Genomic DNA, 60,948 nt, shown 5'->3' with positions numbered 1-60,948 from the left:
ATCTTGTGTCGTAAGAGTTGCGGAATATTACGCTACTTCAGCCGTGGATCTCTCCACACAAGCAATACCTCGGTTGCGCTGAAACGCGGTCCAAGCGCATTCGTTCTTTCAGAATTATGCAGCTGGGACGACTGAAACCTTCGACAGGGCTAACATTGCAGCCCTTGGTGAGAGACTAGGAAAACGCTCCTAAGTAAAATTTTCTGTTAGGTGCCTTTCGCTTTGCGGCAATGGAAAAAAAGAAGTTTCGCGGAATGTACATGTTCACTTACTGGAGTTAAATTTTAGGCAAGTATAATGGAACTTATTTATTACATAATGAGCGTGTCGCAATGTGTAGTGCTGAGCAGCCCTAACCAAGCGTGAGCTCTTGTCTCAAGGGAAGCCGGCCGCAATGCCAAAGCATGGGCCTTCCTCATTTAATGACCCGAGTGGCAAAAGCGACGTTCGGGCAATCTTCATTCCACATGGAGAAAGAGAATACAGTGACATTTACCAAAACTCTGTATTACACTACAATTTCATTATTATACAATGGCAGTGTCAAGGAACCAACAGCATCTGTACAGGCGTGACATATCTACGGATGTCACCGATTGTGATTTTTGTTGCATGTGCAAAACACTTGGCCTCTCTAGGAACTGATATGACTGGGTGCAGCTTTCAGGTCAACATTTCAGGCATAGGGATGAGTGGATATCAAGAAAAGGAGCGAAGAGAACATCTTTATCTAACTATTGAAGCAAGTATTCCAATTCATGTAATAACTCTTACAGACAGGCTCTACAGGTCTCTTAAAATAGTTCTTTTCCGTGGGTCCCTACACAAAGAAATTCGACGACATTGTCCCGGAAAATCAGAGGGGACAAACTATTCACAGCACTCCGCCCATCGTGGCATCCCCTTGCTGGACTCCGCCTCCGACGTCGCACCTTCAGTCCCGCACATGGCGTTACCAGTAGGTGGTCGGGAAATGGGGGCCGACACTGTGTCGACGGAAGTCATAGACGTTGGCTCCTTACTGGAATTAGTGGGCTCTTCGTGAAGGTCAGCTATACCAACGTCGTTACCGCTTGCACAGTACGTAGCGGTTGCTGTCACCTCGAAGGAATCTTCTTTGTTGAGCGTGAGTAGTCAGCGCTGGGCCTCGTCACTAACTTGGCGGGAACTGCGGAAGTGGCAGGAAACGCACTAAGAATGCCTCTGCTGTTTTGAGACGCTACAGAACACTGTCGCACAGGTACAAGTGGCGTATGTAACGCTGACAACTAATCTTTTGAAACGGAATCACTTTTGACTCACCTATCTTGTAGCCGGTGGTGTACGACATGTTTGATTAAGATTTCCAATAATACTCCCTTATGTCCCACCGAAATAAAATTGGAAGTGCAGCTTAAACCACACAGTACATCTGCATTTCAATTGACAAGGATGATGCAAGCACCGCAGTAGTTGTCGACATAGGCTTTATTTTGGGGGGGGGGGGGGAGATATGTCTGCCACGATTTTTTGGCAGGCACACCCATTCGTTCGGTGGTAACATACTGTCTAATACTGACCATCACTGAAACAAATTCGGCAAAACAAAATGAGAATGAAAAACCGGGTGGCTTGGAGTAGACTCACAAATTATAGCACACAGGTACCGGAACTGTCAAGAAGTAAAACAGCTGGCATCAAACTATCCCCAAGAAGAATAGCTCGTAACAAAAACTCATGGGCACTCTAAGCGAACCGAGGTGAAATTTTAGAAGTATGGAGGCCTTGACGCTCCTTCAGCATATTTGATTGGTACCGCCAGCGACATATTCGGCCAGAAGCAGCCACTGGTACTAGGGATCTCAATGATAGGCGAATTTTGATTTGAGCTAATTACCCTGCACATTGCAGAAACAGACAACGTTTTGTTGAGGTGTTCAACTTCTGGAATTTCTGCGAAACTCAATGCGCAGAAGCACTCCCTCATGAGCAAAAAAGATCAACATGCTACCATGGTGCTACACTAGGAGTCGAATTACGATTACTGTGTTGACTGAAGGCTGCCCTGTAAAGAACACATTAAAGATCTACATCAGGTTGCGTTTGGAAAGCTTTCTTATTAGTAAGGAAAGCGCTTTAACATGTAGGACGTCTTAAGTGGGATTCAAGATGGTGCTATAATTTATTTATTTTCGGTGAAGCATCCGCAGAATACTAGTACATGTGCTAAATACAGCCAGCGAGCGTGTATGAACATGTGCACGAATTGATGTATTTGAGCACAAGAAGTACAATGCACTTTTACACATTATCTTTTAGACATAATGTTGACTAAGGGTTTGTAGGCTTTATTTGCATCTTACGCATACGCCCTGAGTTGATATAAGGATCTTTAATGTTGCGCTATTACTTTTTTGATCTTCAAGAACAATCCTTTACATTGCTTCGTTTTTCAACAGGCGATTGCTGTAGTGAGTCATTTAGCGTTGCAGTAGCACACATTTGAAATGTCAGCTCCATGGAAAGTTGCAAACAACACCTAAATATTACAGCAACGATCTGTTGTTTGTTGCAGGTAATTAATTTATGTGGCTGGCTGCTGTACTGCTATACCTATGCTATATTTTATGATCTTCTAATGGAAAGGCAATGCTCACGTGCTGGTGTAACTATGCTAATTTTCAAGTTCTGACTGAAAGAGGCATGTGCCACAGTACCACAGATATGTTTATAATACGTACGTATGTACTTCTTAGGTCATACGCGAAAATCTTTCGATGTCGCGGCATACAAATGTACTTATAACGCATCTATGAACAAGGGAACAAGTCAGTGCCAGGAAGAAAACGCGTTACTATCCTAAAATGGTGAATGCAGCCAGCTGCGTAGATACCGAAAGGCAATATTCAGCACACCAGCTGGTTTGCGTGCATTGTTATGGCAGTGTAATACGTTTCAAGGGTGTGAAGTGTTGGCTGCGAAGAGGATAAAAACAGCTCGCACATTCTCGTTGCAAATTCAAAAATTGCCTAGCGTTATCCACGAGACTTTCGATATGAAGCAAGATCGGCCCAACCATTATTTTTGCAGAGCAGTATTAGCAGCCTCTTGCATAGTTTCGGTCGTTATTGGTAAGTATGTTATTGGTATGTTTTATTAACTTCTAAATCTATGAGCGAATATTTCTTTTTTTGTTTGCTTGAGTAGACTGGTATCCATACAAATATATATTGCGTGTTTCCACAATGAGATTTCATGGTCACCTTCACGACGATTAAACATAACGAAAAGTAATTGCGCGAGAGAAAAGCATTTGCTTCGCTTCGGAAAACTCTGTTGACGCTATTAGCTACACATAATCCGTGATGTAAATGTGCTAAAATTATCTTCTTCTGCAAGCCATTTTTTCGGCATTAAAAAATCCTGACTCGGAGATTACCACAGTCATTAAACATAAAAGTGAACAAATATTGTATTCCACCTGTGCAGACATATAGGGTAGAAACTTGAAGGTTAATAAAGAAGCTCGAGTATAAGCTACTGACCGGCGCAAAAAACGACAGAACGGAAAATGGTAGGCGTACCTATAGAAGACAAGAGAGTGGTCTGGATCAGTGAGCTAACGGGTATAGCCGATATTCTAGTTGACATTAAGAGAAAAAATTGAGGAGGACAGGCTACGTAATGCGTAGGGCTGATCGTCCGTAGAGCATTATATAATGGGTGCCAAGGTAACAGTAGCACAGTCGACGACGAAAGAAAGTTAGGTATACTGAAGAAATGAGGATATTTGCAGGTGCAAGTTGTAATCACCAAGTGGAAGACAGTGGTACTCAGCAAAATTTATTGCAGGGCAAGTTAGTTCATGCTTAACAACTGAATACTGGTATGCGCACTTCGAAAACGGGACAAAAGGACACAGAAGCACTGGGCAAGCGCTTGTCCTGTGCTTCTGTCTTTCCTTTGTCCAGCCTTCGACCTCTGCGCTTACCATTATTCAGTTGTGAAACAAGGGTACTTGGAGATCGCTAGGAGAGGCCTTCTTTCTGCAGTAGACTTAGACATAGCCTGTTAATAAGGATGACCATGATTGTGGGTCTGCCAGCTAAAAACCTGTTTCTATTTGAGTTGTGTGAATATTATCTTTCTAATATACGTCGAATAGTAATGATGAGTATTGAATATCGTATCGCATGTAGAACATTCAAACGCCGACGCATATGTTCGCAGCTGGAATATTTAGCTCGCTATAAATAGGTACCACGCTTGTGCGCACTAGCCAAGATAACACAGCTAATTATAAATAATAATCAAGGACTCTCATAAGCTGAAGATCACTAAAGGTCAGCATAAACAGGTTCTCAAAATATTTAGAGCTTGGATATGGTGTAACGAGCTTGGTGTAACGTGCCACTGGGAGACGACGCTTACAGCAGCATAGTCATTGCAGGAAAGAACCAAGGTTTATTGAGAGCGTGGCTTATAAAGATATGAATGCAGCGCGCTGTACGCACTGCGCATCACCGATGCGCATCCGTGCTGAATATAATCAATACATGTGTCCGATACAGCCTCCTTCGGGTAACAAAAAAAAGAGACTTAGATACATATACACATTTGCCAAACTTATGAGACTTGCTGAAAATGTTCATCATAATGAAGCTTCTGGGGAGGCCGGACGACACGAGTCGACCTTCTAGTAGTATGCCTCGGTTGGATGCCAGGCGAAGGATCGCCATCACTTGCTGGTAGCATTGATCCTACGGCTGTTTCTAGAGATGACGCCTCAGAGGCTTGCGCTGTTGGTTCAGCTGGTGCTGCAGGCGCCGACGCACGGGAGATTTCACTTGGTAGATTCTCCTCGCAGTCGTCATCACTTTCTCCGCTATACTGTTCACCCGTCTAAGTAGCTGTCGGCGGTTGCGCCGCAGAACACGTTGATCTTGCGTTCGTACTAAATAGGAACGTGGAGCAGTTTCACCAACGGCCTTCGCTTTTGGGGACCACACAGTCGCATCCTGAAGCCTCACCTTCGTGCCTCTGCGCAGTATTAGCAAAGGCTTCCCGGCCTTGGCTTGGTGGTGCTTCCTCACAGGGGTCCGGGACACGAAGGTTAGAACGAAGACGCCTTCTTTGCAGAAGCTCACCCGGAGGATGCCCATCTTCCAGCGGTGTTGAGCGATAGGCTTGTAAACCCAGCCAGGAGTCCTCCCTCGCCTCTCGAGTCTTTTTCAAGATGCGCTTTAGGATTTGCACACCTTTCTCAGCCGAGCCGTTCGACTGCGGGTAACGGAGGCTGGAGGTTACATGTTTGAAGTCGTATGTTTTGGGAAATCTGGCAAATTCGTGGATTGAAAACTGGGGTCCGTTATCCATGCAAACTTTTACAGGTACGCCGTACCTGGCGAACATGGCGCTAAGGTCTGCGATCGTAGTTGCTGCAGTTGTGTCGTCAAGTTCCTCAACCTCAGGGAAATTTGAAAAGGCGTCGTAAGCAACCACGTACGAATTTCCAACATAAAAGACATCTACGCCGACCCTATACCAAGCACATTTTGGAACTGGCCGCAATAGAAGTGGTTCATGCGGTTGCCTGTACGCTTACTTTCGGCAGGTTGCGCAGCTTTTTACTAGCGCAGTGATTTCGCCGTTCAGACCAGGCCAAAATGCAAGAGTTCGGACCCTCCCTTTGCACTTTCGCTACCCGAGGTGGCGAGCATATATCCTTTTCAGGATGCTTTGTCGCATAGTCTTCGGTATTACATCTTTCGTGCCCTTCAGCACTATTTCATTAACGACTGACAGTTCTTTCGCAAATGGCTTGAGTTCCCCGTTCACCGGCTGCCCGCTTGTTAAGCTCTTCCTGACGGCCTGTAGGTATACGTCACGAGACGCTACTTGCTGCAGTAACCGCTGCGTTTCGGAAGTGACCATGTAGCCCAAGGACTGCACCGCATGGATCTCCACGTCGTCTGTGGTACCATAAGTAGTGCCAACTTGATCTTTGCCCTGGTCAGCTGTTGAGCGTGACAGCATTTCAGCAAGTACCAGCGGCTTTCCGGGAATTTACGGCAAGACACAGTTGTAATTTATTAGCCGCAAAAAGAATCTTTGCACTCGCGGTGGCATGACGGCGATTTTTATTTGCGCGATCGCTATAAGCAGATTGTGGTCTGTTTGCATAAGCCCTTTTCTTCCGTACACAAACTCGTGAAACCTTTCACAGCCAAAACAAATTCCGAGTGCCTACTTTTCAATTTGTGCATCGCTTTGCTCGGTTCAGGTTAATACACGAGATGCATATGCTACAGGTCACCATTCCCTAGTGTAGCCTTGCAATCATGCTGCACCGACACCTTCCTTTGATGCGTCGCACGTTATTTTAGTTTCTCGTTGCGGATCAAAGATTGCAAGCAGGGGGGCGGTAGTCAAAACATGCGTTAAGATTTGCGACTCTTGCGCGTGGTTTGCTGTGCATTGGAACTCTGCGCGGGACTTGATAAGCTCTCGTAAAAGCGTCGTTCGCTCGGACAACCGTGGCGCGAATTTGCTGAAATAGTTAGGCACTCCCAGCATCCGCTGCATGTCAATCTTGGACCTTGGTGTCGGCATTTTCGCCAGGCTTTTGATAAGCCTTGGGTCAGGCGATATGCCCTTTGGGCTTAAGACGTCACCAAGTAATTTGACTCGTTTCACACCGAACTTGCATTTCTGCGTGTTGAAAGTCAATCCTGCTTTGTCGGCAGCTTTAAGCACTTCCGTCAACCATTCATCGGGTTCTTTCTTACTGGAACCCCAAACTAACATGTCGTCAATGCGTACTAGCACATCAGGTAGGTCCTAGAATACTTGACTCATGGTTTGTAAAAAATACCTCCGATGCGAATGAAATGCCGAAGGGCAGACGCAGAAAACGGTATCTCCCAAACGGTGAAGAGAAAGTACCCATCTTAGATGTGCGCTCGTCAAACGGTATCTGATGATAGCCGGAGTTCGCGTCAAGACAGGTGAAGTACGCGGCATTGGTTAAACGGGCTTGCAAATCCTCGCGCCTAGGAAGCGGAAAATGCTGCCGCTTTATGTACTTGTTAACAGCTCAAGGTCCATGCACACCCGTAGCTTGCCATCTTTCTTATTTGCCAGAACTAAAGGACTGGCCCAGTCGGTGGGCTCGTTCACTTTAGCAATTATGCCAGCACGTACCATTCTTGGAAGAGCCTTCTTTAGATGCTCTTCCAGTGCCGAAGGAACTCGTCGTGCTGGTTGCACGACTGGCACCGCTTCGGGTTGCAGGACCATGCTGTATGCCTGCTGCAAACAACCTAGGCCCACGAAGACATGCCTCAAGTTCTTGAGAAGTCCCTCGTTTGAAATCTTGTCTACGGCACCTACTTTACGCTGGACCAACCCCAAAGCTTTACTAGCTTCTAGCCCAAGTAGGGACTGACGGCCATTCTTTACAACAAAAAATGTGATCGTAGCAGAAGTATTACGAAGCCTTGCTTCCTGCGTAGACGTTCCATAGCACGCTATGGTACAACCGTTACACACCCTCAGCACCGAATTCGTTGGCTTCAACTCTTCAGCTCCCCGAAGTTGGCGGTAAATTGACATGGGAAACAGGCTTGCCTGCGACCCCGTGCCCACTTTAAAGCTTATCTCGCGATTGCCAACTTGGGCTTTCACCGTCCAATCCCTCTCGCGACTACATGTCATGATCTCGAGAATGTCGAAGTCCTCGTCTTGCTCTTTTTTTTAACTTCACTGACTACTGCTGACGCGCAACTACTTGCAAAGTGGTTCAGCTTGTGGCACAAACGACACCTCTTTCCAAACGCTGGGCATTGCTTCGGTTCATGCCAGCGGTTGCACTTACGACAGCTAAATTGTTCTTTTCCTTGCTTCCGCTCTCTTGAGGGTGACGCCGTGCGCCTCGATACGGCATCGGCTCTGTCTTCCCCGCTACGCCATACTTCGATTCGCTGTGCTGCCGTCTCCGCTGCTTTACACATTTCCTCTGCTTTTTGCAAAGTCAGTTGGCTGTCACGAAGCATTTTCTCCCGTAGTCTAAGATCGTCCGTGCCAAATACGATCTGGACCTTTATCATGGATTCTTGCAAAACGCCAAAATTACACTGCGCTGCTTGCTTTTTCGGGTAACGGACAAATTCTTCAAATGGTTCTCTCTCCGCTTGCTTTCTTGAGCGGAATACATATTTCTCGTGCACTTCATTGCTCACTTCGGCGCAATAGCCATCAAACTTTCTTACCACTGTACTGTAGTCGGTCTTGTCTTCATCCAGCGCGAACTGGAAGTTGTTGAAGACGTCCAGTGCGTCGTCACCCGCCATGCTCAGCAGGAGGGCTGCCTTCGATGCTTCCATTTTCGGCTGGTCCTTTACCGCCGTTGCCTGCAGAAATAACTCAAATTTCTGCTTAAAACGCTTCCAGTTTTCCGTGACGTTACCCGTCAGCCGCAATGGATGTGGTGCCTTCAGCAGGTCCATAACGCGTTCTTCGCGGGTACGATTCCCCTCAGGCGTCGACAGGCAGCGGAGCAACTTCTGACACCTTGTAACGTGCCGCTGGGAGACGACGCTTACAGCAGCATAGTCAGTGCAGGAAAGAACCAAGCTTTATTGAAATCGTGGCTTATAGAGACATGAATGCAGCTCGCTGTACACACTGCGCATCACCGATGCGCATCCGCGCTGATATAATCAGTACACGAGTCCGATACAGTGAGCAGGCATCCTTAGCTCAAATACATGGGCATATAATTTTTGTGCATCACATGTCCCCAATTGTTTGCTGCCGGGAAACCTTTTCAATAAAACGGAAAAGCCACACAGTAAGGCTACGTACTACATAATTCGTGCTTAAGAAAGATGAGAAGTTCGTGCAAAGGAAAAAGAGAAGCTGTTTAAAGATCCGTGTGCCTAAGACGCATCTAAAAAGCCAGCTGCAAACAGAGCCTCACTGTCTGTAGTGTAAAAACAAAACTGGCATGACTAGTCTGCATGAAACACAAAATTACAGATTACGAGTAAAAATATAAGTCGACATGTATGCTGCAGGCGCAAAAGGGAAGACAAAGCTTACATTACATGGTTTATTCCGGTATTTATTCTAAAGCTTTTGTAGTAGTTTCAGGCTTCATAACTTCACCCGTTACTGCACCTTGTTGCATTTAAGCAACGTTCCGATGAACAGCGTTAAAAACAGAAGCAAAGTTCGTTTGGAGCTGCCTGTACACATTGTTGCATTTCCGCAACAACAGGTAAGTTTTGCTAATGGTAAATGTTTTTCTGCATAAGACAAAGCGCAAAAAAAATTCTTGCGCAAAGCTCAACATCCTCCTGACTCTGTAGATTCAAAAAACTTTGTTTTCTCGGAATAGTTTGTTCCTGGCGACGAAACATTGCTATGTTGCGCAAATGCAACAACGTGTGCATGGTTTACTTTCCTCGGAAAAGTGAAATGGATCCCACACATTTATGGCCGAGCAGTGCCTCCTGACAGTGAAGGCAGCGATCCTTCCAGGAGTGACGCTAACGAAGAGTGTAAGTCCGTCTCGATTCAATATTTTCGCAAGATGTTTTCCGGTCGAATTTCCTTTCTTTTTTTCAAAAGGAGGCGGTGCATCCCCACGCCGCCGTGTTCCGTCGTCAAGGGCCAAACCTTAGATCTGTGCTTCTATGTTCTAAATTTTGACAATAACCCGAATACACTGCATTGTTTCCTGGTAACACGGGGATCTGCATGACATACTTAAAGAAGTGTGGGAACCACCTGTGCTGCACAAACAAAAACAATTGCTTCTTTTTGTTCCACACTAAAACATAGGTGCAGCAATGATCGTCATGTGCGAATAAACATCTGAGTATGAATCGCGCAAAGCCCTACCTTTCATTTTCAACTTCTTCTTTGTTTGCACGTTGTTGCAAATATGCAACATACCATTTTTCTGCAAATTCAAACCACAGAAATTTGCTAAAGCTAGTTTCCAAGGGAGTGGAGCTACTTTTATGCTTACCTACAACTCCATGAATAATATATTGAGGAAACAAAAATTGTGCAGTAAAGGGTTAAGACACTTTGTTTAGCAAACCTTGAAGGGTCACCTGATTTTAATAGTGTGTTGCGAAATATCTTTCTCGGACATTCAAAAATAGTTAACTTTCTAATATGAATATTTAGTTTATAGCGAAAATCGTTAAATTTTTATACCAATAGATATACTGTAATATTTATTTGTACTTTAAGCTTTGAACATTCGCCAATACCTAACTTGTATTGTAAGATGTAGTTGTGGCAATCCAAATAATTAATGAGCAGTAGTAATAACTTCAAATATTTTTGGTCTTTTTGCGTTTTTTAAAACTTATGTGATGCGTGTCTATGGTTGTTTTCATGGAACTCCAGAACGTCAACTGAAAGGCTATTAGAGTTCTTGTGACTGAAATGTTAACTTATGGTCAAGGCTTACTGATTTATTATTGAGAGCGAAAGCAACATACATTGTTTTTTTTAAATTCAAGCTTAGTTGGTGACCAGACAGTCACTACGAAAGTTCATTTACTAGTTCTTTACAACAGGAGTCATAGAACAGATGCGGTCAGAGGAGATCGAAACACTGTATCTTCTGCCTCTAACACAATATCGAGAACTTCCGGAGTCGCAACACTGACATTCATGTAAAGTACGAAAAAAAAATGTAGATTCTCAGATCCACCCTGATGCACAAGGTATTTATTGCAAGGAAAGCTGAATTTATAGTAACTGACTTCTACTAAGTAATCTCTATTTAATAAAACACTACTAAATATGTTAACTGCAGTGCCTCTGATTTCCTACAACTATAGCTTAAAAAGAAGCATGTCCTGTGCAACTGAAGTGAAGGGACATGGAAACTTGTAGTATCTAAATTACACTGTGTACATTGTTGTATATTCACAATAGCAATATGACGAATCTTAACTAACGCAGATTATGTGGATATTCATTCCACTTTGGAAGCCATACTTATTAGACAGTTCTCGTATAGCGTACGCTATACAATCGCGTACGCTAAAAAATTGCGGGTCGTCACTGCGCATGCGCTGAACGGCAAACGAAACCGCGGGTATAGCCGGCATACGCAAGGCAAACGAGTTAGCGTTAACGTTTTTGCGTGGTTTGTGGAGTGTGCATGAAACATGGCGGCGGTCCCGGCTGCCCGCTTCGAATTGAATTTGGTGGTGCTTTTGTAAAAAGCACTTCGCTTGTAGCAAATGATTGTGTAAACGGCTTTCGCTTAGTCTCAGGCCGCTTCGACGACAGTGTATTATGGATAACCTCGTGGTGTTTTCGAGATAGCTTCTCGTTTCCAACGAGTCGAACGAGTTATGAGCGTTATGAGGGCGGTGGGTTGCGCCACCAAGCTCTTGCTATTATACTGCCGAATGTCCTACATATGTTAAACCATAAAAAAGAAAAAGAAACGCTATGAATTACCACGCCCAAATTTTCTGATCCCCTATTTCAAGCTGTGCTTTAGTACGTCTCCGTATTTTGTCATTTTGCTACTTTCATTCCACAAGTCCTCCAATCGCCTCTAAAATGGATGGATGGATGTTATGAGCGTGCCCTTTGGAATGCGGCGGACGGTTGCGCCACCAAGCTCTTGCTATTATACTGCCTAATCTCCTACCTAGGTTAAACAATAAAAACAGAAAAAAAGCACTATGAACTACAGCACCCAAATTTTCTGGTCGCCTAGTGCGAACTGTGATTTTGTACGTCTCCGCTTTTTGTCGTTTCCCTAGTTTTCTTCCACCAATCCTCTAATCGCCTCTTAATAATACCTATTGCGGACATGTTTGCTTTACGACTGCCCGCGCTGAACCCAAGGGTTTCAAGCAGGCCAGTGATGCCTAAATCTACTGCTGGGTAGACGTCTTCACATTCTAATAAAACATGCTCCGTCGTTTCCCTAGCTTTACCGCAGCAAGCACATGCTTCTTCTTCCTTCTTATACCTCGCTCTATAAGTGAGTGTTCTAAGGCATCCCGATGTCACTTCTAAATGTAATGAGCTTCCCTTTTAGTTATCATAAATGGTTTCTTTCCTGATTTTGTTTTTTTCCTCTTAAGTAGTTACTCATGGCAGGTTTCTTTTCCACTGCCGCCACCCATGACATTATTTCAGCCTTTCTGACTTTAAGCTTGACGTTCTTTGTTGCTGTGTTGCCCACCCTACAGGCCGCATGCTTGCTGGTAAGTTTCCTAGTTCTTTTCCTCCACTGCGAATGAATGTTTTTTTCTGTACAGATATCTCAACACTCTCCCAGCCCATTTACTTTCTTCCATATTCCTCAGCCGTTCTCCATACTCAATTTTACTGCGAGCTTCCCTTACTTCAAAACTAGTCCTGCCCACATCACCCTGCACAGCTTCATTTCCAGCCTTCTCGTGAGCGCCCAGTGCGAGGCGACCCACTGATCTTTTGTTCCCGTCGAGTACTGATTGTACCCCTGATTTAAAGCAAACAACCGCATTTCCAAAAGTAAGTCTTGGAACCATTACACCTTTCTAAAACGTTCGAGATGTCGGCGCCACTTATCGCTACAATCGGGAAGTAGCCGCAACGACGGCACATGGCCTTTGAGATCCGAAGGTATCGCCAGCCGACTAAAACTGTAAAAACGTGCGCTGCTTAGCGTACGCTATGCTATATCGTATAGGGTACGCTAGAAGTTGCGCACGCTAAACTAAAACTGTCTATTGTTGGGCAGGAGGTTATATTTCTGAAGGTTCTTGAATGTACTGAAACTGAAACCTTCTTCAAGAACTTCCGTGAGAAAAGAAGACAGAGTTTGCAGCGCTAAGCAGACTTGGACGAAGTGAGACACAAACGAACCCACGAAATTTTATAAATGAAACCTATCTGAAATATAATCTCAGTAGAGATAAGCAGGGCTGATAGGAGCTAACACTGCTCATAGGTCGTCATTCTTTAACGTATTAGAAGTCTCTGATACATACAACATGGAGATCCTAGCCACCTTTGTTGTGTTTAAATAAACGTGCACAAACATAAAAGAATGAAATTTGTGATATCAGAAATCATAAACGAACACAAATTAGTCACAAACCAGTAAATCAAAAAGAAGATAGTAAATATGCTTTGCTACACATTCTCCGAAAATATGAAATAAGTATACGTTCTTCTAGTAAATTCCGCATGGATGTGACCCGGAGCATTTTAGCTGCGTTTCACGAAGCTGAAAAAAACTTTAAGCCGCTGCCCGGGCAGAACTGTAAACAGATCTCAAGAAAAAAGGGGGCACTATGTCCAATGTTCTGGCGAACTAACATGATTGTGCACCAATTCCTGCCTTTCTAAAAATTTGTTATCCAGTGCTCGAAGGCGTTACACGTATCTGGGCTTCCAAAGAAATCTCGATATAGGGCAACGCTTTATACTATGTGATTTAGTAACAGGCCACTGAAATTCTTATTATAACAGCTCGAAAGAAATAACTTTCATGGCAACTGGATTGTGATTCTGCATGATTGCTGAAGTGTGTTGCCATGTTTTTAATTCTATAAACTTTCTCCTCATGAATCTGGCGTGCTGTGGGTATTAGACCTACATAAACGCAATCGTGCACAGGATCTAGAGGCTCACGGCCATTTATGAAGTTTTGTTCACGTGCCGAGAACACGAAGTGCCTTTGGGGCACAACGCTCAATCTTGCAGCTCTACTCATTTTGTGAATTTCTTAGACTTTGTCAGTGAACTGCTGTTTCCTCCTTAACTGCGATGGAGATGGAGTCTCACGCGCGTCCGCCGGACTCGGCAGTGCCCGCGGTGGCTGCCTTCAGGAAACGCAACGGCACCGAAAGCGACACTGACAGCTACGACACCATGCACTGCTGTGTCAGCAGTGAAGATTCTTGTGACGAAACCTTCGATCTGGTGCGGAATCGTAAAACAAAGTGAAGGTTTCTCAGCGCATCATTGAATTTGAGTGAGTCCATCGTGAGATCTTCGCGGAATACTGAGGTGCTCACCATCCTGTTCGCGCCAGTTCTCGCCACTGACAACCTCAGACGCCTCAACAGTCAAGCCGTGTCGTCACATCTAGAGGCGCTGGTTCCGAATGTAATCAAAGATATCAGAATAAAGACCCGTAAGAACATGCTAGCGATTGACGTAGAACACGTGGCTGCATTGGATTCTTTGCGCAAAGTAACGGAACTTGACGGCATGAAAGTCCGCCCTCGTATTCCGCTGGGCGAACAAGTCAGTATTGGCGTAATTTACAATGTTGACGAGACCATTGTCTACTCCTATCTGTCGATCCTAATTAAGCGAGCTGCAGAAAACACCGTCATCACAAACGCGTGTCGTCTCGGCACGTCACGGCGTGTTAAGACCATATTTAAGGGCGAATCTCTCCCACTGCACGTAAAAGTGGGCCCCTTCCGACACGTAGTTGGCCCCTTTATACCAAAACCACTGCAGTGCCGGAAGTGCATGAAACTTCGCCTTGTGAGTAATAATAGTAGCAATAATACTACCGTCTGTTCTCGCTGCACTGGGCCTCACATCACTAATACGTGCGAGGCCAGTGTGCTGAAGTGCACAAACTACAGGGGCCCTCACGATGCCTCCACGAAAGAATATCCTTTGATTCGAAAGGAAATGACAATATTAATGAGGATGGTTAGAGACCACTCGCCTCATGGAGAAGCAGCAACATGCATTAGGCGACGACGATAACGTCGCTGACGTCGATCAAGAGCCTCCAAAGCCTCAGCGCAACGCACCCACGTCTATTATCATCCATCTTCTGCCCAGGCCAAATGCAGTCAGCTGAAAGGACAAAGGTGCATCGAACAGAGCGGATGCGGACACTTGGCCTGCATTCCCGAGGCTGCATGCCCCTACTGAGTGAAATCAGACTTCTACAGCAAGGGACACTTCGTCTGTTACTGATAAATTGACGGACCAAGATCAACAAATTGTTGTCGTGATCAGCTCTCTGGTGAGTGCTATTCGTTTTCTTCTGGACAAGCTACAGACAACAACAGCTCGAAGTGCGTTGCAAGTGCTGGATGCCATCAATCCGGTTCCAGCGAGCGGACCGAGATTCCGGAAGAACAGAAGTCTAGTGCGTGAGAACTTCTACAGCAGGGCCATGGCTAATCGACAACAGCGATTGTTCCGGAATGATGTCAGAAGTGCCTTCATATTCTAAGGGAATGCTAGAGGCCTGAGGTCACGTATTTTGGATTTTCGACACTTCGTCTTTGAAAGCCACTTTCTTACATTGGTCATCTGCGAACCGAACTTATCAGCCTCCATAAGACAATCAGGATAGGAACCTCTTGTTTCAAACACATGTGTCCGTAGTAGTAAGGTTCTGGTTTGCATTCTCAAGGCCCTTACGTATTTTTCCCAGCCCGTAGCACCACACGACGGTAACAAATACGTCTGTGTTACTGTGAAACATAAGAGGCTGTATTTTACTCTTATTGGCGTCTACCTTTCCCTAACAATTCAGTTTGATAGCAAAAGACTGGAAGTTATTATGGCTGCTACTCCCAGTCCTTGAATAGTAACACGGGACTTCAACGCTCATCGCCATATATGGAGAAGCTCCAGGATTAATTTGAGGGGCAGGTCAATAATATCCTTTGCATCAGGCCACAAGCTGTGTCTTCTAAATGACGGAAGCCCGCCATTTCTGCGAGGAACCACGTACAGCAGCTGCCTTGATTTGACTGAGGTCTCACGTTGCCTGACTTAGAGCGTGAAGTGGTTCACTGACATTAAAACCCATGGGAGTGACCATATTCCGACCTATGTGAGAATCGATGGGCTAGACGCCGCATTACCAGTTCTATCTCGCAAAATCAACTGGTCAGTCTTTCAAGATCATGTAGAAGACACATGCAAGAACAATATCGCACGCAGATTAAAAGACATAATTGCAGACGCAATGCAAGATTCTACACGCTGCTTCACACATTTATCAAAGTATACAGAGAATGACATTGAATTGGAAATGCTACGTCCACTACGTCGCCGAGCTGCAAAGAGGTACAGGCGCACGAAGTCAATTCTTGTCCTCAAAGAAGCTCGGCGCGTGCGAAAGAAGATAAAACGCCGAATGAATAAGCTAGCGGATCAAAGATGGAAATGCATTTGCGAGGGACTGGACCCCCGGAAGCCATTTTCCCGTGTGTGGCGTAGCCTACGGAGTCTTCGCTCAAGTCTCCAGCAACGACGCCCTTTTAATGCCCTTGCTCTCTACCAAAACCGCCGAGAGATAGACGTTGCAGAGGAGTTTTGTGTGAAAGTCGCCGGCGGCACAGTTTTAGTCCCTGACATGGCTACAAGATACAAGTATGGACGCTCCATTCTCTAGGGAAGAGCTAGAAGCTGCTCGAGCTCTGTAGGTGTTCGTCTTCACCAGGGCCCAATGGCATAACATATACTGTTTTGCGCCACGTAGGTCCAAAGCACGAAGAAAACTTCTCAGCATTTCTAATAGTTCATGGCAAGGTAGTGTCGTCCCACAGGAATGGAAACGCAGCCGCCTGATACCGCTTCTAAAAGCAGGAAAGTCGCCGCTCTAACTGGCATAGTATCGGCCTATAGCTCTGGCCAGCTTCGTCAGGAAGCTCATGGAACGTATGATCCTCATGCGTATCGAATGGTACTTTGGACACCACAAAATTTATCCTGACTCTATGGTGGGATTTCGACGAGGTCTTGCATCGATTGACAGTGTCACGGATCTATTATACGTAGAACAGCAAAAATCTCGGAAGCAATTATAAGTAGCACTCTTCCTTGACGTGAATGGCGCTTACGACAACGTTTCCCATCAAACCATTCTAGACGCACTTATGACAATTGAACTTGGAGGGCGAGTATATCGATGCATCAGAAGCTACTTGACACAAAGGTCCTTGTTCGTACGTACGGAAGATGGTCCGACTACCGACCGCTACACATGCCGAGGTGTTCCCCAAGGCGGTGTTCTAAGCCCTGTTCTTTTCAACCGCGCGCTTCTTGGGCTGGCCGGATCCCTACCGGAAACAGTGAGTGTCTCATTCTACGCCGACTACAACTGCATCTCGTGATCAGCGGTCACTCGCCTGCAGGTTCGCGCAAGGCTACAGAAATCAGCAACACAGGATCTGACTCATCATCATCATAATAATCATCATCATCATTATCAGCCTAGTTACGCCCACTGCAGGGCAAAGGCCTCTCCCACACTCCTCCAACTACCCCGGTCATGTACTAATTGTGGCCATGTTGTCCCTGCAAACGTCTTCATGTCATCCGCCGACCTAACTTTCTGCCACCCCCTAGTACGCTTCCCTTCCCTTGGAGTCCAGTCCGTAACCCTTAATGACCATCGCTTATCTTCCGTCCTCATTACATGTCCGGCCCATGCCCATTTCTTTTTCTTGATTACAACTAAGATGTCATTTACCCGCGTTTGTTCCCTCACCCAATCTGCTCTTTTCTTTTTCCTTAACGTTACATCTATCATTCTTCTTTCCATAGCTCGTCGCGTCGTCTTCAATTTCAGCAGAACCCTTTTCGTAAGCCTCCAGTTTCTGCCCCATACGTGAGTACTGGTAACACACAGCTATTATACACTTTCCTCTTCAGGGATAATGGCAACCTGCTGTTCATGATTTGAGAATGCCTGCCAAACGCACCCCAGCCCATTCTTATTCTTCTGGTTATTTCAGTCTCATGATCCGGATCCGTGGTCACTACCTGCCCTAAGTTCATGTATTCCCTTACGACTTCCAGTGCCTCGCTACCTATCGTCAACTGCTGTTTTCTTCCGAAACTATTAAACATTACTTTAGTTTTCTGTAGATTAATTTTCAGATCCACCCTTCTGCTTTGCCTCTCCAGGTCAGTGAGCATGCATTGCAATTGGTCTCCTTAGTTACTAAGCAAGGCAATATCGTCAGCGAAACGCAAGTTGCTCAGGTATTCTTCATCAACTTTTATCCCCAATTCTTCCCAATCCAGGTCTCTGAATACCTCCTGTAAACATGCTGTGAATAGCATTGGAGAGATCGTAGTTCCCTGTCTGACGCCTTTCTTTATTGGGATTTTGTTGCTTTCTTTGTGGATGACTACGGTGGCTGTGGAACCGCTATATATATCTTCCAGTATCCTTACATATGGCTCATCTACACCCTGATTCCGTAGTGCCTTCATGACTGCTGAGGTTTCGAATGAATCAAATGCTTTTTCGTAATCAATGAAGGCTATATATAAGGGTTGGTTATATTCCGCACATTTCTCTATCACCTGACTGACAGTGTGAATATGGTCTATTGTTGAGTAGCCTTTACGGAATCCTGCCTGGCCCTTTGGTTGACAGAAGTCTATGGTATTCCTGATTCTATTTGCGATTACCTTAGTGAATACTTTGTAGGCAACGGACAGTAAGCTGATCGGTCTATAATTTTTCGTCTTTCGCGTCCCCTTTCTTATGGATTAGGATTATGTTAGCGTTCTTCCAAGATTCCGGTACGGTCGAAGTCATAAGGCATTGCTTATACAGGGTGGCCAGTTTTTCTAGAACACTCTGCCCACCATCCTTGGACAAATCTGCTGTTACCTGATCCTCCCCAGCTGCCTTCCCCCTTTGCATAGCTACTAAGGCTTTGTTTACTTCTTCCAGCGTTACTTGTGGGATTTCAAGTTCCTGTAGACTATTCTCTCTCACCTGATCGTCGTGGGTGTTACTGGTACTGTATAAATCTCTATAAAACTCTACCGCCACTTGAACTCTCTCATCCATATTAGTAACGATATTGCTGGCATTGTCTCTTAACGCACACATCTGATTTTTGCCTATTCCTAGTTTCCTCTTCACTGCTTTTAGGCTTCCTCCGTTCCTGAGAGCCTGTTGAATTCTATCCATATTATAGTTCCTTATGTCCGCTGTATTACGCTTGTTGATTAACTTAGAAAGTTCTGCCAGTTCTATTCTAGCTGTAGGGTTAGAGGCTTTCATACATTGGCGTTTCTTGATCAGATCTTTCGTCTCCTGCGATAGCTTACTGGTTTCCTGTTTAACGACGTTACCACCGACTTCTATTGCGCACTCCTTAATTATGCCCATAAGATTGTCGTTCATTGCTTCAACACTATGGTCCTCTTCCTGGGTTAAAGCCGGACACCTGTTCTGTAGCTTGATCCGGAATTCATCTAGTTTCCCTCTTACCGCTAACTCATTGATTGGCTTCTTATGTACCAGCTTCTTCCGTTCCCTCCTCAAGTCAAGGCTAATTCGAGTTCTTACCATCCTATGGTCACTGCAGCGCACCTTGCCGAGCACGTCTACATCTTGTATGATGCCAGGGTTCGCGCAGAGTATGAAGTTCAGAGTATCAAGTATGTATTTCATTTCTAGTCTCACCATTCTGGCTCCTCCACGTCCACTTTCGACTAACCCGCTAGCGAAAAAAGGTATTCATTATCCGCATATTAGTCTGTTCTGCAAGCTCTACTAATAACTCTCCTCTGCTATTCCTAGAGCCTATGCCATATTCCCCCACTGACTTGTCTCCAGCCTGCTTCTCGCCTACCCTGGCATTGAAGTCGCCCACCAGTATAGTGTATTTTGTTTTGACTTTACCCATCGCCGATTCCATGTCTTCATAAAAGCTTTCGACTTCCTGGTCGTCATTACTGGATGTAGGGGCGTAGACTTGTACTACCTTCAATTTGTACCTCTTATTAAGTTTCACAACAAGACCTGCCACCCTCTCGTTAATGCTATAGAATTCCTGTATGTTACCAGCTATTTCCTTATTAATCAGGAATCCGACTCCTAGTTCTCGTCTCTCCGCTAAGCCCCGGTAGCACAGTACGTGCCCGCTTTTTAGCACTGTATATGCTTCTTTTGTCCTCCTAACCTCACTAAGCCCTGTTATACCCCTTTTACTACTCTCTAATTTCTCCAATAACACTTCCCGACTCGCCTCACTAGATAACGTTCTAACGTTAAACATTGGCAGATTCAGATTCCAATGGCGGCCTGTCCGGAGCCAGGTATTCTTAGCACCCTCTGCTGCGTCACAGATTTGATCGCCGCCGTGGTCAGTTGATTCGCGGCTGCTGGAGACTGAGGGCCGGGGTTTGATTGTTGTATTCATATAAGAGGTTGTGGCCAAGTACTGCTCCAGGGTGGCCAATCCTGCTCTGGTGAGAGAGTGCTTTACCGGTTCTGGTCACCGGGATCAGGCCGCACTCCAGGCCTGTTTGTGCAATTTGAGTATATCATCTGACTATATTCACACAAAAGGCCTTACCATCTCAACGGAAAAATGTGCGTTAGTCGTTTTTACGCGAAAAGCGATGACTCGTTAGCCAGTATGCATCAATGGCCCGTCTATCTCCTAAAACAGAAATCATCGGTTTTGGGGCGTCATTGTTTACCGGGGCTTCTGTTGGAGCCCTCAGGTTGCCTACTTGAAGATGAAGCTCACATCTATTGTTCACGTCTTCAAGTTCATCGCCGGAAAAACATGGGGATCGTCAGTGGGCTGCATGCTAGTTATATCGAGCACTTTTTATCTGATTCCTACGATATAGCTCTCGCGTACTTGCTAAAACATAAAAGTGAAATGTTCGAGAACTTCAGGGCGTGCAAGCACAGGTACTACGTGTTTGCCTAGGCCTTCTGCGGAGCACCACAACAGCAGGAAATATTATAAAAGCTTAAGACGATCCGATCACGACTTACATTAGCACCGACACGCTTAGGGCACATGTTCGTCATGTTTCACGGGTGCAGTCAAGCTCTCTTTCCTGCCGTCGCAAACATTGACCACAGGCGTCCTTATCCAACGTGCCTTCTTACCATCGGGCTTCACCCCCTCAGCGCGTTCAGCCTCAGCTTTGTTGTGTTTACAACAACCTCAAATGCGTCTTTCAGTTTCAGGGATAAGAAAGACGACCGACCTGCCTGCCCTGGCCTTGAAGCAAGTAGATCTGCATTGTTTGCGCACTTTCGACTTTCACTGAGTCCACATATACATGGATGGCTCTTCCTCTCAGACCAGCTCCACCGGCGCAGTGGTCATACCATCACGATCAATAAGCACGGATGCGCCTAAAGGCCCTCACGCGGCTTTTTCTGGCAGCCACCGCCAGAATTTATTCCGTGACCTCGTGTTTAGCAGTTCGATACCATAACCACTAAGCCACCACGGCATCTCCGACATTCGTGTGCCGTCGTCACGAAGACATAGTCGTGATACATTATACATGCATTCGTAGTCGCATCGCGTCTTTGATGCAACCTTGGTTGTTCGAATGTCGTCATTCACGCTTTGCAATCTGACTCTCGTCATTCTGTCGTCGTCAAGCCTTCAACTCCGACCTAGTGGTCCTAGTTGTGTAGTAACTTGTGCTACTATAGTAGGATACAACTTTAAAAAACAGCAGTTGGCAACCAAGGCACACAGGCCACGTGGGGTTATTACTCCGCCAGCCAATCACGGAAGCAAACAAAGTCGTCGTCGTGCGACCATTTGAAAATGTCGTCGTACTTGATAACCCCGGAGCCTCTGCTGTTCTTCAAGAGTCTTTTCATTGGCAGAAGCGACGAGGTGTGAAACATACATGGACAAAGTATGGAATCTGAGTATTTCACTCTTCAAAAGTCCGCGTTACAATTAATTTCACTACTGGCCCAATTTTACTCATGAAACTACACTATCAATTGAACTCAAACTTCACAGTAAGTAGTTGCAGCGAAGCGAGCGTTTTATTTCACTTCAATAAAGAACCAGGCTTTCACCTTTCCACTATAATAGATGAATGAAAACGTACAAAATGAAATTACTCGCTTATAATTTCATTTTTGTGGTTAACGCCTTATTTAGGTAACAGGGCAAGCTTGAAGTAGGAACTATTTGCAACCTCGCGGAGGAACAGTGGCTGGCGTTTACGAGGGCGTTGGTGGGGCTTCACCGCAGGCTTGAGTTGGATCCGACTATAGGTATGTTTTCACGCTCTTGATGCTGTCGTAGTTGTTGGATTGCCGTCATTCTAGCTTTGTCTTCCGATTTTTGTCATGAGGTCTTCATCATGCCATTGTCGTCCCACCGTCGCTGTCAGCCGTCGCCATGATGCTGTAGCTTTATCATTCTTATTACTTCAGTTACGTGATCCCATTGTCGTGATAGCGTTGTCGCCTACCGCTTTCGTCATATAGTAGACGTCATTATTCATCATTGTTTTGTAATCACACCGCCGTCATTCTACCGTGATGATCCGCCCTTGTTAGCCGTCATCGCCAGAATCTAGCGATCACACCTTCAATGCCAGACCGTCGTTGTATCGCGGTTAAAATCGGGCAATCATCGCTACTCTAGTGTCGTTATCCGATTCCCGTCATGCCATTGTCGTAACGTCAACGTCGTCACACAGTAATTGTTGTGCCATTTCCATCATACACTCGTCGTCTTCCCAATGTCCTCATGTCGTTGTCATGCTATCAACATCAATGCATCATGGTCATACCGTCATTGTCATCAACGTCATCGCATTCGTTGTGTACCATCGTCGAGATGCCGTGGCGGTGATTCCATGGTCATCATTTTAACTTGGACATCCGACTTTCTTCTGCTATCGTTGTCATACCGTTGTCGCCAAGCCATCATCGTCATGCCATCGTCGTCATATCACTGTCGTTGATCCATCGACGTCATTTCTTGTTCATCACTCTATCGGAATCATGCCGTCATAACTGATGCGTTATTATGCCACAATTGTCAAGCGATGGTCGTCATTGCGTTGTCGTCACAAAGACGCTATCATGCATCTGTAATGATACAAACGGCATCATGAGGCTTTGGTTGTGCAGTCGTCGTCATATTCGCTCCTTCATCGAGTTGGCTTCATACAGTTGTCGTCACCCCATTGTCGCCATATATAGATGACAACGACTATAGTCGTCGTCAGCTTATTGTCTTCATGATGTCGACGTCACGTCGTCGTCATTATAGCATCATCATAATCTAGGAATCGACCTGTCATTGTCATCATGCCGTATTTTTATACTCCTTTGTGTTGAACCGATATGCTCTCTTCCTCATTCCCTCGTCACTGCGTCGACGTCATTGAGTCGTAAATATGCCTTCATGCTCATGGGCGATGAACACAGCCAACCAGCGAAAGTCCCAGAATTACCACTACACGTCTTAAATTAACGCGACTTCAGGAATATGGTGTGTCGCTGGATTGCTCCACTGCTATACTCATTACCGCTTACAATCATCGCGAGATGACTTCTGCGGCAATTTTTATTTGCAATACATCTATATACATATATATATATATATATATATATATATATATATATATATATATATATATATATATATATATATATATATATATATATATATATATATATATATATATATATATATATATATATATATATATATATATATATATATGTAACCAAGGGGCCGATTTTTATTACTCATACCATAAGAAGCCAACAAAATGCGAAGGTTGTGGGATCGCTCCCACCTCCGGCAAGTTGTTTTTTCATCCACTTTCGTTTCCATTAATTAATCGGTTCGTAATTCGATTTATTAAGCACAAGTTATTTCCCCTATGGTGTCCTTGGTGTCAGTGTTTGTAGGCTTCTTATGTTATGACTGTATATATACTTAAAAACTTGAATGAGCTTTACGTTGTTACTAGTAATTTCTAGTGAACAACGATTTTCATTCGTCGACGAAAAAGTTCTTCGTCCTGGAAGTATTATTCAAGAAACGGCGAAATTTTTTATCAGAGTCAAGCAGCGTTTCTTGTCATTCTAAAATAAGGAAAAAAACAGGAGGGGAACAAGATATTTAATAAATGAAGTGAGAAGACACGAGCGATAAGAGTTTCTTTTGTCCTTGCTTTCGTGTTGGACCAATGAGGGGATCCACAAATCTGCGAGAAACAGGGCGTATAGAAATTTCGTGACCCTTTCTTGGTGGCGCGAGTAAGCTGCAATATTATAGCACAGCTAGAGATGCATCGATATGCAGTGCTCTTTGGAGGTGCGAGGTTGAGAACGGGTGCAAACAAAACTTTACTATACCGACATTCGTGCATCGATTACCTATTTTCGGTGATCCCATTATTGCGATAACAATTATATGCGCAGTACTGAAGGCATTTAGTAGTGGGCATAGTGCTGGTGAAACAGAATAAGACGACGAGTATTGCTTGCTTCTCCGTTTCCCTATAGCACCCGCCTGTTTCAGCCTACCCTTACAACCTAGTACTAGTGCTGCTAGGCGAACACCCCGTTGTATTTTGTGGTGAACACACCAGGCGCATATCTGCCGTCCGAATCACGGTCCCCATAAGGTTCCGTATTAATTCCAAGGACTATAGAATCGTCGACGCGCGTCGTGTGCGATCTATCTATCTATCTATCTGTCTATCTATCTATCTATCTATCTATCTATCTATCTATCTATCTATCCTTTTGCGCCAATCCTAGGGGCAAAGTCACTTTCCAGCTTGGGCTACTAGGTAAGTGCTTGTGATACCGTCATGGTCTTTAGATTATGTTAATTTCATCTTCGTCACCTTACTCGCGTCATGCCGGCGTTGTCACGCGTTTTACGCCGTTCAAATCACCCCTCCTACCTGATAGCTTGCGGAGCTAAAGGTGCGCATTCTCGGTATACCATTGTGGTCATTACGCTGTCGCTAGTCCAGCTTTGTCGTTTGGATCTCGTGACGCCATCATTGTTATAAGTCATCACGTAATTATTTCTGACGTCATAGTCATGATACCATCGTCGTCATTTTATCGTTGTGCTTCCTGCTTCGTCACCAGATTGTCGTCACGCCGTGGTGATCACACTATTGACGCCTTAGATTGGCCGTCATAAAGTCCTCGTCCTGTTCTCGTAGCCACCTTATTGCTCTCATGCCGTTGTTATGCATATTCATCATTGCTCACTCAACCAGTCGTCGTAATACATTAGTTATACGTCGGTCTAATGTCATCATGGTCATTCTCTTTTCGTCGCTTGAACTTCGCAGTCTGGCTTTCGCGATGCCGTCGGCGTTAACCAGACGTTGTCACAAGGCGGTCGTTATACCATTGTCGTCATACCGTCTTCGGCCTTCCATCAACGACACATCTTAGCTATTCTATCGCAATCAAGCTGGTCTTCGATGGTAATTATGCTTCAACAACAACAATTATGGGGTTTTACGTGCCAAAACCACTTTCTGATTATGAGGCACGCCGTAGTGGAGGACTCCGGAAATTTCGAGCAGCTGGGGTTCTTTAACGTGCACCTAAATCTAAGTACACGGGTGTTTTCGTATTTCGCCCCCATCGAAATGCGGCCGCCGTGGCCGGGATTCGATCCCGCGACCTCGTGCTCAGCAGCCCAACACCATAGCCACTGAGCAACCACGGCGGGTGTAATTATGCTTCAGTTGTAAGGCTGTACGCATCATTGCGTTGTGATCAGACAGTCGTGATAATGTCTTCGTGGTCATATGGTCATCGTCATGGTGTCGTGGGCGTTCCATCGCTGCCATTCCAGCTTCGTCATCCTGTTTTGATCAGCTATGGTCATCACGCCATGCAGTATTCACGTTGCAGTCGTCGTCACGTCTTCGTGGTCAAAGACTCGTCGTCAGCCCGTTGTCATAATGCCGCCCTATCATACCACCGTCTTGATTTCACAATCGTCATCTCATTATCTTCATGCCGTCATCGGCATACCGCCTTCGTAATTCTATGGATGTTATTGCCTCTTTGTCATTTCATCGTTGCAACTGTGTCATGTTAATAAGGACACCCACATGCCATCTCGTTCATTTAAGACGTTAGTTGTGTAACTGGCGTCATGGTGTCGTCGCACTCATTCCATTGTTGTCATCTTAACTTCGTCTTCGGACCCTCGTCATGTCTTTGTCGGCGTGCCATCGTCGACAGACAGTCCTCTACCACAAATGGTCATCATGCCTTTCGCGTGACTCCCTCGTCCTTATAACAGCATGAATATTTCGGAATACTCATGTCAATGTCTACATGCCGTCGGTGTCCACTAGCCTTGAATTTTATACCGAAACTCATGGCGACAACGACGGCAGAAATGCGCCTATAGTACCCATGTAATTGCTATCCTATTGATAGCGGATAAGCAACCGAAACACCTGATATGTAGACAAGAATTCGATGACCGACGGCTGTGCTCGCAGCTATTATTGTACTTTCAACGTTACTTTCTTGTATGGGCACAAGCTCCATATATAGTGAGATTCGTGACTGAAAGTTTGGGCGCAGTATGATTCTTCGCCGTGGCTACAATGTGGCATTTGTTGGCGGAGCTTCTTCGTTCACGCTCCAGACGCGCGCACCTAGCCCTATGCCTAACCAAAGTCCACGTCGCCCACAAAATCCACGTCGGCCTCATCAATGAAATTAAGCTCATGAAACTAAGATTGCCCACGAAGCACGAACTCCCACGTGGCAACCGCCCAAGAAGCCATCTTTTTTCCATGAATCACGTCTTACTGTCCCAGACAGCAAGATTGAGAAATATGACATGGTTGCCGATTAACACTTTACGTAGATGTCCATCTCCTGCAGCTGCAGCCGCCCGCATGCCTGCCTGTCGACCTATGCGGCTACGCAAGGATGACGGACTATTCGCGTGCCTCCTGCAACCATTCGCTGTGTTATCGCCGTGGAGAAATGAGCCGCGTCTAACGCAAATTCCCGTGGCGCGTAGTAAAACTACGAGGCTTTACTGTACACACGCCGTGACTACACCAACGCGAACGACCAAGTAACAGCGGCGAATACCTGGCGTGAACGCAGTGGAGAAATCGGCGACTTTCGATTCACCGTCACAAGGCCACGAGCCCTCCCCGCCGCGTCGACCGTATACTGGCCCAGCGCGTGGCTGGTGCGTTAGCCCTTACCTGAAAACCAAAGTAGCGCTCGATCGATTTGCGGTTCGTTGCTATTCGTCAAAATGCTGAAAGTCCCCTCCCGCTGACGGAGACAGTGAAGGAATAATCTCGATGACGTAGCAGTGACACAGTTTCGAAGAAAAGAAATGTACCGGCGATTACGATACTCCCTACTGCGAAATTTGATCGCAGCTCTATGCTTGTTTTCACTTCTCGAGTTATTGGCTGGCTCGGAAAATCTGTCTCGTCCTGCAAGTTGCAAATAAAGCGAGTCGCGGCGTCATTGCCCCGTTGAGGTGGAGATCGCGAGGGCCACTGGGTGGGTGACGCGTGGGCGGGATTCAAAGCAGCCGCCGCTGACAGACCTCCCAAAGGCTGCGCGCTACTCTAGTGCCATCTCATAGCCATCATCACCACACTACGCTTTTTTTCTCACGCTTTCCTGATATCCTCCTCCGCTTTCCGCCTCGTGGTTCCGCTGCATCCTATCCGCTTCCCCGCCGCTGAGCGCCGCGTTTGCTTTCATCGTTCGCTGTGCTTGTTCGCTCGGTTACGCCACCGCCGACGCTCGCAGCAGGAACAGGTGCCTAGGAGCTGCGCTCTAAAAAAAAACACGAAATAAAGAAAGCCCAACGTCATGACTTAGCAAGAGCATGAATACTCGACGCAGCTATGATCTGAAGCCACGAGCCAACTGTAATGCAAGAGCAAGATCCACAGACCCCGGCGTGCTTCTCTACGGTGAAACGCTCATGGCCCTAGTAAACACAGAAGTGGACTACTTTGTCTTTAATGAATTCCTCACCACCTAGTTGAAGAAAGTTAAGACTGCATGGGACGGCCCTCAGATTTCCACAACTGGAGATCCACCCTTCACCCCGACCGGTTATTGCACCCTTCACTATAACGCTTAATACGTTGCGGGAGACGCGGTGTATATAAGGCATAACATGAGTTCTTGGTGCTAAAATCTAACATGCATGTTTCTGTTTTTACCTTTCTTTCATTTCACATCAAACGTACCTGCAATACTTCACCCTAAGTCAACGTGATTTATTCTGTCATTTTGTGATGGACAGCTTTGTTCATCAGTGTACTGACGAGGGCGTTAGGACAGCTCGCGAACATGTCGTTTTGATTCCACGTTATACTAGCTTTGAAACATCGCTTCTAAAATAGCATGCGCAATAAAGACGTACACCTCCACTGCGCAACCGGCAGCATCAATTGCTTTTGTGTCTTGTCATGCTGATGCACGACCTTCTAATAATAGCGGTCTGGCACTTGTGGATCATGATGACTCTCATTTGGACTATACGAAACTGCCTTCATTGTAAGATGGTGATCTTGAATTTTTCGAAACATGTAAAAGCAATCGTGTGCTTCAACTTCACCGTTTTCACTTGTTCCACTTATTATTTTCGGCACTACAGCATGGCCGCTTTGAAGTACGCGCCGCTGAGCACGGTGTCATAAACCTCAAAACCCGTCAAATGGCCTTGTGCTTTCCTGCACAAGCTACTTTATCGAGTTCGTAAGGGACGCGCTGCATTTTTATAACCTTGCAATACATTTCATGTTGAAGTTTAGTCATCAAATAAAAAGTAAAACGTAAATAATACCCTAGATTTGATATTTTCTAATGCTGCTTGTTATAATGTGCCCCTTTAGGCAGTACTGGAAGCTACGAGAGGAAAGATGTAAACTTTTCTCTAATAAATGTTTTTCAAAGTAGTGGCTGTATGGCCAATTCGGAGCCTCATAATTCTTGCATGCATGTAATGATGACACTGATTTCAATTACGTTAGGCAGAAGCTTAAGCTTGATAAGTGATTGATAGGTTCATGTCGAGCGCTGTAAAGTACAAAAGAATACAAATCAGGGGTACCCCAGATTAGAGAAACATAATAAAACTTGGAATATAAAAAAAATGTTATCAGGAATGCCTGTGAAGCAGTGTAAATAACCATTTGCCAGCGCTGTAGGTGTGTTGTATATTCTTGTAGGTTGTAAAGCAGCTTAGAATAGTTTTCCTACAGTTGTTTTAATGCTTTCTGCGCGCATCTGTTATGGCACTGTCCCATCGCCATTAAAAGTGCACGGTAAACTTACATGATTCGTTGGAGTAATCCTTTCTTCAACTAAATTCTTTGCAGCGCGGAAACCTTCAGTGTGTGACCAAAAAGGTTATGGGTGCGTGTATCACACAAACTGCCCGAAGACGCTTTACCTACCCTATCCTGGTTGCTCTGGTTTTAAATCCTGCTGCAAAATAGGTAAGAACCGTGAATACTGCTCTATTTACTAGAATTACCACTAGATGCTGAATTACGTCTGGTTGGCTCTATCCGGTATATGTTAACACGCCTTATTTATTATTTATTTGTAAAAATCAAATTTGTAGTAAATATTGCAAACTCAACAATAATGACACGTCTGCTTCTTTATCTTTATCGGTAGACCGCCTTTAACCAGCAAACAAATGTTAAATGTCATCGCTCTGCGAAGGAAGCGCCTGCATGTATCGGAAGTTTCTCGATGTGTTATCGATGGTTCTATTCGCTGTCTGTTGTCACGGCACCTTGTGTGATGTAATTTTATGCGCGACGCCACTTCAGTAGTACTTTCTGGAAGACAGATGGGCACCAGCGATTACTCTTGAACCTTCGATGACTAATGTATAAAAGACGGCGCGCTTCACCCGCAGTATCAGATTTCGGTGATCGCCGACTGTGTTCGCCACTATCGTTGTGCTTTTAGTGCAGCCACTTTTCGTGGTCACAAAAGCTGCGCCTACATCTTAGCTAGGGATTCTTTTAGGGAGGGATTCTGTGTGGACCGGGGCTGTCATTTGGAAATATTCACTATTGATTTCAAGGAAAACGAGGTCAGCGCTAAGACATAATTGTATAAGGCTATTATATATTTTGCAATATACATGTAATAACATAAGTGTGAGTTCTGCTAAATGTGTTATCACTGGTGTGGTAATATTGGGGGGTGTCAGAATCCCCTTACCGTTTCCCTGGTTATGGCCTTGAATTGGGTATGTGGGCTGTTAGGAATGTTAGACCGCATTTACCAGACTCTGCTAAATTTTGCACGGCACTTAAGAATGCTTGAGATCAATGGTACATTTTGTATAAAATTCTATGTGTACACAACGAGTGCACAAAAATTTAAGGGCGCTATGAAAGGAAGCAAGCATTCATGCAACGATCGAGGGACTGGAGAATTATCGGTGTTCAACATTGAAATATAGGAAAGACATTATGGATTGCAGAGCGAACTACTGTAAGCGATGATACGCGTAAATAAGCTTGATTAAAAACTACGGAATGAGTGAATAGTGCTATTGCTAAAACATATCACAGGTGATCTAATAGAACGTCATTATGTTACTAAACAAAGATAAACAAACCTGACGGTGCCGGAAGGTACGTGTGTTCAAGAGATAAAAGATTGTGAAAGCTGCCACCACGCAGCTCCTTCTGAAAACAGACGACCGGGTCAATTGGGGAGCTTAGCTTATAGGTTCAATTACATAAGCTAATATTCAATATCTGTTGTAACCTTACAAGATAAAAATAAAAACTGAAAAACTCAAGGATAGAGTACTGCTACAGACACGACGTTCGTTCTTCTCCCTTATTTTTTCGGCTGGATGTTATTCATTTTTCTCACCCGCCCCCAACATTTCACTTTCCCTTCTTCGCAGGGCAAAACAGGTACTGATTCAGTCTTCCCTGTACTTTAATTTTTTTTTGTTAAACAATCCTGGCGTTTCCATAAAATCAGTTACGATCGAAGCACTTTCAACACAACTTCTGCAGGCTTGGGTGACGCCTGTCACCGGCAAAATGATGCCGAGAGTGAGTGGGGCTATACTAATCCAGGTGCAATCAAATTAAGAAGGCCCACAAAACCCTCTCCACCATATCAGGAATTGGGCTCCATGGTGCAGTATTCGGTCACCCCATCCCAATTGGCTTACTCAATTAACCAATGGCCCTCATTCCCCATCAGCTGCGGAACACCTGACCAAGGCGGCGGTCAGACCTATAACGCAGCAGAGGGTGCTAAGAATGCCGCCAATAGAAATTGACCCTTGCAACAGTTGACACCCGAACCCTATCGAGTTAAGCTAGCTTAGCAGGACAATTAAGAATTATCAGACATTGTTTGGGATCTCATCGGCCTCAGCGAGATTAGAAGGACTGGTGAGGCTTATGTATTGCTGAATAACGGACATGTCCTCTGCTATAGCGGTTTCCTAGATAGGAAGTAATACGTGGTGGGACACTTAATCCATAAAGACAAAGCGCACAACATTGACGCATTCTACAGCAATAATAAGAGGTAGCTAGTCATAATCAAGCTTAATCAGAGGTATACAATAAAGGTAGTAAAAGGATACGCTCCAACATCCAGTCACGTTGATGGGGAAGTAGATCCGTTTTATGAAGATGTTAAATTAGCGATGAGAAAAGTGCAAACTCAGTATACTTTAGAATTCGGCGACTTCTCTGCAAAAGGTGGGAAAAAGCAAGCTGGTGAACAAGCAATTGGCAACTACGGCGCCGATTGTAGGAACGCTAGAGGAGAGATGCTGGTTGAATTTGCAAAAAAGTATAAGGTTCAAATAATGAACACCTTTTTTAGGAAGCGTAACAACAAAAAGTGGACCTGCGAAAGCCCTAATGGCGAAACAAGAAATGAAATTGACTACATACTTTCTGCTGATCCCAGCATAGGGCTGGATGTAGAAGTGATAGGTAGGGTAAAGGTGTAGCAATAAGAGGTTAGTGAGGGCTACAATTCACCTTAATTTGAAGAGGCAAAGAGCAAAATTGGTCAGTAGGAAACAGGTCAGCCTAGAGGCAGTAAGGGTAAAAGCATACAAGCTCAGGCTGGTACTTGCAAACAAATATACAGCCTCGGAACCGAGAGATGCTGATGACATAGAGCTAATGGATGAAACTCTAACTAGGTTGGCTACAGAGGCAGCAATAGAAGTTGGAGGCATGGCACCGAGGCAACCAGTAGACAAGCTCTCCCAAGTAACAAACGAACTCAAGATATAGGATAGAATTCGGGGAACTCTCAAAACTGACCAACAAGGCGAATAAAACGGATATTCGAAACTATAACTTGAGAAAGACTGAAGAAGCCGTAAAAAATTGGCGCAGCCTGAAATCGGCGGGACAGAAACCTGGCATAGGCCAAACCAAGATGCATGCACTGAACTACAAGCAGGGTAATATCATCAGCAATCTTGAAGATATAGTAAAAGAAGGGAAAGAATTCTATACTGACTTGTACAGCACCCAGAGGAGTCAGGATACCTCCATTAGAAAGAGCAATGAACAGGATACAAAAACTCCTCCTATATGTAGCAATGAGGTCAGAAGGGCCTTGCAAGACATGAAACGAGGAAGAGCGGCAGAAGAAGATGGAATAACAGTTGATTTAATCAAAGATGGAGGAGACATAATCCTTGGCAAACTGGCGGCTCTTTATATGAAGTGTCTATCGACTGCAAGGGTCCAAGAAAATTTGAAAAATGCGAACATTATACTAATCCAAAAAAGGGAGACGTTAAAGAATAGAACAATTGCATGCCCATTTGCTTACTGCCAGTGTTATATAAAATATTTACCAAAATAATCTCCAGTAGAATAAGGGCAACACTGGAGTTTAGTCAACCAAGGGAACAAGCGGGCTTCAGGAAGGGATACTCTACAGTGGATCACATCCATGTCATTAATCATGTTATCGGGAAATCCGCAGAGTACAATAAGCATCTCTATATGGCTTTCATAAATTACGAAAAGGCATTAGATTCAGTAGACATACCAACAGGCATAGGGATATTAGGTAATCAAGGAGTACAGAACCCTTATGTATATACCTTGCAAAATATGTACAGAGGTTCTACAGCTAACTTAATTCTACACAAGAAAAGCAAGAAGATACCTATAATGAAATGGGTCAGACAGGCAGACGCAATCTCTCCAAGGCTATTCAGCGCGTGCTTAGAAGAAGTATTCAAGCTATTAAACTGGGTGGGGGGAGGCTTAGGAGTAAAGATCGATGGCGAATAACTCAGCAACCTTCGGTTTTCCTATGACATTGTTCTATTCAGGAACAATGCAGACGAGTTACAACAAATGATTGACGACCTTAACAGAGATAGTGTAAGAGTGGGGTTGGAGAATATTATGCAGAAGACAAAGATAATGATGAATAACCGGGCAAGGAAGCAACGGTTCATGATCGCAAGTCACCCCGTAGAGTTGGCGAAGGAGTGCATTTACCTAGGCCAACTAATCACAGGGAGCTCTGACCATGAGAAGGAAATTCACAGAAGAATAAAAATGGGTTGGATCGCACACGGCAGACATTGTCAGCTCCTGACTGGAAGCTTACGATTATCATCGAAAAGGAAGGCGTGCAATCAGTGCATTTTACCACCGCTTACATATGGGGCAGAGACTTGGAGACTGACAAACAAGTTTGAGAACAGGTTAAGGACTGCGCAAAGAGTGACGGAACGAATATTGCTAGTCATATCGTTAAGAGACAGAACGAAAACGGTTTGGATCAGAGAGCAAATGGGTATCGACGATATTCTAATTGACATCAAGAGGAAGAAATGGAGCTGGGCAGGTCATGTGATGCACCGGTTAGATAACCGCTGGACCATTAGGTTTACAGAATGGGTACCAGGAGAAGGAAAACGCAATCGAGGACGACAGAAGACTAGGTGGAGCGATGAAATTAAGAAATTCGTGGACCCTAGTTGGAATCGGTTGGTGCAGGACAGGGGTAATTGGAGATCGAAGGGAAAGCCCTTTGTCCAGCAGTGGACATAGAATACGCCGATGATAATGATGATGATGGTGATGATAAACATTTTTTTCTTGCGAGGAATTCAAACGTGGGCTTTTTGTTTAATGCACGTACACTTTCCCGGAGGTACCGCACAGTCTTCAATATTCTTACCTCAAAGGCAATCTTCACTACACAAGACGCGTCATAAAATTTGCTCTATAATCGGAGATTCCTTTTGCGACTAAAACAAGGCCCGTGACTTGAATATCTGGGGTGCCAGTTCGATTAACTTAGTCGAAGCTTTTTTGTTTCATTCACCCATGGTAGACACCCATTTTGTTTTCCTTTGTTATACTTTCGTGCCGTAGTGGCTTTGGCGTTGCCCTGGTAAGCCCTAAGGAGCGGAACCAAATGCCGGCTACAGTGGTCGCATTAGGATGGGGGGGGGGGACGCAAAAACGCCCGCGTACCGTGCATTCGGTGCAGGGTAAGGAATCCCAGGTGGTCGAAACCATTGTGGAGTTCCCCACTGCAGCGGGCCTCGTAATCATATACTGGATTTGTCACGTAGAACCCCAGAATTTAGCTTTAATTTGTGTACATTTCTGTGACCTTAAGGTTCCGTAATAAACCTAACTATATAGGTCAGACTGAAGAACCGGGTTTTCTCCTGTGGTGCCATAGTGCGGAACACAGCCGAAACAATTAGAATAGTGCCGTTCGGGGTGCTTAAGGGCGGCCTTCAAGGACACTTCCAGCCACCTCGTAAATTCTGGCACATTTTGAGCTACTGCCTGAAGTAAGTCACACTCGGCTAAGCCAATTGTCACGGAATGGATCAATGGATAGAACTTGATTATTAGGCCATGATCTCGCGGCTTTCTCGCCAGTTTTGCGCTTTCAAGTACTGAACCACCGACGCGCACAACAGTCTTTGTGTTCCTGAGCACATATATTTACAGTAGGAAGGTTACATCAATCGCAGACTCTCTTTCCCTGCACGAGAAACAGCCATTATAGCATATTCAACTATAGCTGGAAGGAAAGCCTGCGTCCTTGGACTTTTTCCAGCTTTTGTTAATTTCACGAAAATCAGTGCTCTCTACTTCGTAGCGCGCACTGGAGTACGAATCTGTAAATATGGCGCGCGTTGGCTGCCTAAATCTTACTTCGTTTTTTGGGGGGAGAATGACATGAACAAATGCACTGACTTTGTTTATTCTGAATTCCGAGCCTCGTAATCCTTTTAGCAAGCTTTTAGCATGCACGCCACATTTTTTTACGTCTCCCAGACTTTGAATGAAGGCTGCAAAATATACGAACCACGGGGCAGATGTGGCCCGCGAGCAGTTCTTTAGCGGGACGTGGCAAACTTCAGACATGTATGCTACGATGGTGCTGCAATCAGAGCATAGCCATATGACGATAAAAACGATATTCTTGGCGTCAAACACGATCCGCGTTATCAATCGCTGGTGGCGTTAGGCGTAATGAAATAAATCGGGTGTTGAAGCGTATATACACATTGTAAAGATATATAAGAAAAGCGAACTACCATGAAAAAATTCGCCACGTTACCAACGCCATGACAGCTAAATATTGCACCGTCCATATGTCAATCAAATATATCTGCTCTCCTATAACGTTTATACTGAATATTCTCGCAAGGTAGCAACTGTGAGCCTGCGCTTTCGTTTAGTGTGTCCACCCTAATTCCCAACCTCGATTAATTCCCGCGCATCTGAAGCAATGTGCAAACCACAACAAGGATTTCTACAAGGGCATTATATATACTATGCTGGTCTTCATTATGACAGCTTGTGAAAGATGACCATGTATTGGAGTTGAATTTATTGATGCCAACGCGTAAAATTGCCCATTGAGCGAAAAACCCGGCGGCGTCTGTAGCAGCAGCAATACAGCACATATAGATTCCCGTTAGCTGCGCGCGACGTAACAAGCGCGACGGAGTTCCAATTGGCCCCTACGCCGCGGCACAAGCGCGCCTCGACGCAGCAGAGCGGGCGAGAGGGGAACCTGCTGCTTCAGTAGCGCGCCGGGTGTTGCGTGAGAGGAGATGGCATCGCCACGACCCGCGGCCCGATGGGCATCGCCGCATCCGCAGCGTGCGGGTAGGCCCCCCAGGCTGCTGCTGCTGCTGCTCGCTGGATCGAGCAGGACGTACCGCTATGGTAAGCGCAAAACTCGAAGGACCGCTGAGCGGCGTTCAGTTGGACATTCGCAAATCATAAGAAGCGCTTACGCGTCCTCGTTTTTTTTTACAGCCTGTTAGTCCAGCTCCATTCCAACCTCTTAAGAATCTAAAATGGGAATGAACTACATTTTGATAATTTCAAGTATTCCGAATTTTAGATTCACGGGTAATAATTTCTGCCTGTGAAAAGTGCTTAATGAAACGTGGATCTATTTTAGCGGAGTGAGGTGGCGTTACCTATTATTGCAAGATAAGGCACAGAGGGACTACCAGTCTCGCGGCCCATTTTTGGTGACGCCAGTAAACTGCGACTATATAGTTCTGGTATAGCTGCAGCGAGATTCAGTGCTCTTTGGAACTACAAGGAGGTCAGTGAAAGCAGCAGCTGCTTTACTTTCAATGGAATGCCGACAAACAAATATTAATATCGATCGAAAATGTACATTTTCTGAAACTGGCATCTGTCGTCGGAAGCACCATTTACTGACTCTTAAATATTACTTTGAGCATGAGGTGACACTATAAGGTCTGCTGACTACAGCACATAATCAGACTAGACTTCGTTTTCGCAAAGCTAAGGTGCCAAATATTTCAGTAAGACAGGTCGCGCGTATGTCCCTGAGGGATCTGTTTTGGCCACCGCTGGTTTTTAGACATGCATCCCTTGATATAGTACGTAGCTTAAAAAATTATAGGTTTCCTCAAGATTTGGTAAAGGTTCCCTGAAAATTTATAAAGCGAGCATCGCTGTCATTGGCTTCAGAACTGATTCCGCCGCATCGTTTAACTATGTTGTTAGCGCTCAAGTGAACAGGTCTTTTTGTACAGTCCTAGTCGCATATCATTGGCGCTAATATTAGCACCCACTCGACTGAAACACTCTTTGAGCAGAGCAGTGAAAGAGCAATAATGCTAACATTTAATTAATTTTCTTAGTGTCTCAAGTTCGTTAACCGACGGGTAATAGACTATGGCATTCACGGTTGCAAGGAAACTAGGGCATTTTGAGTCATTGGCTGCACAAAGATCATTGGGCTGCACTTGATGTTCCGCCCCATTTATTATCTCATGCAATAATTATGCACCATTTTGTAAGACAACAATATATGTGCCAGTTGTGACTTTGACAATGGCCTATATTGATGACTCTGAACAGGCCCTTTGGACACAAATGTACGTACTTATATTTTCGTATTCTATACTTCATATCCTCAGGACCATCCTTAATGTCCCTGCTTTGCTTCTCTTTCTCTCCTTCCTGAGGAGAGTAACAGTTTAGATGATATTGCTTCCGCCCAATCTCTCTGCGGTTCTTCAATGAATTCTCCTCTCTCTACATATATGCAGTACGTCGATCACAATGAGGCAATTAATGAGAATATTGTTGTTTGGCTACTTCAGCTCTTTCGACCCTATCTATCTATCTATCTATCTATCTATCTATCTATCTATCTATCTATCTATCTATCTATCTATCTATCTATCTATCTATCTATCTATCTATCCATCTATCCATCTATCTATCTATCTATCTATCTATCTATCTATCTATCTATCTATCTATCTAACCTCTTACGCCAATTCAATGTCCCATGTTATCTACCAGCTTGAACCGTAGGTAATGTACTCCGGATCGTGGTGCCGCGATGGTTGTTCCCTTGTAGGCATTCGAAATTCGTGATATTTTACTCACGTCAAGCCGTCGTCGTCAGGCCTTGTAGCCCGACGCAGCGACCGAAGTCGATTAATAGCTTCGACCACGAGGTATGGGCTCATGGTTGTGGCGGGCCCGTGGCTGTTGCACCGCTGGCATCCCAGCTTTTAAGTGCAGCTCTTAGGCGCCCGTCCCTGCATTGAGCATCGGGGTGCCTCGGCGTCGTACCTCGTAACCGAGCGAACGACAACAACGAAAGATGAAAGCGAACACGAAGCGCAGTGGGGGATGAAAGAAGAGCGCGCAAGGAGGAAAGTGGAGGCTACAGCAAAAGTATGAGGCGGAAATGGGAGCAGGAATGCAGGGTAGACGGCCTGTGCATGCACTGAGTTGCTGGCAGCCACTGCATCCGCAGCCGCGGCTCATCTGAGTTTCCGAGGAGGGGCCAGGATGACCTGTGGTAGGCAGGGTTACACTCTGCGGCATCAGCTGCTGAGATAAGTCTGCAGTACCAGAGTGCATGACGGGTATCACTGCTCCTGCAAGGGGCGATGGCGAACGGGTAAGAATAGAGATCGAGAAACTCCCTTGTGTATTGTAGCCACTGACACTGCCGGAACGATTTCCCCAGGACGAAGGTCCGCTCTTGTCATTGGTGGAACGAAAGCTCGAGAAGAAAAGCGTAGTGTTGCGTAAGACGGGCTGTGTGGCGACAATGGCTGTGATGTGACGCCAGAGTGCCGTACGTTGCCGGAATAGAAACAAAGGGCTACATGAGCGGTGGTCTGTCTGCAGCGGCTGCAGTAAATCTCTCCCACGCGTCACCCACGCGCAGGCTCTCGTGATCTCCTAATTAGCGAGGCAGTGACGCCACGCTTTGCTCCGTTTGCAATGTGCCGCCCGACACAGACTGGCTACTCTACTCGCAGCCTTCTCTTCTTAATATAAACCATGTATCTTCATAATTATAATACAAAACATTGATATGCGAAATCCAATCAGTATAGAGATGCGCTAGAATTTTGCATTAGTACCGTAATCGGCGATAAAATTTTATTGGACACTTGTCATGCCGTCATCATCACGGCATGGTCGTTACACAGTCGTCGACAAGCCATTGTCATCACGCTTTCGTTTTATCATTGTAATTGCTTCTATATCGTCATTCGTATAGCCTCATACTACCTTTGCCGTTTCATACACCTAAATCGTTCTTCGTCCTTCTGTTGTAATCCTACTCTCGTCATGTCGTCGTGATTATGGCGTCCTTGTCATATCGTCGTCGTCATACTGTCGCTATCGTGCCTCCATTGTTAGACCACTCTAGTAATGCCGTCACAGCCGGGCCATCATCGTCACTGCAGCTTCGTCATCCGACTCTCGTCATACCGTAGTCGTCAAGCAGGTTTCACGATGCAGTCATCATCACGCTATATTCGCTATACACCCGTCATGATCCCTTTGTCCTCATGTCGTTGTCATGCTGTCGTTATTACTGCATAATCGTCCTCTATTCTTTGTGAGCCGTCGTCGGGATTCCACCCTGGTTGCTCCATCGCTATCATTGTAACGTCGACGTCCAACTCTAATCATGCTATCGTCGTCATTCCATGGTCGTCGTGTCATTGCTGTCACGCTGTCTTTTAGCTATAGCCATAACTTCAGAATTGACGTGCCGTCATCGTCAAGCCACCTTCTTTGAGCCATCGATGTCATTACTTTTTCGTCATTCTATCGTAATCAGGTGGTCGTAATTCAGACGTGATTATGCTACCATTGTCGTGCCATTATCTTTATTGTGTTATCGTCACATAGACGATATCATGCATGCTCTGTCATAAAATTGTCGTCATGCCATCTTGGTCATGCTACAGTCGTAATTCCCGCTTCTTCCTCCGGTGTCGTCATACGTCGTGGTAGTCCCATCATGGTTACTCCAGCTACGTCATCGAACTCGTCGTCATACAGGTTTCCTAATACTATATCGTCAGCCACTCTGATCATACTTAGGTCGTCTTCCCTTAATCTTCATGACGTTGTCATACCATCGTCGTCATGCACTTGTCCTACCGCCGGCGGGATCCCGTCGCGGTGGTTCCATCGTCATATTGTAGCTTCGACATCCTACTCCCAGTATGTCACACCGTCGTCGTCATACAGATTTCCTGTACAGTGTGGTCCGGCGATTGTGATCATACACTGATCGTCTTCCTATTGCCTTCATGACCTTGCCTTTCAATCATCGTCACTGGATCGTCGTCAGAATAGTCATACTTTCGTTGTCATACCGTAGCGGGAACCGTTCGCGATCATTCCATTGTCAGAATGTTGCATGTAGGTAGTCCTCACTGGACTGAAACGCCAGATTTCTCTAAGTTACCTTGATGATGTGGTCGTATCTTCTAAAACGTTAGAGCAGCATCTTCACCGCCTGCGGACTGTGCTAGAAGCCATCCGATCGGCAGACCTCACACTTAAGCGGGTAAAATGCCACTTTGGTTCCGAAGACCTCAAGTTCCTCGAGCATTTAGTAAGCGCCAAAGGGGTCCGACCCGATCCAGTCAAGGTTGCCGCTGTGGCCACATTTCCAGCTTCTGCAGATAAGGCCGTCCGGCGCTTCCTGGATTTGTGCATCTCTATCACCGGTTTATTAAGGGCTTTTCGAAGATAGCGGAGCCTTTGCCTCGCCTTACAAGGGACGATACGCGCATAATGAGCAACAGCCAGCTTTTGCTGAATTACGACAGCGCCTATAGTCAGCAACCCGTTCTCGGACATTTCCACGATGATGCCGATAGAGAGGTGCATACCAATGCAACTGGCATTGACCTTGGCGCAGTGCTCGTCTAGCGTCATGATGGAGCGGAGATTGTTATAGCCTATGCCAGCCGCTCACTGCCCGCGCCGAGGTGAATTATTCGACTACGGAGAAAGAGTGCCTTGCAGTAGTGTGGGCGATTATCATGTTTCGCCCCCGCCACTACGATCGTCCTTTCAAAGTAGTGATGGACCACCTCTGTTGGTTGGCGAGGCAAGCATGCGCGACCCTTTAGGACGACTGGCACAGTCGAGCTTGCGGCTACAGAAATTTGATGTCGCTATCGTTTATAAGTCTGGCAGTAAGCGCGAAGATGCTAATACACTGTCCCGCACACGCATTGATCCTGGCAGTCAGGAAACAGAGGACGCTGACAACTCCCTGGGCGCCATTGGTTCGTCGGACTTGATCAGACGGCAGCGTGACGACGCTAAGATTCGACCGATGATCGATCATTTAGATGGCCACGGCGCAGCCATACCACGCCATCTGTCCCGCTCGTTGACGTCCTTCTGTCAACCAAACAACGTGCTGTATAAGAAGATGCCCGTTCGAACAGCCATGCTTACCTCCTGGTTGTCCCAAGAGACATGCGGCATGACATCCTCTTCGCTTGCCATGACAAACCCACATTCGGACATTTAGGCTTACATCTAGCAATATTACATCTAGCGAGATGTAATATTGGCCCGGACTTTCGGCAAACGTCAAGCAGTACGTTAAAGGCTGTCGTGAATGCCAGCGCCGAAAGACACCTTCCGTTAGACCGGCTGGCTTCTTTGAGCTAATCAAAGCACGTCACACGTCTTTCGATCAAGTCGGCAAGGACATTCTCGGACCGTTTCCTCTTTCTGCCGACGGCAACAAATGCGTGATCGTCGCGACGGATTATTTCACACGTTATGCTGAGACTCAGACGATCCCACGTGCCACGGCTTTAGAGGTAGCGCAGTTCTTCATGCGCTACATCGTGCGGCGTCACGGTGCTCCCTCCACTGTCATAACAAAGTGACAGCACTGACTGCCCAGCCTACGGATGAAGTTATTGAATTAGGCAACACCAGGCATCCACCAACGACCACGTATCACTTGGACCAACGGACTTACGGAGCGACTCAATAAGATGATGGCAGACATGATTTCCATGTACATCGACGTTCAACACAAAACATGGGATCGGATCTTGCCTTACGTGACCTTCGCGTATAACACCGTCGTGCAAGAGACGACGCGACTCAAACCATTTCGCCTTCTCTACCGTTGCGAAGTCTGGACGATGCTAGATGGTATGTTGCCGTGTCAAGACAGGGACCACTTGACAACTGACGCCGATGAATTTGCTGAGCGTGCGAGGAATCTCGGCAGCTCACGCGGCTGCACATCGATCAGCAGCAGCAGACTGTTGCACGACGCTGAAACATCCACCACAGGAGCGTGTGTGTCCTACAACCCCAGAGACCAACTTTAGGTGAGGACCCCTATTCGCCGCCGTGGCCTCTGTGAAAAGTTACTGAGCCGGCATTTTGGTCCGTATAAGGTACTACGCTGCGTCAATGACGTTAACTACGAAGTGGTCATGGACACAGCATCGCAGGCACGGACCCGGACACAAAGACAACCGAGCTCGGATATAGTTGATGCTTTGCGCATGAAGCCGTACACTGCGTGTTCATAATTTTCTTTCTCTCATTCACCCTTCTTTGTTTCTGTTCTTTCATTTATCTACGTGAGCTTGCCTCTGTTCATTGACTGTGCCAGCAGCACGTTTATTCTGTAGCGAGAGCTACATTGGCCGTATTCTCGCCATTTCGCTGTGGCCAGTGGCCACACCGCGAGCTAGGCCGTTGCCTAGCAACCGCCGCAGCTGGCAGCGCCGGTCAGCGCGCCATCTGGGATGATGTCAGAGGCGGCGCCGCTGAAACCGTGTTCCAACAACAGAGGAGGAGCCGGCGTTGCATGCATTGGGATCTCACACCGTCACAATCCCTGGCTTTAGTATGGTGATTCATTCCACTCCTCTCGAACCTAACAAAAATGCCCGAGTCTGCGTCTACGTTAAAGAAGGATTTGCCACCACTCCGTTGCCTACCGTGGCAGTTGCCAACGGTGAAGCATGTGCCATCCGGCTGGTAGAAACTTGTTTGGCCGTTGAAGCGCTGTGCGTATCACCAAGCAACTCCATCCAGGAAACCATTGAAGTAGTGGCCACCTGTATGCCCAAGCGTGGAATGGCCGAGGAATTGTTTGTCAAGGCAGGAGACTTTAGCCGGACCCCAGACTCGCCTAACGGTCCACTTAAAGATAAGTTCAACCTGCATCTGGCCAGTGGCCCTAACATGTAGACTACACTATGGGGAACCATGATCAACCCGGTTTACCAGCGACAAACCTTGGCCTCGAAGTACTGTGTCGGAGCCAATCAGGCGGCTGCTTGCTACTGCACCGCCCATAGGAGCCGTCTTTGTGTCAATTGTGAAGCAACAAGATGAAGAGTTTGGAAATGAATGCCTTACACTCTAAAATTATCTAGTCTTTAATGTAACCATAACTTAACGAGAGGTAACAACCAAACCTACACACTCAGACGGACGAAGCTGAACGATAAAGATGTAACCGTAGAGTGCACCAAGCTAAACAATGAGATTAACCGTACCTCTCGCTACGCACACCCAGGCATAACTGAGTTAAGCCAAGCAAACTTTCTTTTCAGACTTTCGCTTTGCCTGCATTCCGTTATTGTTTTCCTTTGTTTGTTTTGTTTTTATTGATGACGTCTATTTTGCAGCATCCAGACGACGCTTTTGCTCGGAGGTGGGGATAATGCCGCATGTAGGTCGTGGGTCGAGGGCAACAGTGGGTCGAGCCCAAAGAAGAAAGAAGATCGCACGCCTTGCCTGCACGCGACCCAACCCCGACGGACGCGCTTTTCAACAGCCTTCTGCTCTGCGGTTTACTAAAACGCCAAAAATATTCTGAATGCTCGTGACAGTATGGTAGCTTCGACATCCGACTCTCGTCATGCCGTCATCGTCATACTACCGTCTTTATGCCTTTGTCATCTAGCCATTGCCATCATGCTGCCCTTTCACAGGGGTCATCACTTTAATGCTGGCATCCTATCGTCCTCACTCCGACGTCGTCATACCACTTTAGTCAAACCATCCCGTCATTTCTTGCTGGTAATTCTATCATAATCATGTTACCGTCATTAAATCGTGATAATGCTGCCGCTGTCATGTCATGGCTGTCATCGCGTCCTCCTCACATAAGCGATGCCTTGTATCCTGTGTCATCCCGTTGTTGTCATACCGTCTTGGTCGTGCCTCCATTGTCATTGCCACTTCATTCTGTTTTGTCATACCATCGTGGTCGGGCCATCACCGTCACCCCAGCTTCAGCGTCCAGTTATCGTCCTGCCGTCGTCGTCATACCATTGTCAAACAAGATTCGTGATACAGTCATCATCACGCCTTTCTAATCATACATCATGCCGCTGTCATACGATGGTCATCATGCATTTGTTATCATGCCGCCATCGGGATGCCGTCGTGGTCCGTCGTCATCATTTTAACCACGGAACTGGCCGCTCGAGGCGCTTTGCGGCTATTCGCGGGCTTCTTTCACGCATGGAAAAACGCACCGGGCAACGGAAAGCTGTATCGAAAATTTTAAGCATGAAATGCCTTTAGCTCCCGTTGTCCGCGACCTTCAAGTGGCCTTGAGCCAAAAGCCGGAGGCGTTATCCAGGCACTCAGACGAGAACATCTGGACCAGTTGCGAGAAAAAAAAGTGAGATCATCTGGGCAGTCACTTAAAACTTAAGGACAGGGAGTCTCTGGCCCCGAACTCTTTGTACAGGACCGCATTGTACACGCTAGACGTTTGCTGAACAAACTAAAAAAAATATTGCTTCCAAATTCTTCCTAATGTTTGTTCACAATATCACTCAAGCATTAAATTCTAGTACACGGATGTTTTATGTGTCATTTTCAATAGCGACGTTCAAAAGGCAGATACAGCGCACCATAAACTTCACTCTCATAGTTTGGCGCTGAGAAAGAGTTGCCTGTGTTTTCTGGAAGGCCAGTGGTCCGTAAGTTCCACGACGTTGTTTATGCGTCGTCTGGAGGGACGGCGTCATGCTGCATGGCGCCTCCTTCAGGCTCATTTCTTTTTGAAGCTGGGCAGTTCCCTCTACTTCCCTGGCGTCTTTCGCTGCCTGTCGCTGCCTGTCGTGCTTTCAACCGGTTTTCTTTTTCTAGCTTGGAAGCGCCTACATTGACCAGTGCACACTATGGTGTGGTGTGGTGTGGTGGGGTGTGCGTTGAGAAAATGCACTACACCCATCTTAATATAGTGGCTAGTATAATATCTAATCAATTTGATTTGCCGCTTACCATTTCTTGCTTACATCGACTCCCGATTACCGGAGAGCCAGCATTTTTTACGTTGCTTTGCAATTTTTTCGTTGGCACATGTATGCTAAGTATATTATTTGAGAAGTTGATTATTTATTAAGATTAAATATGTGACTAGCTGAAATGTAGAAAAATCTGAGTATATCCTAGCAAAGACAAACATTACCTTGGTCCTGTTCAGCTACGTGGCACTTGCATATACTTAAATCTTAGTTGGGACACCTGCATATTCAGACGAAGTTGTCATGTAGATACACGATTCCGTCTAGCAACAAAGACATGTTAAAGGAGTTTTTGATCGACTGAAATGTTTCTGCAAGAGATGTTGCCCTGTATCTCATAGCAGAGAGCAATTATTCACTTTGTGCAAGAAGCCATTGGCTGTAGTTATTCCAGCAGATTATTTATTACTTCCTGGATCGTTCGTGACGATGTGGTACTGTTTATAAAAAAAAACTTATATGACTTTACAGAACACGGCTGCCATTTTGCCGGTATCGCAAGATGGCGGAATTCTGTCTTATGCTCATGTGTTTGTCCATCGTCACAGTCAGTCCCCACGAGTTTACTGCTTCATTTATTTATTAATAATCCTTATTATTTCTTAACAATCCCCATCACTGCCAGAACTGTGTCCATGAAACAAATATGTGTAGGAGAACAACTATATGGCTTTCATTTGGCTATGATGTCGTAGAAGTACTACCTACCCAATGGTGTCGTGAGCTCCGGCCAATTGTTTCTTTATTTCTTCCCAACGCAGACAAGCTGAGCAAGTGCTACTACAAGGGAGGGACCTGCAAGGCGAATTGTGAGGGAGATGTGAACGAATACGGGAAGTGTTCCCGGGGGAAGAAGTGCTGCTTACCATGACAGCTCTACCGCGCCGACTTTTGATTCGCGGTTCTTGTGTTGCCTACATATTCAATATAACTAAATGTGAACCTTGCCTTTGATATGAGCACTAAATTTCCTGCGCATACTCGAGATCATACATATGACACCGTATTTAAAATCGATGTATATTTGAAAAAACATGATGTTGGCACACAATTTTTTTTTGCTACTATCATTAAACCACCTGATTGTCTGTCGGTGTGCATCACTATGTGCTCTGCTTCCCGGTTTGGTGGTTCACGATTCAGGTCGCATGCCTTTTACTAGAGATAATTGCTAATAAATCGTCGTCTTTCGCTTCCCTTTATTCATAGAAACCTACAGCATGGTGTCGCTTGGTTTAAATTGTGCGACTCGAGGTGTCACAACTGGGCAGCGTGCAATGGATTAACAGCAAGGTGCCGACTACGACTTTCACTTAAGAGTGTTGTATTATATGCGGAGGTGATACTTTGTGTTGTAATTTTCCTAACGTGTAGGGTTTGCTTGCCCATACCTGTTCCTACAGAAAGCAACTTTGTTGTAGAAAGAGAAGGTAATCCGTGCTGAGTAATGGTCCATCTTTCTTCACTACTGCAATATCAATATTCGTGAATTTTAGTAAACCAGCTAAGTAAAATAAAACCTAAATGAAGAAAACTGAAACATACCAAGCAGTAACAGTATCCATCTGTAGATAGATCCTTTCAGACTGTGTACCCGGTAATTTAGCGTAGCGAACGCATACGCTGGTGGGCATGGCGTAGCGTTGCAGACAGGAAAGTAGCGCGTGCAGCACGCCAAACAAAGGTAGTGTACAAGAGGTCGATGACGATCAATGACGACGAACCTGAAACAGCGTAAACATTCTTTGAATTTCAAATTAAAATTGGAATTTATTGTCAAACAACACAGGATAAATGTTTACAGAAATATTCGGACCACTGGCCTACATGGTCAGTTATCAATCCAGTCTAATGAGTGAAATTATGTAAATAGGCTTATAACCAAGGTGTAATATAGAGGTACGAAATAGATGTGCATAAAAATAACAGCGTAGGTTTCTTTAAACATCGAAAATAGAAACCACGATCAATACAATTGCAGATCTGTGCAAATACATGTCGTGATATGTGCATGGAAAGGAACAATAGAAATGACTATCTAGACAATGCCAACCATACGGCGAAACTACAATGTGCCATACACATTCGAAACCACGCACCTTCCCAGTATCAAAGTATTACCGCGCTAGAAATAGTGTTTGAAGGACGTAGACTTAGCATTCCGAATGAAAGTTTAGTTGGTACATGACTCCTTTAATATATGTGCTTCACAAGAGAGCATAAAGTTGCGAACAAGTTTAATTTCAACGGCAAGGGAGTTCCAAATTTTACTACCAATGGACTTAAATAATATTTCGCCGTATCCTTTCCTACCGGTAGGCAGATTATCGTTGCCCTCGATAGCGGGCAGTCCAGGTGCAGCGTTGGCGTAGAGGTAGAACATCCGCCTCGAATGTAAGAGGACCGTGGTTCGAATCTCGGTGTCACGCAATTTTCCACCGGATTGAAAAAAATCCGCATGTTGATAAAATTCTATAAACAGACCTGGAGTGTGGCCTGCTCCCGGTGACCAGAACCGGTAACGCCTTCCCTTATCAAGAGCAGGATTGGCCACCCTGGTGCAGTATTTGGTCACAACCTCCTGTATGAACACAACAATCAAACCCGGGCCCTCAGTCCCCAGCAGCTGCGAAGCAACTGACCACGGCGGTGGTGAGACCAGCGACGCAGCAGAGGGTGCTAAGAATCCCTGGTTCCGGACAGGCCGCCATTGGAATCTGCACCTGGAAATGTTTAACGCTAGGACGTCATCTAGTGAGGCGAGCATAGCAGTGCTATTGAAGGAATTAGAAGGCAGTAAATGGGATATAACAGGGCTCAGTGAAGTTAGGAGGACGAAAGAAGCATATGCAGTGCTGAAAAGCGGGCACGTCCTGTGCTACCACGGCTTAGCGGAGAGACGAGAACCAGGAGTCGGATTGCTGATTAATAAGGATATAGCTGGTAACATAAAGACTTTCTATAGCATTAACGAGAGGGTGGCAGGTCTTTTTGTGAAACATAATAAGAGGTTCAAATGGAAAGTCGTACAGGTATATGCCCCTACATCCAGTCATGATGAGCAGGAAGTCGAAAGCTTCTATGAAGACGTGGAATCGGCGATGGGTAAAGTCAAAACAAAACACACTATACTGATGGGCGACTTCAATGCCACGGTATGCAAAAAGCAGGGCTGGAGACAAGTAAGTCAGTAGGGGAATATGCCATAGGCTCTAGGAATAGCAGGAGAGAGATATTAGTAGAGTTTGCAGAGCAGAATAATATGCGAATAAAGAATACCTTCTTCCGCAAGCGGAATAGCCGAAAGTGGACGTGGAGGAGCCGGAATGGCGACACTAGATATGAAATAGACTTTATACTCTGTGCTAACCATGACATCATATAAGACGTGGACGTGCTCGGCAAGGTGAGCTGCAGTGACTATAGGAGGGTAAGAACTCGACGTAGGCTAGACTTGAGGAGGGAATAGAAGAAACTGGTACATAAGAAGCCGATCAATGAGTTAGCGGAAGCGAAAAAATAAAGGAATTCCAGATCAAGCTCCAGGAAGAGGACCTTAGCGTAGACGATATGAACGACAATCTTATGGGCATCATTAAGCAATGTGCAATAGAAGTCGGTGGTAACTCCGCTACACAGGAAACCAGTAAGCTATTGCATTAGAGGAAAGATCTGATCAAGAAACGCCAATGTAGGTACGCCTCTAACCCTACAGCTAGAATAGGACTGGCAGAACCTTCCAATTAATCAGCAAGAGTAAGACAGCTGACATAAGGAAGTATAATATGGAGAGAAGTGAACATGCTCTCAGTAACGGAGGCAGCCTAAAAGCAGTGAAGAAGAAAGTAGGAATAGGCAAGAATCAAATGTGTGCTTTGAGAGACAAAGCCGGCAATATCATTACTAATATGGATGAGATCGTTCAAGTGGCCGAGGAGTTCTATAGAGATTTATACAATACGTGTGGCACCCACGTCGATAATGGAAGAGAGAATAGTCCAGTGGCATTTGAAATTCCACAAGTAACGCGGGAAGCAGTAAAGAACGCCTTGGGAGCTACGCAATGGGGGAAGGCAGCTAGGGAGGATCAGGTAACAGCAGATTCGTTGAAGGATGGTGGGAGATTGTTCTAGAAAAACTGGCCAACCTGTATACGCAATGCCTCATGACTTCCAGCGTACCGGAATCATGGAAGAACGCTAACATAATCCTAATCCATAAGAAAGGGAACGCCAAATACTTGAAAACTTATAGACCGATCAGCTTACTCTCCGTCGCCTACAAAGTATTTAGTAAGGTAATTGCAAATAGAATCAGGAACACCTTAGACTTACGCCAACGAATGTACCAGGCGGGATTCCGTCAAGGTTACCCAACAATATACCATATTTACGCTATTAATCAGGTGATAGAGAAATGTGCAGAATAATACCAACCCTTATATATAGTTTTTATTGATTACGAGAAAGCGTTTGATTCAGTCGAAACCTCAGCAGTCATGGAGGCATTACGGAATCCGAGTGTAGACGAGCCGTATGTAAAAAAATACTGAAAGTTATCTATAAAGAAAGCAACAACATCCCAATAAAGAGAGGCGTGAGGCACGGAGATAAGATCTCTCCAATGCTATTCACAGCGTGTTTACAGGAGGTATTCAGAGACCTGGATTGGGGAAAATTGGGGATGAGAGTTAATGGAGAATACCGTAGTAACTTGCCATTCGCTGATAATATTGCCTCGCTTAGTAACTCAGGGGACCAACTGCAATGCATGCTCGCTGACCTGGAAAGGCGAAGCAGAAGGGTGGGTATAAAAATTAATCTGCAGAAAACTAAAGTAATGTTTAACAGTCTCAGAAGAGAACAACAACTTATGATAGGTAGCCAGGCACTAGAGGTGGTAAGGGAATACATCTACTTAGGAAAGGTAGTCACTGCGGATCGGGATCATGAGACTGAAATAATCAAAAGAATAAGAATTGGCTGGGGTGCGTTCGGCAGACATTCTCAGATCATGAACAGGAGGTTGCCATTATCCCTCAAGAGAAAAACGTATAACAGCTGTGTCTTACCAGTATTCAGGTACGGGAAAGAAACCTGGAGGCTTGCGAAAAAGGTTCTACTTAAATTGAGGACGACGCAACGAGCTATGGAAAGAAAAATGATAGGTCTAACGTTAAGGGATAAGAAAAGATCAGATTGGGTGAGGGAACAAACGCGAGTTAATGACATCTTAGTTGAAATCAAAAAAAAGAAATGGGGGCATTGGCACGACATGTAATGAGGAGGGAGGATAACCGATGGTCATTAAGGGTTACGGTCTGGATTCCAAAGGAAGGGAAGTGTAGCAGGAGGCGTCAGAAAGTTAGGTGCGCGGATGAGATTAAGAAGTTTGCAGGGACAACATGGCCACAATTAGTACATGACCGGGGTAGCTTGAGCAGTATGGGATAGGCTTTTGCCCTGCAGTGGGCGTAACCAGGCTGATGATGATGATGATGATGATGATGACGACCGGAAATCCAACATGGCTGTCCGAGAGATTAAGAACTAGAGCAGTCGGTGCAGGGCTGCGATCGTCTTGCTGAGTGACATGTTGTTTCTCGTCGTCATGTTAAAATGTCTCTTCAGTTTACACGCAATGACTCGCATTGGGCAAGCAGAAGGCAGGATTCCATGCTTGCTTGAAGGCGAGCAAGTCCTAAACGCTGGTCATATTGTGTTCTGCGGCATAAAAGCGTGCGCGTCGACGTCTGTGTCTGTTGAAGCCCTTTGCATACAAAACTTCTGAGGTTCGAATTAAACCACACGAGCTGTGGTTTCAGTTTTAACGCGACTGTGTTATAAAGGACCGTGCTTTCTCTTTGCTACTGAATTAATTCGACCGCTTCATACGATGTCCTTTTATACGGTGTGGTGCTCTCTGCAAGTTGTTACTTCGACGGCTTGAATAAGCCGCCGCGTCGAGAAATAAAATCTGCCTGGTGTAGCGCCACCCAGGTTCTTTACACCGACGGCGTGCGAAGCAGCCTTAAAGCAGCGTTTTGTGAGCAAAAATTTCTTGTATAGTTATCCCTGCCTCTGTTCACAAAGTTGGATGTTGAACACGAGAAGCAAACAAAAACCCATATCTGACCGCTTTTGTGAGCTAATACCGTAAGCGTTCACCCTTGCAATTTAGTTATTGCGCTTTATGCGTTCTGGGGAAGCTACAGTCTTGCGGTAGTTTTACAGCCTGCGGCAGTCCAACCGCGTCTTTCGGCAATGCTCGCTGCAGTCTCCCAGGTATATTTGTAAGATAAACTGTTAAATACACGTAAAGCAGCTGAGGGTTATCTACGCGAACACTGCACAGTAGTTTAACGTTTGCTAAACTACGATTTCTTACGTTACGAGTGCAGTCATGAGCGCCTTTGCACACGTTGCAGTCGCGAAGTGAAGTGGCAGGCTACGACAAGCACGAGCTGCATGTCCCTTTACGCCCGTGTTACTTTGCTTCGATGCACAAATGCGAAACTCGTCTCTCTGTTAGAAAATGGTGGAATGTCAAGCCGGCGTTGCATAGCACGAACACATAAGCGGTGTGTTCGAGAACCAGCGAAAAGAAAGGCGGAATTACTTGTGCTCGGGACGCCTGCGGCCGAAAGGATGTTCCACGCCTACCGCGAAGGTCTGTGAATGGTGGCGCTGGCTAACACTGCTAGGATTCTACAAGGAAACATAAATACCAAAGAAAGTCGACGGGGAAACGGCGCCGCGGTAGCTCGATTGGTAGAGCATCGCCCGCGAAATGCGAAGGTTGTGGGATCGTTCCCCACCTACGGCAAGTTGTTGTTTCATCCACTTTCATTTCCATTAATTTATAGTTTCTTTTATTCATTCATCAAGCACAAGTAATTTCACCTATGTTGTCCTTGTTGTCAAGGTTTGTTGACTTCTTATGACATGACTAATAAAAACCGGGCCCCCCTGTTAACCGCCTTCTAGTGTATTACATAACGAGGGTCTCGAACCCGGCAACATTGATGCCTTCAGGTAGCAAGTGTGGGTTTATTGGCCGGTTGGCCTTCACCCAAAAAGATCGTGTTCTCGTGACGCGTGCGGCCGAATGTATGCTCCATGTCCGCGCGGAGGTAGGTCTGTGAGTGGTGGCGCTGGCTAACACTCCCAGGGTTCTACAGGGAAACATAAGTACCCAAGAAAGTGGACGGGGAAACAGCGCCGTGGTAGCTCATTATAAAGTCTTTTCACTGCAGTTAAGCCTCAGAATGGATACGAAGAAAACGCTGTTCAGTTTATTTCGCTTATGCCACGCTTAGAAGAAGATGATCGACTAAGCGTTGATGGACCAATAACTCGAGAAGAAATTAATTTTGCCGTCGAAACACTGCAGAAGAACAAGTCGCCTGGTCCTGATCGCCTTAGTGCTGAATTTTATATAAAAATTCAGGAATTCCTGTGTCCTTTTCTTGAGCACCTTTTCGAGGAAGGCTATCAATATGGTGAGCTTCCTCTATCTTTCTACCAGGGCCACACAGCCTTAATACCAAAGAGCACTGATGATGAAATAATAAAAAATGTAAACAGATATATGCCGATATGGGTATGTAACGTGGATTACAAAATATTTGCAAGAGTACTGACAAATAGATTGCAGAGTCATTACTAAATTAGTAGGTGATCATCAAACATGCGGAATTTGAGGCCGCTCTATACAGGCAACTGTTCATATCGCACGTTCAGTCCTTGAGCGCATAGCGGGTTGTACGGATCAAGTAACTCTTCTACAGATTGACCTCGCCAAAGCCTTTGATAAGGTTCAACATGAATTTTTGTTCCAACTACTGCGATATCTTCAGTTAGGGGATGTATTATGCAATGGTATAACACTTTGTTATAAATATTGCACTACAACGTTAATTGTGAACCAAACCCTCTCTGATATAATAAAAGTACAGTCATCCCTTCGTCAGGGTTGTTCGCTCTCGCCTTTACTCTTCGCCATACTTAGAACCGCTTTGCTTAAGCGTGTTTTGCGACTCGAGCATTAAAGGATACATGTATGCCGATGAGGAAATTAAAGTGCTAGCTTACGCAGATGACATTGCCTTCTTTTGCGTCGATAAGCCAAGCATTACCAAGGCAATTAACGCTACCCTGCGTTTCTTTGAGACTGCAGGAGCTACTGTAAATTTTGACAAATGTAGAGGCTTTTTGCTAGGCATGTGGGCTCTCACTCCCTCTGTATTCGCGAATATCCATTGGAATCAGTCTCCGTTGCGATATCTTGGAGTGCCTCTCGATAACTTCCGTAATAGTGGACCTCATTGGACGTCCACGATATCCACTATCCATCGAAAGGTGAGAACCTGGAAGGGACGTGATCTCTCCATTTTTGCAAGAGATAAGGCATGCAATACATTTCTCGCTTCTAAGCTTCTTTATGTCCTGCAGGTCTTGCACTGCTCACATGTCCATGTCCAGGCATTTCATAGAATATTTGCAAGTCTTATTTGGCATTCATCATCGGAAGCCATGAGAAGGGACAACCTTTTTCTCCCGCTTGAAAAGGGAGGCCTGGGTCTTGTGCATTTGTTTGTGCGGCAATTGGTCATGCGCTTATTTTGCCTTAAAAATGTCCGTCATCCATTCCTTTTCGCAGTTTATGGAGCACGTCTTGCGTCACACCTCCCTTTTCTTTTTGTGACGACAAACTTTGCTCAAGAACTTCCTAAAGGCTTCCTAAAGGGCTTCCTAAAGGCTTCCAAGGGCTTCCTAAAGGAACTTGTCGACACTATTTCTTTCTTAAAAGCCAGATTCACCCTTGAATATTTGTTTACCGTTGATCCCACGTCGCTAAATGTAGCACTTATAGATAACCTTTTCTCTGAACCTCTGTACCGAAAGCCGTATCTGTCTCTGTTTGGTCAAGATGTACTTTGCCATGTCCGTAGATGTGCCTTGCGCCAGCAGCGAAAACGTTTTTCTTTAAGCTGCACACCTCCACACTGCCAGTTAAAACGTGGCTTCAGGAAAAAGAACTGTATGTACCCTGGAATACAAATTGTAGACTTTGCAACCAACCCGAGACAACAGAAGATTGCTTTATACTTTGTCATGACGCATTTCATTTTTGGGACATTTTACAAAGAACTATCAAAAAATACTTTCCCCTCACACATTATGGTATCCGGTTTCTTCCTTTCAAAAAGACAGCCAGTAATACACCATACGATTTGTTTATGTTATTAGGGCTTTATTCATTGTGGAGAAGTCGTATGATCGACAGACATGCCGAGCCACCTCGCTCGACAAGGTCTATCTTACGAGAAGGGACTGCTCAAGTCCGTTGTGTGGTGGCTACACATGATCCCGTCCCTGAATGGATTTCGCGTCTGGACGCTTGTGTTTGTTTGCCAGAATTTTGACCTGTCATTGGACTGCATACTATCTGAATTTGTTTCTGATGTATGTTCATATGTAATGTAACTGCATTGGTTTGACAGTACCGATAATTTCATGCAATAAAGAAAAAAAAAGCCGTGGTAGCTCTACTGGTAGAGCATCGCACTGAAAATGCGAAGGTTGTGGGGCCGTTCCCCACCTGCGGCAAGTTGCTATTTATAAAGTTTCATTTCCTTTAATTTATCGTTTTTTTAATTCATTTATTTAGCACAAGTAATTTCCCCTACGTTGTCCTTGGTGTCAGTGTTTCTTGGCTTCTTTTGATTTGCTTGAGAACAAAAAAATTTTGAAGCAGGTACAAGGCTTTACGTAGAACGTTTGCGCACCAACGTAGCCTCCAAAGCATGAGTGACAAAACGCCAGAATTAATCATCCTACAACACATTTGAGTTAAAATTCTGTATTATTTCTTTCCCTGCACATAATATAGTGCTATGCCTGCGTCTTTATGGAGGCGCGTCTATTGGCGATTTCAAGTGCTCGGGATCGTCACTCACCCGTCGCATTAAAAAAATAGTCCTCCGACATGAAGTGCGCACTGCAAACCTTCATCGCTTCTGTGACAGCTTTGCTGATCCGCAGTTTAATAATCAATTTCTGTCAGGCTGTCATATAAGTGGGCCGTTAGACATCTTCAAGTGGTGTTATTACCACGTTTCACCTAACGGACGTCCAACTGTCTTTGGAAATAAAGATTCGATTAATTCGTTAATTGATTTCTTCATGGACGCAGTCAGTGGGAATAAGTGAAGGCTCACATCACCTACTGAATACCTTTTGCATTGCGGCACACATCAAATACGGTTACTTCTACGTTTGCTAATTCTGAGCATGTTAAGTGTCCTACAAGATACCAGGGGAGCTCTTAACGCGTTAAAACGTATACCAAAAGTGAAGGAAAAGCGTAGACAACGCCAATACGCGACACGAACGGGCGGCAGCCAGCGGCGAGTATAATCTTTCAATTGTTTCTGGCCGCCAACGCACGTCTACGCCACCGTCTGTGAAAGTTTCGAATAGGAGAATGATGAATCCAGTGGCGGATTCTGCGATTGGCTCGCTTCCCCATACTTAGCTATCGGTGCCTGGTCAAAAATCGCGGCGGCATGCATCGGAAGGTCAGGAACCCTTGTGAAAATGGGCATGTCCTTTATCTTTACTGTATGTTTCCTAGAGGTTAAGCGAGGAAACATCCGTTAGGTTCCATACATGTTGAAATGTGGCCATTCGTTTTGTTTCCTGCATTTGTCCGTCCTTTATGTATCCTTTATGCTACCGTGCTTTATGTTTCCTACATGTTGAAATTTGGCCACTGCCTTGATGTCTCCTTCATGTGTCTTACATTTATGAGGCCCTATCTATGAAACCCTGTATCTTACGTAGACATGTATAGATGAACAGTTCCCTGTGCATACATATTTATGCACATTTTGTGAGCTTTAACATTTTGCACTGGTTTTTATTATAAGATAGCTGTTCTTTAAATAGGCAGCATACTGACTGGAACTCTGCCTGGACACAAATTCACGCAAGATTGTTCTATAATAATAATTTTATTTCAGATAACTCTTGCAGTACCGATTGTACCTTTTTCACGGCAGTATTGCTGTTGTTCTACATGTTTTTCTCACAAATGCACTTTGCAAAGGTTTCTCTGAAACCAGAAGTAGTTTATTGGACTATCTGCGTGTTAGTTCCACATAACACGCCTGCTCACAGCAGACCTCTGAAATGTGGTGCTCTGTGAGAGCTTGCAGGGCACCTGAAAAAAAAAGCAAACAAAGGCCAAACTTTTCTCTTATGCAGTAAGTTTTGTAGAGGCAAGAACAGCTTGTCCACATGCACACAACTAAGAAACGTGCAAAAGTCGAATGGTAGTGAAAAACAAAGCATCAGGGCAACACTGAAGCCTTACACTAACATGTTTAAAACAGACAGTGCTGCTGTTATCTGCCCGTGCAGTCAGGCACAAAACTTCTACTCCTTCTCCTGAGTAGTCTGACTGACACTCCGCCCGCCTTAACTGTAACAGCCGCACGTGAACGGTGCGTGTAATAGTGGCAAACATCGATTGGAAAGCATCGCTTCAATATTGCACACCTTATTATGCAGTGCTGCAACACACTGTTTCAAACTGTGATCGCAAGAGCTGATTTCATGTTCTGCAGATGCATATAATATTAAAAGCCAATGTCCGATTTATATGTCTCGAATAAGAAAGAAACTTGGCTCTTGTAATATCAGCCTATATTTCCCGGCCAACATGGAATACAACTACGCGAGTACATCCACGACGACAAACAATGCAGACAGGTTGTCGCGAAGATGGTCTTCAAATTAAACTGTATATATGAAAAAAATATTCTCACACAAGCGAATATCTAATCAATTGTCGAGCACAGCTGTGGCCTGGTCACTCGCGCTGCCCACGACACGTCGACATACATTACACAGGTAAGCAGCGGAAATGCATATATGCGGAAGAATTTCTCGCCGGGAAAATACCAAACAAACAGTAATTTTGAGGGTTTACATAAATATTTGCGCATTCAGTCCCAACAATCAGCGGTGGCAACGCATATCTGATTGCCGAAAGCAAGTAAGCGGTAAGAAGAAAAACATTTCACATAAAGTCTCGTGAAACTGTTGGTTAAATGTGCACAGCAACATGAACAACCTAAGCTCCAGAAGCGCGCTATTCTCATTGCGCGAAATTTATTAGATGCAAGAAAGCGCGCAAGCCTGGGATATGCTTACCTTTCAAGATGTAAAATCATGAAGCCCTCCTTCGTCTCTCTGGCACCGCGGCCCCAACGCTCTTGGCGGCGCTAACACTGTAGACTCGCCGATGAACTCCAGCACAACTTTCAACAAGTTCTTCCACACAACACGATTAGAAGCCACAGTACGACGTTTTACATAAGAGTTCACGAACAGGCGAGAAAAAAGGCAGCACAGATGGGCGCAGCAGTACACACTAGACACTGGCGCATGTCCGAAACATGCGGCGAAATAATAGGATTACATGAGCCCAGAGGTGTTGTGATGGTTAACTAACACGATAGGGACCACATTTCACCTATAGGCACTTCCAAAATAATACTTTTCGCTTGACGTTCTTTGTTACTGTGTTTCCCACCCTTACTTGCTGGTAAACTTCCTAGCTCTTTTCCTCCACTCTGAATCAATGTTTATCTTATACAGGTAGCTCAACACTCTCCCAGCGCAGTTACTTTCTTCCATATTCCTCACTCGTACTTCATAATCAATTGTACTGTAGGCTTCCCTAACTTTAAACTTGCCCTGCCCCTATCACCCTGCACAGCTTCATTTGCAGTCTTCCCTAGAGCGTCCAAAGGGAGGCGTTTCTCTGACATTTGGTTCCCATCGGGTCCTGATTGTACCCCTGATTTAAAGCAAACAACCGCATTTCGAAAACTAAGTCCTGGAACCATTACATCGTTTCACATGTCCCGGAGCACGTCGTACCTATTGTATCCCCATAGCGCTCTGTGGTTCATTCTGGCTGCATTTCTCTTCCTCTTCATTTCTATTGGTTTTTTCGTGTGTTTCCATATATCTATTACCTTCGTTTATCCATATCCTAAGGTATTTATACTCTCTTACCCGAGGTATTTCCTGGCCCTGTATTGCCACAGTCTATTTACTCTTTGCGTTGAATACCATAACAGCTCATTTTCTAACACTAAATTTGAAACCTAAATTCGTGCCTTCCGGTCCACAGATATTAGTCAGACGTTGCAAATGACTTTGCTTGTTAGCTAGCAACACAATGTCGTCCGCATAAAATAAACCTGGACGCTGCTGCTCTACCACTGTACCCGCCCGTTTGTATTAGAGATTAAACCCGATATTACTTTATTCTAGCGCCATCTCCATCCTCACCATGTACCAGTGGCGTAGCCAGAAATTTCGTCCGGGGGGGGGGGGAGGCCTCACGTTGCAGCTTGGTCTCCTCCTTAAGCGGCAGCTTTATCTCGGATGCTGCTATGTCAATACATGTAGAAGTGGAATTAGTTTTTCTCGGCAACCACTGCACAAAATTTGATGATGTTTGTTGCATTTAAAAGAAAAAACTTAAATTCTACTGTCTTCTGGTTTCACATTTTTCATTAGGGTTGCCAATTTTTTATTCAAAATTAGCACAAATCTTAAATTTTCAGAAAACGAAACTATCACGTTTAACACTCTGTAACTCTACAATGAAAAATTATATCACAATTCTGTGAGTCGCCTCTAATAGTACATCTACAGCCCACAAAACTTATATGTTACAAATGAATCTCAAACAATTTAGCATTATCAAAATACGGGTTTTGCAGAACCCTTGTGCACCACGCAACTAATTCACGTAAAATACAAATTGACATACCGAATTTGTCTGCTTTGACTCTTATAATAGATGCCGTTTGAAGAACGGCGATATCTGTTTTTGATGAAGCGCTTTTACTTTGTAAACGTCGTGCTTCTATTTTTTTCACACTTTCAAATTTTTCTATATATTTTAAGCAAAATTCATGCCCTAAATCGATCTTCCGCTTCCAACAGATACTAGAAGTTAACTTTCTCAAATTCAACAAATTCTATTAAAAGTGATCCAGGGGTTATCTCAGAAAAGCGCTTCTGCGTTTTACATTTATTTCAATAGGCCGCGTCGGAGTTGGGCCCGAGCTAAAGCTCCCTCTTAAACAAGTTGTCGTGAGATCAAATACAAGAATAATAACTGCATTGCCATTGCAAAAGATGCTGCAAATTCTTCAACGCTAGGCACTGTCAAAACATGTAATATATTTATTTTTTAATAAAAAGATATACTCGTATGTGCCAGAACTTGTGCTCAAAATAACTGGTATCAATGCTTCCATGTTTTTGTCTATTTAGTAAGTAAAAGGAATATCACACGATCCTTAGAACTATATCAGTTGGAAACCAGCAAAGCAGTGCATGCCACTGATATGAAAAATGTAAAGGCCACGAAATGAACAAGTTGAGGACAAATATGTTCATGAAATTTTGTCATTCAACAACCTTGTTTAGTTATTTGTACATTTGCAACGGCTAGTGAAAAATCTCAATGATGCTGTCATTTATTTCAATGTATTATGCAGGAGCAGCTGTCACCGGTCCTGTATCGTGAGTAATTGCACCGAAATTATTGTCCCAACTGAGAGCACCTATATCAAGCCGTTCTACAAAATATACGAGGGCGAGTCAAATGAAATTCAGCCAATGCAAATATATCACAAACGGAGCATTTAATTTAAATGTAGTCTCCATGAGCATTTAGACATTTATCCCATTGACTAACGAGTCGGATGATTCCCGTCTCATAACATTCCTTAGGTTGCTGCTTCAACAAATCTGCAACTGACTCTTTCACGTCATCGTCCGACATGAATCTGTGTCCATTAAGCTGTTTCTTCATTTGCCCCAAAATGTGGAAGTCGCAAGGCAACAGGTCTTAGCTGTATAGCGGATGTTGCAGTGCGTTTCCCACTTGAACTTTGCCAGTTTTGTATTAACCACATCAGCGACGTGGGGACGGGCATTGTGGAAAAATTAAAAATTAGATTATGGGGTTTTACATGTCAAAACCACTTTCTGATTATAAGGCACGCCGTAGTGGAGGACTCCGGAAATTTCGAGCACATCGGGTTATTTAACGTGCACCTAAATCTAAGTACACCGTTGTTTTCGCATTTCGCCCCCATCGAAATGCGGCCGCCGTGGCCGGGATTCGATTCCGCGATCTCGTGCTCAGCAGCCCAACACCTTAGCCAGCTATAGGAACAAGATGGCCGCATTCGTCAATTTTCCACGTCGCTTGTTCTTGATTGCGACACGAAGCCGATCCGGCGTTTCACAATACCGGAAGCGATTGATAGTCTCTCCGGCTTTAGCAAATTACATCAGTAATTGCCCCTGACGATCGAAAAAAAAAATAGTAAACAACATCTTTCCGGCGGAAATTACGCCCTTTGCTTTCTTTGGGGGCGGTGAATTCGAATGTTTCCTCTGTAAGCTTTGCCGTCGTGTTTCAGCTCGTAGTAGTGGCACCATGGTTTGTCCCCGATCGCAACTACAGACAAGAAGTCGTCACCCTCATTGTGATACCGGATCAGATTAGTCAAGGCAGCGTAGAACCTTCTTCTGGCGGAGGTTCAAAATCTTGGGCATCCATTGCGCAAACAAGAGCCGATGACCGAGATGTTCATGAATTATGGTGTGAACCGAACCGCGACTGATGTTCACACGCTCTACCAGTTCATCGATGTTTATCCTCCGTTCTTGTCTCATCAGCTAATCAACTTTTGCAATTGTGTTGGGGGTAATTGCACGATGGCTATGGCCCGATCTTGGATCGTCTTTGCAACTCTCACGTCCTTTTTCAACCGTTTGCTCGAATGCTTCACCGTGGCCAATGAAGTGCAATGTTCAATGTACACGGCAGCCATACGGCGAATAATTTCCTTTTGGGAAACACCTTCAGCTGTCAAAACATTCACGGCAACCCGCTGCTCAACTTCTGAATTGTC

The 60,948-nt window shown here is 45.1% G+C and overlaps 1 long non-coding RNA gene across 1 annotated transcript; it reads left to right on the top strand.

The window, feature by feature from the left end:
• The first annotated feature begins 2,963 nt into the window (after window positions 1-2,963).
• Window positions 2,964-46,015, top strand: LOC142577951 (uncharacterized). Its single transcript, XR_012827110.1, has 3 exons — window positions 2,964-3,110; window positions 29,143-29,262; window positions 45,689-46,015. It is a non-coding gene; the product is annotated as an uncharacterized LOC142577951 (long non-coding RNA).
• The last annotated feature ends 14,933 nt before the right edge of the window (window positions 46,016-60,948 follow it).

Source organism: Dermacentor variabilis, chromosome 4 (assembly GCF_050947875.1).
Source record: "Dermacentor variabilis isolate Ectoservices chromosome 4, ASM5094787v1, whole genome shotgun sequence".
In the NCBI taxonomy this organism is placed as follows: domain Eukaryota; kingdom Metazoa; phylum Arthropoda; class Arachnida; order Ixodida; family Ixodidae; genus Dermacentor; species Dermacentor variabilis.
The sequence above is the reverse complement of the archived record's forward strand: the minus strand, read 5'-3'. Positions and strand labels throughout refer to the sequence as shown.